The sequence below is a fragment of the Athene cunicularia genome (assembly GCF_003259725.1).
Source record: "Athene cunicularia isolate RWA chromosome 3 unlocalized genomic scaffold, athCun1 chr3_part1, whole genome shotgun sequence".
NCBI classification, from domain to species: Eukaryota; Metazoa; Chordata; class Aves; order Strigiformes; family Strigidae; genus Athene; species Athene cunicularia.
Genome location: NW_020799097.1, coordinates 34,014,811 through 34,086,899, shown reverse-complemented (window position 1 = coordinate 34,086,899; position 72,089 = coordinate 34,014,811).

The window sequence follows — 72,089 nt, the reverse complement described above, 5'->3', positions numbered from 1 at the left end:
CAGTACTAAAATAAGCATCTGGGATTGACGCTAATGAAAATTCAGGGAACAAATTAAGTCTCACTCTCTTTTTCTCTGAGTAGATCCCAATCTCAGTAGAAAAATCAGTCTGCCACTAACACCAGGAAAGAGGAGGATGAGAATTGTGCTGAAGATTTGTGAAGTGTGGAGCTATTTTAATATTGCTGGATGAAAAATTTGTTACTAAAATAAGAGTAGGGAATGAATCCACCTCCACCAAAGTGGAGGAATGTTGGCTTCAATAGTTTTAAAAGTTCCAACAAAAATGCTACTTTTTTATAACTGTCTATGTTCACTTTCAGCTTGATCTCCATAAATTCCTGACACTTGATTAAAGCTTTTCATTATCATGCTTTGTGTTTGATATGGAGAAAAAGATATTACAACCTGAGCAAAAGAAGGTTACAGACATAAAGAATACATGCTATATGTCATGGAATGACACAGTTCTAGGACATTCCAAGAATATAAACATAATAAAATAGTGATTAAGTGTGAAGGCATAAACCTGATCTGAAATGCCAAAATAATGTGCAATTGTTCAAGAAGTCTTGATTAAGAAATGCATATTTCATGGTTTAATTTCATGTTCATCAAAAAAAGCAAATATGATAGTGTTTCCAGGAACAATGCTTTTACTTTATTTAACATTTTTTAAAAAGGCAAAACAAGAGTAAATCTTGACTGAATTAATAATATGAAAATAATGTAGTCTTCACTGTGTGTAATTTGATTGGATTCTCATCAAAGTTGCATGCAAAATCACAACTTATAACAACAAGATCATTTGAAGCAGGCCTTGCTCTGTCTAGCAACAACAATGTGGGATTGAACATAGTGGAGAAATCAGTCCACACTATCAGTTTCCAAAGCAGGTTAAGGTGCAGGAATCTATTTGCCTTCCACAAATGTTTAGAGGATATAGTTCTGCTGTTTACAGTTCAGTACAATTCAACAAATTTAAGGGTATATTTGTATAAAGTTTTTCCTCAAGGCTGTCGATTCAAGAGCTAAAGGGCTGATCCTGTTGACTGTAACAGGAGCACCAGTCCTTTCAGCCAAGCGTTCGAGAACCTGGCTTTACCATGGGCCGCCACAGTGCCAGAAAAATTGATAGCCTCTCACGTAGAGTACTGCAGTATCTTTTGCTGACCTTGGCAGTTTGAGACTGCTCGCATCCAGCACATTTGAAAGCTATATTCTCCCCTGCACTGTACATTCAGGGTTTTTTTAAGGAATTATCAACTTACATTTAGATGACATTCCTCTAGTTAACTCTCTATTTGCAAGGGAAAAGAACTATTTTGTTTGACTGGAAGAGAAAATATCCTCTGTAGTTCATTTCTGCTATCTCATTGGCCGAGGTATTGGGTATGTCAGAAACAAGGGTGAGAAAAGGAAGGGAAAGAGAAGAGAATTTGTGGTTATTTTTGAAGTTTCTTTTCTATCTGATCTTTTTTTTTTTTTTTTTCTTTCCCTCTACATCATTCTTCAGTGCAGCTAGGGCTTCCACTTGAGTTGATGATGAGAGGGGCTCCAAAGAGGGGACAGTAGTGGGGAACCCTCCTGAAAGCATCAAAAACCCACAGCAAAACCACAAAGCGTAAAGGCAGAAGCTCAAGGAAGAGCGAGAGCCTCAAGTCATCTCCTCCCTGAGTGGGAAGAGTGAGCAGCTGCTGACAAGGGCAGCAGGGACTCAGAGTGTGTGGAGACTGGAGTGACCATGCCTCACACCCCTCACGTACAAGAGCCACCCCTAGGGAGCACGAGCAACCAGGACTGCGGTGAACAGGGCTTGGAGCATCAAAAGGGTGAGACACGTTCGTGCAGATAGGGCGCAGACAGGGCACAGTCCCTCTCTGGGGTCTAGAACTTATCTGAGCTAGTTCCATCTTACTGTCCTCCATGAGTAGACTGAAACATAGCCTCCAATCACACCAAAACCACCACCAGAAAAAGCATGGCGACCCAGATGGAGGTGCCATGCAAACATGCAACAGTCCAGGTCCCAGGCTGCAGGGAGTGCCTGAGCCTGTCAATGCTGCTGGAGGACAACAGTGACAGCACCTGTGTGTGCTGTGATCAACTGAATGACCTGTTCAGCTTGGTGGTGGAACTCAAAGAAGAGGTCAAGAGATTAAGGAGTATTAGGGAGTATGAAAGGGAAATTGATTGGTGGAGTAGCGTCTTGGCACCTGTGAATAAACAGGAGCAAATGGAGGCTCCAAACAGGGGAGGTAATCCCTCATCCTCTTGCTACCAGGCAGAAGGAGGGGATCTAAGAGATGGGGGAGGCTGGAAACGGGTCCCTGCTCAGGGTTGCTCTCCCAACCTCCCTCACCCTCCATGGTGCCCCTTCACAATAGATTTGGGGCCCTGGAACTTTTGAATTAAGAAGAGGAGGAAGAAAATGAGACAAACGAGGAAGACCAAGGTCCACCAAGACCGTGTCATTCTAGACCAGGTATTAAAACCAGTTCTGAAAAGAACCTCAGAAGAGTCATTGTAGTGTGTGACTCCATTCTGAGGGGTGTCAAAGGACCCATATGCAGACCAGACCCGCTTCATAGGGAAGTCTGCTGCCTTCCTGGGGCCCGTGTCAAGGATCTCACAGCAAAACTCCCCGCTCTAGTGAGACCCAAGGACAACTACCTTCTGTTTTTTCAGGTAGGTAGTGATGACATTACCAGGAGAGGTCCTAAAGCAATGAAGAGAGATTTCAGGGCCTTGGGGAAACTCATTAAGGGGTGGGGGGCACAAATTATGTTCTCCTCCATCCCTTCAGTTGAAGGGATGGATGAACAAGAATACTGGAGAACTCAGCAGATGAACTTGTGGCTCCAAGACTGGTGTTACCATCAGGGCTTTGGATTTTTCAATCATGGGCTGGTATACAGGGCACCAGACCCTTTGGCATTAGACAGAATGCACCTGTCCCAGAGAGGGAAGAGAATCTTGCAGCAGGAGTTAGCTGGGCTTATTGACAGAGCTTTAAACTAGATTTGAAGGAGAAAGGAGGCAGAACATCGGCCCATCTGAAGCGCATGTATACCAATGCACACAGCATGGGTAACAAACAGAAGGAGCTTGAAGACATGATGAAACAGGAAAATTATGATGTTGTGCTTACTACAGAATCATGGTGTGATGTCTTCCATGACTGGAGTGTGCCAGTTGGTGACTACAAGCTTTTTAGGAGGGATAGACAAGGAAGGAGAGGTGCTGGGGTGGTGCTGTATGTTAGGGACTGTTATGATTGCTTTGAGTACAAGTGTAGTGACGACAGGGTAGAAGGTCTTTATGATAGAATCTGGTGGAAGGCCAACGGGGCAGATGTTGTAGTAGGAGTCTACTATAAGCCACCCACCCAGGACAGAGAGGTGGATGAAATATTTTATAGACATTTAGGAGAAATCTCACAATCACTTGCCTTGTTCTTGTGGGTGACTTTACCTTCCCAGACATCTGCAGGAAATACAACACAGCAGAGCGAGACCAGTCCTGGAGATTCCTGGAATGTGTGGGAGATAACTTCCTGATGCAGTTGATGAGAAAACCAATGAGAGAAGGTGCCCTGCTGGATCTCCTCTTTGTGAACAGAGGACTGGTGGATGATGTGGGAGTTGGAGGATGACTGGGGCACAGTGAAATAATGAAGTTCCTATACTTAGAGAGGCCAGGAGAGGGCTAAGCAGGACTGATATCCTGGACTTCCCAAGGGCTGACTTTGTCTTGTTTAGGCACCTCCTTGAAAGGATCCCATGGGAGGATCATGATCCAGAAAGGTATAGGGGCCCAGGAAGGCTGGGAGCTCTTTAAGAAGGAAGTGTTAATGGCTCAGGAGCAGGCAGTCCCCAGGTGCTGTAAGAGAAGCCAACAACAGAGAAGACCACCCAGGCTGAACAGGGAGCTTTGGCTGCAAATCCAGGAGAAAAGAGAGTTTACAGCCTTTGGAAGAAGGGGCTAGCCACTCACAGTGATTACATAGAGCCTGTAAGGTTATGCGGGGTGGAAATCAGGAGGTCTAAAGCCCAACTAGAAGTTAATTTGGCCTCTACAATCAAGGATAACAAGAAAAGTTTCTATAAGTATGTCAGTAGCAAAAGATAGACCAGGGAGAGCCTCCATCCCCTGCTAGACTCAGGAAGAAATATGGTAACAAGCAATGAAGAAAAGGCCTGAGGTGCTTAATGCCTTCTTTGCTCAGTCTTTAATAACAAGACCAGTTGTACTGAGGGAATCCAGCCTCCTCAGCCAGAAGACAGAGACTGGCAGAACAACCCCCTTGCATTACAGGACAAGACAGTCAGTGACCTGCTGCATCACACAGACACACACAAGTCTGTGGAACCGGATGGAATATACCCGAGGGCGCTGAAGGAGCTGGCTGGGGTGCTCGCCAAGCTGCTTTCCATCATTTACCAGCAGTCCTGGCTGACTGGGGGGGAGGCGACAGATTACAAGTTGGCGAATGTGAGACCCATCTATAAGAAGGGTCAGAAGGATGATGCGGGAAATTACAGGGCTGTCAGCTTGACGTTGGTCCCCAGGAAGCTGATGGAGCAGCTCATCCTGCGTACCATCACACAACACGTGGGACAACCAGATGCTCAGGCCCAGTCAGCATGGGTTTATGAAAGGCAGGTCCTGCTTGACAAACCTGATCTCCTTCTACGACAGGGTGACCTGCTTATTGGATGAGGGAAAGGCTGTGGATGTTGTCTACATTGACTTTAGCAAGGCTTTTGACACGGTTTCCCACAGCATTCTCCTGGCAAAAATGACTCTACGTGGCTTGGATGATCACACTTTGCTGGGTAAAAAACTGTCTGGATGGCCGGGCCCAAAGAGTTGTGGTGAAGGTAGTTAAATCCGGTTGGCGGCCGGTCACGAGTGGTGTCCCCCAGGGCTCGGTGTTGGGGCCACTCCTGTTTAACATCTTTATTGATGATCTAGACGAGGGGATCAAGTGCACCCTCAGTCAGTTTGCAGATGACACCCAGTTGGGTGGGAGTGTTGATCTGCTCGAGGGTAGGGAGGCTCTGCAGAGAGACCTGGACAGGCTGGAGCCATGGGCTGAGGCCAACTGGAGGAGTTTCAATAAGGCCAAATGCCGGGGGCTGCCCTTGGGCCACAACAACCCCCAGCAGCGCTACAGGCTTGGGGAGGAGTGGCTGGAGAGCTGCCAGTCAGAGAGGGACCTGGGGGTGTTGATTGACAGCCGGCTGAACAGGAGCCAGCAGTGTGCCCAGGGGGCCAAGAAGGCCAATGGCATCCTGGCTTGTGTCAGCAATAGCGTGGCCAGCAGGGACAGGGAAGGGATCTGACCCCTGTACTCGGCACTGGTGAGGCCGCCCCTCGATTCCTGTGTTCAGTTTTGGGCCCCTCACTCCAAAAAGGACATTGAATGACTCGAGCGTGTCCAGAGAAGGGCAACGGAGCTGGTGCAGGGTCTGGAGCACAGGTCGTACGGGGAGCGGCTGAGGGAACTGGGGGTGTTTAGTCTGGAGAAGAGGAGGCTGAGGGAGATCTCATCGCCCTCTACAGCTCCCTGAAAGGAGGTTGCAGAGAGCTGGGGATGAGTCTCATTAACCAAATAATAAGCAATAGAACAAGATGTAATGGCCTCAAATTGCATCAGGGAAGGTTTAGACTGGATATTAGGAAGCATTTATTTCCAGAATGGGTTGTTAGTCATTGGAATGGGCTGCCCAGGGCAGTGGTGGAGTCCCCATCCCTGAAGGTGTTTAAGAGTCAGGTCGACATAGCGCTGAGGGATATGGTGTAGTTGGGAACTGTCAATGTTAGGTTAATTGTTGGACTAGATGGTCTTCAATGTCCTTTCCAACCTAGTTGATTCTGTTATTCTGCAAGCAGGAAGGAAAGCAAGAAAAAAAAAAAAAAAAAAAAAAAAAAAAAAAAAAAAAAGAGAGAGAAACAGTGTCTAGAGGGAGTTGGCATTTTCTTTCTGTATATGAAAACCTGTGTATGAAGTTCTTAAGCCATGTAAAACCCCTTCCATTTCACTTTGCCTCTATGCCTTAGAATTTAAAGTTTGTGTTTCAAAGGTGAAGGTGTGAATAACATCCAGTCTGGGTAAGCTAAGTGGAATTTCTATCCTCAGCATATTTTGCCAGAATGGGTCTTCAGGTTTTGCAATTTTGACAGCATCCCAAATTCATGACATTAGATTAATCAAGCTCAGAACGGCTGACTGCTATAGCCAAGGTAAAGCTCACTGACAAGTTTTTGATTTTATTAATCTGGAGAAAAACAGAAAGAGACAGAGGTAGACAAATTTTGTGTGTCTCCCTCTTTGTCTTCACAACATACTGAATCCAAAGCATTAGGCTGAATGGAGACATCCTGAATTTGGATATTGGATACAAATCCAACTTATATATCATGTTATACCTACATAAACAGGTGCCATTTTGTTAGAAGATGTTTACTGATTTTTAATAATATTATGAAGTGTTTACTCAATTTGTAAAACACATCTCTCTGTTCCATACTCTTTAGTACCTCAGTAAGAGGTGTTAGGATACTTCAGTGTAACATTTTTTCATCAGAAGACATTTTTTTTTTCTCAAATCTATTGTAATTTTTTTCCACAGGACCATAGTATCACATAGGTTGTAAAGGATCCATGGAGATCATCATGTCTAACATCTTGCCCAAGGCAGGCCCAGCCAGAGAGCGCCATGTCCAGTTGCATTTTTAAATATCTCTGAAGAAGGAAATTGTCTCCAGGCAGCCTGGTCCACAGTCTGAACATTCTCACTGAGATTTTTTCCCCCCTTATATTCAATGCAAATTTCCATCTTGTGCATTTTGCCTCTTGTACTGTCTGTGCACCCCTTGAGAAGAATCTTTGAAGAATCTTTGTCCATACTCTTTGTATCATCTTATCAAGTAGTTGTAGACATCAATAAGATCTCCTCCAGAGCCTCCTCTTCTCCAGGATGAACAAATTCATCTCCCTTAACATCTCCTTTCATTTCATGTGCTCCAACACCCTGACCATCTTGTCATCTCTGCTGAAGACACTCCAGTATATATATATATATATTTTTTTTTTTTTTGTCAAAAACATAAATAAGAAAACATCCAATGGCTAGGAACATCAAATGTGAGGAGCAGTCCCTGTTGTATGTATTTTTATTTCTCTTCCAAATTTGTGTTTAATTATCAAATTACAGATGTTCGTCACCTTTGCCACATCCACTATATGAATAGTTCTACTTTTAAAAACAATAAAATGTTCATTTTGGGGTAAAGAAATCAAGGATGCGTTTTCAAGAGTCTTCAACTCCCAGAGGATCAAAGTTCAAATCCATTGGCAAGTCAATCAGAGTAGCGTATTAAAACTAAATCAGCCAATTTGTGAAACCATCCTTCAAGCAAGCTCTTGTTCATAAAATTGTGGTTCTCTGGTGACAACCATGAAGTGGTCCTGGCTGAAATACGGGACCAAAATGTAATTCTGAAATATTGACTAATTAACAACAAAAAAAGGACTGTTTTAGGATTTTGAAAACTAGTAATTGATAATGTAACATGTTTGAAAATTGAACTTTTTATAAACTTCCTTTTGAACAACTAATTTGTGGTTGGCTAAAATGTATGGTAATTCCTGAGAGCAATTGTCAGACTTTTAAAGTACTTGCATTTTATGTTTCATAAGCTAGTACGTTACTTGGTAGCAGATCCACCAGGCAGACATGCCCGATTTCCAAGAGTAAAATCCTACTTGCTTTTCTTATGTTGGAGGTCTCCATTTGTTCTTGGAAGGGATTACTTTCAGCAGTAAACTAAACAAGCCCAGGTTTTACAAAGCTTTGAGGACCACAGGCTTTTCCCAGTGAACAGTTTTACTGACATCATTAGGAGTCTTGTCTAAGGACAGGGAATTTGGGGAAATTCACATTTCTCAGGATTTTGGGACATAGTTTGCGTATTGGACAATAACAACCCCATAAATCACGAAGTTAAAAGATAAAATGTTGCCAGTATAGTAATCTAAAATAAGCGTATGCAAAGAAGAACTGAACTAACTATTCACTAAAATATTTTAAACATATTGTTACTGACTGAATTAAATCCCTACCCAGAGTGTGAACTATGCATATGTTTTTAATTTAATTTAAATAACGCCAGCTCCTATCAGTTGATTTCTGAATATTTTGCTATGGCTGCATTTCAGAAACAGCATGGTTATAAAAGAATACAAAAAAAATTAGATTAAATCATGATTTAATAGGTAGCTACAATTTTGTTTGGCCTTATGAGAAGACTGAGGACATCATTCTGCTTTTACTACTTTTCCAGTTCTCATTTTTGCTCTCTATATATGTAGCAACTCTAAAGAGAGAATTTGCTATATAATCTTTCTCTAGAGAAGCTTTTCTATGGACCACATGAAACAAGCATAAAGAAAGCAAAAAGCATGTATACATTGTGTTATGGTAATAGAGGGACTATAATAATTTCCTGCAGGTCCAATAAAAGGATTTGATGCATAGTCTGGATTTAGGCCATATCTTTCCTGCCATCAACCAAACCAGTGATTACAAAGAGGCTGTGAGGCTGTGAAGGGTGGAAATCAGAAGGGCAAAAGCCCAAATGGAAGATAATTTGGCCTCTGCAATCAAGGATAACAGGAAAAGATTCTATAAGTATGTCAGTAGCAAAAGAAAGTCCAAGGAGAGCCTCCATCCCCTGCTAGATGCAGGACGAAATTTGTAACAAGTGATGAAGAGAAGGCTGAGGTGCTTAATGCCTTCTTTGCTCAGTCTTTAATAACAAGACCAGTTGTACTGAGGGAATCCAGCCTCCTCAGCCAGAAGACAGAGACTGGCAGAACAACCCCCTTGCATTACAGGACAAGACAGTCAGTAACCTGCTGCATCACACAGACATACACAAGTCTATGGGACCGGATGGGATACACCCGAGGGTGCTGAAGGAGCTGGCTGGGGTGCTCACCAAGCCGTTTTCCATCATTTCCCAGCAGTCCTGGCTGACTGGGGAGATCCTGACAGACTGGTAATTGGCCAGTGTGACGCCCATATATAAGAAGGGTCGGAAGGATGGTTTGGGAAATTACAGACCTGTCAGCTTGATGTTAGTGCCCAGGAAGCTGATGGAGCAGCTCATCCTGAGTACCATCACACAACATGTGAGGGACAACCAGATGATCAGGCCCAGTCAGCGTAGGTTTATGAAAGGCAGGTCCTGCTTGACAAACCTGATCTCCTTCTATGACAGGGTGACCTCCTTATTGGATGAGGGAAAGGCTGTGGATGTAATTTACCTTGACTTTAGTAAGGCTTTTGACACGGTTTCCCACAGCATTCTCCTGGCAAAAATGACTCTACGTGGCTTGGATGATCACACGCTTTGCTGGGTAAAAAACTGTCTGGATGGCCGGGCCCGAAGAGTTGTGGTGAACGGAGTTAAATCCAGTTGGCGGCCGGTCACGAGTGGTGTCCCCCAGGGCTCGGTGTTGGGGCCACTCCTGTTTAACATCTTTATTGATGATCTAGACGAGGGGATCAAGTGCACCCTCAGTCAGTTTGCAGATGACACCCAGTTGGGTGGGAGTGTTGATCTGCTCGAGGGTAGGGAGGCTCTGCAGAGAGACCTGGACAGGCTGGAGCCATGGGCTGAGGCCAACTGGAGGAGTTTCAATGAGGCCAAATGCCGGGGGCTGCCCTTGGGCCACAACAACCCCCAGCAGCGCTACAGGCTTGGGGAGGAGTGGCTGGAGAGCTGCCAGTCAGAGAGGGACCTGGGGGTGTTGATTGACAGCCGGCTGAACAGGAGCCAGCAGTGTGCCCAGGGGGCCAAGAAGGCCAATGGCATCCTGGCTTGTGTCAGCAATAGCGTGGCCAGCAGGGACAGGGAAGGGATCTTACCCCTGTACTCGGCACTGGTGAGGCCGCCCCTCGATTCCTGTGTTCAGTTTTGGGCCCCTCACTCCAAAAAGGACATTGAATGACTCGAGCGTGTCCAGAGAAGGGCAACGAAGTTGGTGCAGGGTCTGGAGCACAGGTCGTACGGGGAGCGGCTGAGGGAACTGGGGGTGTTTAGTCTGGAGAAGAGGAGTCTGAGGGGAGACTCATTGCCCTCTACACCTCCCTGAAAGGAGGTTGCAGAGAGCTGGGTATGAGTCTCATTAACCAAATAGTAAGCAATAGGTCAAGAGATAATGGCCTCAGATTGCATCAGGGAAGGTTTAGACTGGATATTAGGAAGCATTTATTTCCAGAATGAGTTGTTAGTCATTGGAATGGGTTGCCCAGGGCAGTGGTGGAGTCCCCATCCCTGAAGGTGTTTAAGAGTCGGCTCAATTTAGAGCTTAAAGATATGCTGTAGGTGGGAACTGTGCTAGGAGAACGGTTGGACTAGATGATCTCCAGGGTCCTTTCTGACCTAGATGATTCTGTGATTCTGTGAAACCATCACCATTACCTGGTGGTTGGTCTGAGGAGTAAGAAGCAATTATATGTGAATGCTGACTGCATCATTCCTACATATGCCATAGAAGGTAAGAGGCTGTTAGCCCATATATTTGGCCTAGTCACACTTTGATGCTCAAATGAAGCTTGATTGATGTGGTATCACCACAAACACATCTTGTTTTCTTTATATCACAGGATGTGCTCACATAAACTACTTTTATCTTCCTCTTACCCAGACTAACTCATTACTTCTTCCTTCAGTTTTCTTTCTAGTTGTCTGAAACCTTCCTGTAAAAACCTGCTTGTGAATTATATATCTTGAGACTGATGAAACATTTGCCAGCATCACACAGTATGACCTGGATGTATGTAATTTCACTACTGTTATCTGTCAAGTCTATTCAAAGCATAATCTGCTCAGAACAAAGTTCCTCTGCTACTCAGTGGTGTAAAGAGCATAGCATAGGGGTATCCATGTATGGTAATAATAACCTAAACACTTCTGTTGATAATCCAGCTGATTGGGCTTTATTCAGTCCATTACTATGTGTCTTCCATATATTTCTTTGCCCTTCCAACACACAAGTAAATAAAGACAATAATTATTTTCCATATTTATTATAGTTTGAACTTTTGTGTCCATTTAGAAACACATTTTCTAATTTTAGAGATATTGAGAACTATAAAACCATGATTTTTTCTCTCATAGGTACTCATACAGATGAGCCATGTAGTTTGCTGTCAGCATACTCACCAAAATGAAATTGAACATTCTTTTCATTGAACAGTTCACCAAAATATAAGCATAAAAGCTTTATATTGAAATCTATGCATCTCCTGCAGTTTTGCTTATACATTGGTACTCTTGTATTTTTCTTTAAAAATATATATTCTCTTTTAAATGTGTAGATGTTTTAACGGACTTTTAATTCCAGAGTGTAATGGAAAAAAGCAATACACAGATATTCACTGAAATGAGCCTTATAATTTTTAAATATTTAGTGCCACTTCCTTCATTTGAAAGATCAAGAGTCTGCCCTGGCATGCTATGTTTCCTGGTGGAACACAAGCATAATGGAAAAGTGTTGTTGATGCCTTGCCATAAGAACCACTCCAGCCAAAAGTCATTTGCCTCTACAGAGTTATATACCAATTCTTAAGGAAATGTTGCCGTTCTCTGTTCTAGGCACTGTAGGAGGATTGCAAGGAATTACAGTTCAGAAAGTTAAGGAAAATGTGTATGGTATTAATTTTCTGTAAGGCTGAAAGAACTATTAGCCATCGTTTACTGGGAATGCCAGAAAGTTGGAGCAAACTTATTATCTGTATTTAAGGTAATCAATACAAAAAGAAAACAGTATATTTCCTTGAACAACAAACAATGTAATTACTGCAGTGAGTAAAATATATCAAATGAACTAGCCTATGTTTGCTGGCAGTGTACGAGTCACATTGTAAGAAGGAAAAGGAAGAAAAGGATATAGGATTGTTATAACTGGTATCAGATGCCAGTCAGATGTGATTTTATGGCTGCATTTGGGCTGGTGTTTTAACTGACTTTTGACACTGTTTACAGCCTACTCCTTGTTGCTGAAGCTCCTCCACTAGAAGACACCACACCAAATCTGCCAGTAAAACAGCATAGGAGATCAGTCCCTAATCCAGTTTTGTCTGGATGATGCATGTTAGATTAAATAATTTGAAGACCAGAGCTCTTTCTCTCAAGTGTGCTTAACTAGTTTCATCCTATACCTGAGAAAATGTTGCTGCATCCAATGCATTTGGATTTTAGTGAAGTTGCATCTTCATCTTCTCCTCTGTAGAGGAAACAGAAGATAGTCTTCCTCATGAGCTAAGTGTTACTAAAGTAGAAACAGCTTGAAGTAACTAATTCCTTGTCTGAAGTATGACACTTTGTAGTAATGACTATTATCATCATCAGTATTATTTAGCTTTTGTTCATTTATGTATGAAAAGATAATACCAATGCCTTGAAGAACACACAGCTTTTTGACAAAAAATAAAGTCTAGGTAACATTGTTATGATGTCTTATGATTTAAAATCTATTTGAAAACAGTGCAAAGATCTTAATGCCAGAGTCTTCCCTTTAGACTAAACAATGTTTTCACACTATTTCATATTGTTCCTAATTTCACACTGGCACTTCAAAAGATGATGTAGTAAAAAGACCATGATGAACCCAAACTTCTTACTCTTAAATCAGTCAGGTTGTGACAATAACATAGGCTTGATATTGATTTTTTTTTTTTTAAAGAAACGCTTTATAAAGCCAGTCTCAACAAAATTCCTCAGTCTTTCCTCTTCACCAAAGTGTACTGAGGAAGATGAAATGCATGCCTGTGGTTGGTATTGGTATTTCAACCTTGGCTGAGTTGCCAAGCCTTTCAACTGGCAATATTTGTTTGTTATAAGCCACAGAACAATTTAACTCCACTCTTCTGTTGAAATAATTTTAATACTTTCCAGAATGTAAAAAGTTGGATTTAATACAGGGTTGTTTTCACAGACAGCCTTACTAAGCCCTAGGTTGCATTAAATGTATACAAGTAATGTTAGAGATGAAAACCGTTTCTGTTTTATGTAACAACAATGGCATCTACTTTGTAAATATTGTAAAGCCACATGTACTCCTTGGTATATATACTGAACACTAACGCAGTTACACATATTTCCTTATGATTATTCTAAGAGTTTAAATTATATATATTTGTGATGACTCATGGTAAATATGCATATCCCACATGTGCACTACTCACATATTCGAACTTCAAAATAATATTATTGCAAAGTTAAGCAGTTTAAAGTTATAAAAAGCAGAATTAGGTTTGCCTGTGGATGCAGCCTTTGATAATGTGATCACATGCTAGCTTATCATCAGGATCCTTTTCTTTAGCAGGCCAGAGAAGGATTAATGCTCCCTAATTGAGCATCCATCCTCTTGTCCAGTGTACATGCCTACAACTGATTTACTGGCACATGTAACAATGTCCTTGAACACCAAAGTGTGCACACTCCTGGGCATAAATCTTTTAGAAATTGAAGTGGGTAGGAAATATAAGTTATATGAGTTATTCTACTATGCTGGCTAGTACTACCCACCACCCTGGCATTCAGAGTAGCCTTTAATCTTAGCTAAAATAGCATGCTACCCTTCATTTCATTAGAGCGGGAATTGTTGGTGTTATTTTGCCCTTCAAGTCACATATGAACCCAAAGAGCCTCCACATTGCTTTGCCATCAAATACCATATATAAATAACACCTAATTTGAAAAGTCAAGTGGCTGAGAGCAGTAAAATACCAAAGTCACTGTGAATAACATGTGTGAGATTGCTCTCAGTATAAACCTTCATTAACCTTCATTAAAACCTCTTTTTCTATTGACTCCAAGATACAAATTCTGCTTCTGGTTACCCATGACTATTGAGATGGATGCCTGGAACAGCAAGAAAGCCTGCTTTACTCAGCAGCACAGAATAATAGGAAATTTATTGAAGAAAATATTACTATTTCCCCAGTCACTCAAAATCCAGTTCTTGTGAAACTGGGAGTTAAGATGCATCTATACTCAGGTGCAGAGAAGCACAAGCCAGCCTTTCCCGGGCTGGTAGTTCCAAGACAGCTTTGGTTCAGAAGCTGTTCAGACACTTTGGCATGTGGTTGTACTGATGCGTGCTTCCTCTCAGGAGGAAGAGCTGGGTCCACAAAGCCGGTCCTGTGCTATTGTGTATGAATAGTTTTCAGTGCAGTCAGCTTTATTCCCCACTAAATGCCAGGCAGACCTCATGGTGACTATGTACATCTGTCAACATAGGCAAGATGCTTCCCACTGAGTCTGGTAGTCAGAACACCAAGCTGGCTTACTCTCCAGCTACGTGTACAGGAATTGCAACTGGAGAATCAATATGAAAGGTGAGAAGGGTATGGGTAGTATAAGAAAAACAGCAGAGAAGACTTTCGGTGGCTGGATTAAGTTATCTGCTCTCACAGGTAATCAAACTGTGTAACACTTTTCATAGTGTTCTTTCTTGTCTGCAACACTTGGCTACTGAAGTAATCCCAGTGGTGGCCAGTGATACCAAGTACAGACTGAAGAATTTATGAAAGCCTGTCTTCCTTGTGGCAGAAGCCATTTCAACATCTCTTGTTTCTTGACAAACAGGTCCTGATTATCACTCACCTACTGAGGCAACATGGTACAGTGGTAGATCTTAATGTCCACAATTCCTATGTTAGCTTACGTCATTCCTACATCATTCCTACTTCAGTGAGGTTGACTGCAGATCCCCACTTCAAAAGGCACACTGAAAGTTTGCTGTTCCCTCCTTTGATTCATTCACTATTCTCAAAGGAACATGTGCCCTGTCCTTGTTAGACCACACAGAAATCACGTTACTGCTAGACTAGGATAGAACAGAGGGATATAACACTGGTTGTATCAAGGTCACCATTAAAAATTATTTGCAGATTAGACAGTTCTGAAGGAAAAGAATAAGACATAAGCCTATGTCTGTATCTAAAAACCTAGCATTATTCTATAAATGCTTCAGTGTGTTAATTATCTCAGAAGAAACAATGTCCCACCCTTTGAGTCACCTTGATCAGAATTTTTCTTGAGCTCTGTCCTTCTTTTGCTTAAGGGGGACACCCCATTTTTTTTTTCTTGGACAGTGGGGTGAAAGTATAAGTTCTACAGTACTGCCTTCTCTTCTTGTCCAGACTGGAAGGATTTCCATCTTCCAAGTAGCCCCTGTGGGGTGCTAATACAGCATGTGCAACAAAAGAGGAATGGTTATTTTCTTCTCTGCTTCTGTTTTATTCTTAATTTGAATTTCTGTTGAGCTTCTTCATTAGCAGCTCTCTTTCAGATTCAGGAATACTGCAACAAAATCTTATGAATCAACAGAGGAAAAAGAATTCAAAGTGCCCATCTGTGTGTGAGTTGGTATTAGGACAGCTATCGCATATTAGTCTATTTTTCATGATGCTTCTCATTTTCTGAGCATCTACGTGTCACAAATGTGAAGGCTTTTTAACTTACTCTAGGTTTAAAATCAGCTTCTAGCTACCTTGAGGATAAGGTTAGAAGATGCTGTAGACTTGCCTTTGTCTCATCTTTTGTGTAAATTAGCCCTGTCATTTCCAGGATCCTAGTTCTCAGTCTCCATATGCATGGGAGAAAATCTCACAACTTATACTATGATTGAGTGTCTTTTGCCACTTACTGGAGAATCCAATCATAGTCCAGGAACTGCCATGGAAGAGCTAGGTTTGCAGGGTGAATCACTGCCATACACACCAGAAAAAGTAATGTAAGGTTCAATTCTGGAGAGTAAAAGAATTTAATGTCTCTTGGAAGCAATGGAAAACAAGGTCATAGTTAAATAGCATGATACAAAATTATCAGGAAAAGAGAGGTTCATAGGAAAGTTTAGGCTGCCAGTTACGATTTATTGATGTTATTTTAACATGTTATCATGGATAATAAATATGGGGTTGGCAACACAGGCTGGAGTAGCTCCTGATTTGTGTTTAGTATGCTTTGTGACCACACCTGTTTACAGTCTCTTTTAGCAGCAAATCAAGTGTTAAAGTATTTTCATTTCAGTCAGAAATGTTTTTCTGGGCCTACATAGTAGTGGTCATATGCATGTGTAATTTATAACGTTTCAGTATATAATTTAAGAAAATCGTGTTTAAGCACTTATGTAGCAGCAGATGTTATTCTAGAAAGCAGACACCCAGCGCAACACAATTTTTGGGGATGCAGTAACATTTCCATTCAGCTTCCTGCTATTTGAAACTTTGCTTGCTTGGCCATTAAAAAATGTGTAAGTAGAAACCTAGTTTGCAATACCTTTGTAAAAAATGTTGAAGTAAACTTTAAACATAAAGGTGTTTTTAAAATTAATTTTAAGAAGAAAAACCAAATATCCTTTCCCTTAAATGTTTGTTTAAAAGTCCTTAGTAAACTTTAAGAAGAAAAATATAAGTAGGTTGAATCTGCAAGCTTTTTTTTTTTTTTTCTCTAAAAAAGCTACCGTAAGTATGATAATGTTATTAAAATTTGAAATTCATTCACTTGAATGGCAAAAGTATTTGAAGGGGATATAGGTCATTCTAAATACACATATACTTTTATTTCCCTTTATAATTTAATTCATAAAAAAGAAAAATTATTTCCATATGTGTGAGGGGGATCTTATTAATGTATATAAACACATTATAGGAAGGAAGGGCATGCAGGAGATGGAACCAGGCTCATTTCAGTGGTGCCCAGTGACAGGACCAGAGGCAATGGACCCAAATTAAAACACAGGAGGTTCCCTTTGAATAACAGGAATCACTTTTTTACTATGAGAGTGACTGAGAACTGTCAGCAGTTGCTCAGAGAGGTCATGGAGTCTCCATGTCTGGAGATATTCAAAAGCTGTCCAGATACAAGCCTGGGCAACTGGCTCTAGGGGGCTCTGGCTGAGAAAGAGATTTGGACCAGAAGACCCCCAGAGGTCCCTTCGAACCTCAACCACTCTGTGGTTCTGTGATAAATATTCAGTAATGAGGGGTCTAGGAAGCTATATTACTGAAAGGAAGCTATATTATTATATTATACTGACATCTATATCATATATCACATAGATATCATGAATTTTTTGAGTTTTAAATGAGTAAAATAAAACATTTATTGGCAACAGACGTTAAAATTCTTATTAAAACCCACTGGTAATCTCCCTGTTTTTATCACTGCCATAAGTTCCCACAAGGTTTTCATAATACTTTTCAAATGGGTTCATTATTATTACAATATTTAGTGGTATCCTCATTAGCATAAATTTCATACAGGATTTAGATGACATTTTCCTTCACAACTGATATTTCTTTTTGCCCCTCACTACTCTGACAGTTCTTTAATCTTGAAAGATTGCAGGACAAATGCAGTTTACAAATACACAAAAAATTACCACGTTAGAGTACAAGAAGAGCTAGATCCACCTAAATCTGTGATAGAAATTTTATTACACCTTTAAGCCATAAATTTCAGTGTTCTTAGAAATATATGAATAGTTGATGCTGAAGTGGATAAATCAGGAAGACAAACATGTAAGAAGAAATGAAATAAAAGCTTCAGGGACATGGGGTAAATGAAATTCAAAACTATTCTGTAGTATCTGAAAACAATGTTTTGCTAACAGGAAAAAAAACCTGCTGTGTTATTTACATGGCATCAGGCATACTTAAGGTCATGTACTCAGTTTAATCTCTGGACATTTCTGACTCTTCTGTTTTTAACCTGTTTACTCTATTGGTCTATTATTTGGAGAAGAGAAAGACATATGAAAAGTTCTTGCTAAAATACTTTACATTTACATTGCAAAATCACTCAAAATTTTGAAATGCTGAAAACATTTGCCTAGTTTATGCTTATGTGTTAGTAGGTGATGGTTGATTCAATCATCATTTACTATTTTTCAGACAGAATCCCTATCTCATTTAGAATATAAGGAAGGTTTATACTGATAAAGAAGTAAAATTGAATAATAATGGACATGGTGTCTAAAAACCTGATTTTGAAACTTTCTTTTTTCATGTTTATGTAATTTCCTTAGACTGTAAAAAGCCAACTGAAAACTATATATCTCATTGTGTAATGTCCATGTGGATCATCAGAAAAGCTGCAACTGTTAGATCAGAAATTTTAAACTTTTTTCAGTTTGTGAGCCCCTAACATTTTTTTTTTATAATTGATGTGTGGAGTCCCACATAATGTGTTTTGCCTGCTGGTAGTAGGCCTTTTGTTTTCCCCTGTCCCCTGTAAGTCTGCTCCTAATTTTGGTGCTTGAGCTAATGAAGGAAGGTTGCTGTCCTAAATGTGGACCAGCGGTACAGAAACATGACATACAATGGCAGTGGCCTTGACAGATTACTATGACAGATCCATGTTGAAAAGGGGCCTTGGTACTAAAGGAGTTGTTTTCTCCTCAGAAACATTATTTTCCTCACAAGTCTGACTCCTTTATAAGATTTTTGTCTAGACTTTATAGACTCCTGTTTTTTAACCCAAACATTCTTTGATTTGTCCTGCTAATTTTTAGTTACAAGCAATGCCACTCTGCCCTCCAGTCTCTTTTACCCTACATTTCACATGGATTTTGGTTTACTTCTAGATTTCCTCCACTGGTTTCAAGCCACAGTTTTTGACCAGCCAGTCTGAGCTCCCATCTTCTAGTCTCTGCTCTGCACCAGCATTCACCTCTCTTGATTGTTCCATTTGCTTTTCTGTGGTGCCCTATTGTCCAGCTCTTGTCCTGTATATCTTTGCATAAGGCATCTTCTCCTTTGACACTTACTGGGGCATCAGCAAGGGGATCATTCACAGCGCAGAAGACAGGAGCTTCTTTCTCTCCCTTCTGATCTCTGGCCCCATCCCAGCCTGGAATTAACCATGTCAAGAACAGCCCAGAATACTCCACATATATATGAGATGACAGCACAGTCCCATGCTGGGATTAGCAAATTAATCATTTAAATAAGAGGAGAAGCAGCACAGCCTATTGTTGTGTGGGAATGACATATAGACAGACAGCTTCAGAAAGTAAGGGGAGCTTGAGAGTGATCTGTTAGAAAAGAAACTTCTGGGATTTTTGTGGTCAGGCTTTAGCAAATCTCTAGTGAGTTCATACAAATTGGATTTTTCCAAGATTTACATTATAGTGGTATGGATAGCAAAAAGCACATCAGTGACACACAGGTCACCCTTTTGCCAGGTGTCAGATTCCTGCTCCAACAGATGAGGAGGGCACAAGAACCGCCAAAGTAAAGGTTACAGGACTGGGTTTTTTTAACTGCAAAAAATAACATGTTTTTCTCTTGCTTCACAGCAGAAACATTTTGGCTGAAATTTTCCAAAAGATTTCTTCATAAGGCTTAAGCCATGCATGGAAAATTTCAACCTAAACAGTTAGTTTGGCAAAAGTATAAGCAATTAGGTCTTATAACAGGAAATATTTGCTGCCTTAATACTGGGCAGTGCTACCAATTCAGTGTATAATTTACTCAGCAACACCCTATTGCTCTGACAAAGATTTTCAGCTGCTTGGAAGGCCAAGCTGTGAGCTTGGAAGACTTGAGCATTAGCTCCTAGTTGATGCTAACTAGTGTTGACTATCAAGATTCTCTTTCAATCACAGCCATTGACCATTTTTTTACAGCACAGCTGGTTACATCCCACAGATACACCATATTTTGGAAAGTCCTTTACCAAGTTTGATGTTCATGCTGATTTCAACAAAGATGAAAAGAAGGAAAATAGAGCTTGGGAAGTTTCTATCAAAGCTGTTACAACTGAAAGTAATTTTTTAATCCCTTTTACTCTTCCATGACAACACTTTCTCTCTGTGTGAGATTGCTCTGTTGGAGGGGAAAATGAGGTTATTCGCATCATCAAATATACAATACATGACAATTGCGTATCACTGAAGTCTTCACAGCAGTAGTGCCAAGACTGAGCAACATAGTTTACTGTTATGTAGGTTTCCTCATCTTTTCCATTAGCTGGACAGTGAACATAGGTGTTAAAGGGCTTTGCTTTTGGCTTTTATTTTCCAGAAAAATATTGCAATATCACTGTAAGTAGACACACCACTATGTCATCTGTAATGGGTCTAGAAAAGTCACATTGTGATAGGATTTCGTCAGTCATGTTACTTGTGCACATGTATTTTCTACTGGTCCAGACCCAGAAATGTGTCAGAGAGGTATATTTCTCTGGACAACCTCTTCTTTCTCTGAGCTGATATTTTAAGTGTAATGAGACACATCACTGTCAGTCTTTCAAACACTTCAAGCTCAGCCATGGACTTGAAGTGCAATCACTGCTTTCTTGATGCTTCCCTTGAAGCATTAAGCTTCCAAAACAGAGAGAAGAGGGCACATACCTATGACTCACCATTGCCACCAAGGCCCACTGATAGGGATGACTGCAGCAGGCAGAAGGGGTCAGACATCTCTTGGCTGAAAGTGGTTGTACAGACCATTTCACTGACACAACATCTCTTCTTGAGCTCCTAGAGATGATACCACCTCTTATCTAGAACTTCTGTGTCATGTCATTGACAGCTGCTCAAAAACAAGGGTTGCAGGTGAAATCATATATCAAATATTAGAGGATAAAAAGCACAGGGGAAAATGTAGAAATACAGCATATTGTTACAAAGTCAGAGCCTTAAGAATTAAGATTATATTGAAAAAAAATATAACAATGCTAAATATTTCAAAATCACAGAAATGTGTTGTTATATAGTCAGATAACCACACAGCTTCCATATATTCAGGCAATAATTATGTGACTGTGATTAAAGTAAAATGTCTTTCAAGCAGCGAGGCAGAAGTATTGTGGCTACATGATTTCTACTGAATCAGATCACAGACAGGCACACTATCTTAAAGAGGTAAAAATCAATTAACTAAGTTTAATTTAATACCTAGGAAAGCATTGAGTAGCAAGAATTACTTATTTCATATGAAGGCTAGATCTGTCATTAGAAGGATTAAATCCTTATGATTCAAGAAACTAGTCCTCACTGTGAGCATCCAGTATCGCAGGAATCACTGTGTCCTGGTTTGAGTGGTGGGGATTTTTTGGTAACAGGGCTGAGGGGTAGAACTTCTCGAAGCTCCCCTGGCTTCAAGTCAGACCCATCTTTGCACCAAGGCCAGGTCAATTAGCTGCACCTCTGCAATAATGTATTTAAGAAGGGGAACCTGGGAGGAGTTGTGGCAGTTGTGAGGAGAAGTTGTGAGAACATCTATGTGAACACTGAGGTCAGTAGAAGGACAGTAGAAAGGGGGAGAGCCGTGCCAGAGCAGAGATTCCCCTGTACCCTGTGGTGAGACAGCAGGCTCCCCCTGCCACCCATGGGGGTCTATGGTGGAGCAGATACTGATCTGCAGCCTGTGGGGCCCCCGTGTTGACCCAGGTAACTGTGCCTGAAGAAGGTCAGGACCCCATGAGAAGCAGCCCCCGCTGTTGTAGTTTGGCTCTGGGAGGACGGCAACATGCAGGGGTGACCCGCATGACCGTGGGAGTGACTCATGTCAGAGCTGGTTTGTGGGGGACTGTCTCCTGTGTGAGGGGGACTGCCTGGAACAGGGGGAGAATGCCAGAAGTTCCCCTCCCTGAGGTGGAAGAAGCAGCAGGACCATTCCCTACCCGGTGTCACTGGAGGTGAGAATGTTGAGATATTGGCAACAAAGCTGAGCCCAGAAAGAAGAGAGAAATGGGGAAAGGTGTTTTCAAGATGTGGTAATGCTTCTCGTGGTCCTACTCTGTTAAGTGTTGTTGTTACTAGTGTCTGTATTAAATTAATGTTCTTTTCTTTTTCTCCTAATGAGTATGTCTTCTGCCTGTGCCTTAAAGGATTAAATCATCTCTCCTTGTCCTTATTGCAAGTTTCTTGGTCTTTTGCTTCCCTCATTCTCAGAACTTAGGGGAAAGGGTTGGGGGGAGCAGCTGTGTGCTGCTGTAAAAGCTGTTAATGCACAGTAGAATATGTTTTGTTTTTTTCTTTGTCCAAGTGAAGTTTTACCTGCTGGCAACTCAGCAGACATTGACATTCAATTTTTACATCAAGACAGCACTCAGTGTTTCTACAGCTCCCTACTTAAACATTGCTGGGATTATTACTAAATATTCTTTCATTTCAACTTTTGACAAATAAATGCTGATGAATGACAATAAATTTATGAAGAGACAAAAGCCAGAAGTACAAATGAAGAGAGACAGAGAAGTCAGAAAGTATATCTTTCTATGAGTTCTAAAGAGTAATTATGCTTCCATCTTTTTATGTTTAGATTTGATCCTTAGAAAAGTAATTGTGACAAAAATGAATAATCAAGGTTAAAAAGAAATGTCAGTACCAAATACTGCATTCCATTTACCTTGAATGACCAATTCATTTCACTAGGAAGCAGGTGCTGAGCCTTAGCCACAAAGATGCCGTAGAAATACTGATACCAGCTTTGCTGAGAATTTTGTCATTTACTTCAATCTCATCTACTCATAAGAAGCATGGCCTAGTGAATCAAATGGCAGCTGGAATGTTCTTGGATGGAAAATAAGAATACTGTTTTAAGAAAAATGGTAAAGTTTGAACATTTGGTTTCATTTTATGATAGAATAAAAATGACATCCTTTGAAATATTTAATTTAAAATACAAGAGACAGGCTTGCTTGTTCTCCAAAACAGCCCACACCCCAGCGGTTAGGATGTTGGAGTAAAAGCTCTTTGGAAGATTTTCAATAAAGTATATTTTGTTGGAAAACAGCAGTTCATTAAAATGGGAAACAAATCTGTTTATCACAATGCTGTTAAAAGAATTTTCAGACCTAAGGCAACATTTCTCAACCAAGATGTAAGAGTACCCTTACAAAGAGATCTGAACTTAGTTCTTCCGAGTCCCTAATGAATTCCCACAGAGAGATGACCATTAGGTTTAGACTTGATTTCCTACTCTGAGACAGACTTCCCATGTTATCTTGGACAAACTGCTTTGGTGCAGATTATTTAAAGGAGTTGAATGTCTAAACCCACTACGTATGCACATTTTTTCCAGTTTGACTGCATGGTCTAATCTTACAAAAAGGCCAGAGCATATGCCAGAATAAGATATGGAAACACCAACTATAGACCATCAATAGATAAGATAACAGCTTGACATTTAGACATTTAGTAGTGGTGGGAACAAATACACTGTGATTGAGTACTGGTGACAAAGGATGCTGAGATGTGGGCAACCAAGTTTCAAGCTCACAATCTGTTTACAAAGCTGCAGACTTTCAATCACTGAATTGAGCACCTTGACATAGCTGGCAAGTCTGTCTTTTGATCTGTTTTATAGAACAACCAAAGGACATTTTAAAGCTATTTTACCCAAGAGACTATAAGACTGGGAACAGTTCCAGAACCCCATGGCTTTGATTGCCAAACTGCCTTTTTTAGCCATTAATCAAATTTACCATTTTACACTCATTTGCCAATGCTGTCCTTTGACTTAAATAGCTTCTCTCTTCACTGGAATTTGTGCATCTGATGTACCTAAAGCTAGCAGTCTATACCCATTCTAAACTTTACTATTTCTGGGTTAGACAACAAATCTCTTTTACTATCCCTTTGCAAATAAAGTTTATCTCTGCTGCAAATTCTGGTAGCTCTCCTCCACACATCTTCCAATATGACTTTTTCAATGCATAAATGCATTAATACTTCTAGATCTTTTTCTGGTAATACTTCGCTGGACTGACTTTAGAATCCCTCAGCTTTTCCCAATATGGAAAATCACTGATGGTGCTGATCCAGTGTGCAACTTATTCATAGGCCCTGGTTCTCTCTTTTTTTTATCCTTGATGATGGATGAGCCACTGGGAAGGTGAGAAAACCCTTCTGCTTCAGGTGTATAACTGTATACCCTAATTCTCTACTGTTAAATTTAATCCCATTTTTATTACTTCAATTTTCAAGTAATTTGATTTTTCAGCTAATATATATACATATATATATCTATATATATATATCTCCATCTGTCTTTGACAATGCTTGTGTCATCAACAAATTTTATTAGACCATTTTTGCTACTTGTGCCAAGTTCAATATAGAAAATATGAAATATTATTGGCCTGGAGACTGATCCTTGAGGAGCTGCACCATAAATTCTTTTCAGTCCAATCTGCCCTTTTAAATACATGCTACTTGTGTTTCCCCTCAATTACACAGACTTTTCTGTCTTAATTACTCTTACTTACTCTGTACCAGTCTTTAGTTACTTCGTACCAGTCTTCTGTTATATTCAGCTATAGACTCAACTTCTGCTACCAGACATGAGCTTCTTCTCCAAGTTAATGTATCAGAGATTTGAATGTGATCTCTCACGTCACAGTGAGTAACAGACATGGAAAATTGCTGCCTTCTCTTCACAATTCTCATATTCTTGTGGTTGCAGGAATATCTGTCTAAGTAAAGGGGACATAGTAAGTGCTTAATACCAGGAGAGTGTTTGGAGCTGTGAAGTGCAGGAAAACTGTCTGCAAAGGCAAGTGGGACCTCTAACTAAGAGTTAATATTCCACTGGTCAAACAGCTGTACATTATGCATAACAACCATGAGTGAAATGCTTATATGTCTCTAAGGATATGTGCCTTAATCATTCTACATGGCAGCTGCCATTATGCGAGGATAAAGTCACTTCCAGTGTATCTTGCTCCTAGGTTTGAGTCAGGTATAAACTACTTTTGAATTTACAATCATATACTGTATAATCTTCATGCTGTAGTATAAGCAGAATCAGAAATACAGTCAAAATCATGTGTAATTCTGCAAAATATTTTTTTAAATGTTTGGATCACATTCACTGTTTTGTCCTCAAATTTCATACAATAAATGCTAATGAAATACTAGAATATCTACTATTGGCAACTGGAAAAGCTACTGATATCTGGTTTTCTCTCCTTAATTTTCCTCTGTTTTAACATAAGCATTTTTCTAGTATGAATGGATACAGATTTTTCCATTAAAAACTGTTAGCAGTAGATGAGTAAATGTCTGCCAATGTTATAGCCAGTTCATGAAGAATCCAGCTTCATGGTCTCGCCAGCCCAGCAATTAGGACCACATGTGTTAGAGAGGAAAGGGAAGCCTATGTGTAGTGATGACAGTTCCATAAGGACCGATGGCTGCCTTTCCAGTCCCAAATTTCAGACACTTTTTTAAAACATATCCACCTATTATAAAGTTTCTGGTTTGTATATTTAAAACCCACAGTACTTCTTTCTATACTATTATTAGTGTCTTCTTTGACTATTTGTATTTATGTCTTATTATGTCAGGAAAAGAGCCAGTTTTCCATCGATTTAATGCAAGAGCAATTAAAACATATATTGATATTGAGGATATATACAGGTTGTGTCCATATAGATAGCCATACATGTATATGCGTGTGCATTTATAAAAATATGAAACAATATTAAACCTACAAGTGTCTATATGATGAATGACTCATGGGAATAGCACCAGCCTTTGGAAGCTTCTACACTGTAGTTAATGGCTTTATTTCAGTGTTTATCAATATGACAGATGTGTCACTTGTTTCACAGCCTGTGTGAAATTCATTTGGGGTTATGCTTTAATCTGTTCTCACAAAATGTACAAATCATGCTCAAATATCTGGATCTTGCTGATGTATTTTGTGAAAAAGATTATAAACACGGATGGGTATGGAAACCAAACTATACAACTGCCATAAATTTTAATAATGATTTGAGCAACTAAATATATTAATAGTAAATACATATACATAGGTTGTGTCTGTGATTTATGCATAAATCCAAGTGCAAATGGTAATAAAATTATAGCAATTAAGGGAAAAAAAAAGGATTGACTTTCCAAAGTGGGATTAGAGGCTACTGACATAAAAGCAGAGAGCTCTCTGACCTTAAGGGTCAAAGTGCATATTTTTCAAAAACCAGCTCAACCTTGTTCAGTGACAGAAAACACAGAACAAAGCATAACTACTGAGGGGTGGCACAGTGCCTGAGGTGTCAGGACACAGGCTGTGTGCACACTTGAGCCAGGATGGAGGCAAAAACCTAGGCTATCAGTGCAGAGAACAGGAGGATGCCCACTTCTATGATTCACAATTTAAAGGGCAATTCTGCATTCACTGAGCGGGCTGAGTGTTAGCCACCCAAAGAGCCCACCTGTCTCTGAAAGGCAGTCTGAGGTTTGCAAGGTCAGCATGGCACACCCCTCACATCAGGCACCAGGCTGTTATGGCCAGGCTGTTACACTACTGTAACCCTGTTAGCAGTTAACTGGTAAACTCAAAGCACAGACTCGTGTCCTGGCACCTGCCTGGCCCTACAGTGTAACAGCCTGCATGCTGCTCAGTCTATGCCACCATCCCTTTCCCAGACACTTCCAGGAACAGCCAGAGGTGTAGCCTCTGCTAGGCTCCATTCCCAGGGTGAATTTTGGATGGGGACTCCCTGGTTTTGAAGGGAAGGGGAAAAGAGCTCTGATCTGAGGACAGGACACAGGTTGGGCTGTTGGTCTTATGGCCACAGAATGGTCCTTCCTCTTTTTTATTAGTTTTACTGGCCTCATTGCATCAGAGCACACTCCCCATGAAGCACCAAGGACCCAACTGTTGACTATCTAAATTTCACAGGAATTCAGTGCCAGAGTGAAGGCCTTGTAACACAGGCAAATTCTGGTGTCAGGATGCTTTCCTCAGGGTGCATGCTCTTCAGATAAGTACTGGAGCCACTACAGTTACTGAGGCATGCTGCTGCAAAAAGCAATATTTTTAATTACTTTCTTTAGCCAGTTCATGTTATTAAGCACTGTGCTTGAAGCAGACATTTTTGTGTGAAGACTCTTACCTTTTTCACATACTCACATAAAAAAAAATCATTACTTTAACTTTGCACTGATAACATTCACCAGCATACTCTATCCATTCATTTGGGGCCCAGAGCAGATAAGAAACGCTTGAAGTATGCTGAACTACAGAAGCACAATATTTTGGTTAGGATGGGTACTGCCAGAAAAAACCCTGACATCTAGTGACTAAAGTTTGGTAGGAACTGTAAATACCCAAAGGGTTGAAACTAAACTCATATTTTTTTTTAAGTAATGGCACAGTGCCAACAGGATGCTGTTCTGTTACAGCATTGCAGTGAAGTGGTTAGGGTCAGAATTGCATTTAGGCACAGTCATTGTTGGATAACTGCCCATCCAGCCTCATTCATTCACACACAGTACATATGCTTATAATGTATTTCAAGGTCTCTGTAACATGGACTTAAAACCAAGAGCAAGAACAATAAAGATTTAACCAACCAGCATAGCTGGTTCTTTTCCCAGCCTCTGAATTCTATCCAGAAGACACAGCCAGATGTGGCTAGAAGAAAGAGCCCATAATCCAGAGAATGAAAGAAGGTGGAGAGAAAAGGAGCTTTCAGGACATCAGTTAAGAAAAAAAAAAAAAAAAAAAAAAAAAAAAAAAAAAAAAAAAAAAAAAAGTCTTGCTTACATATGGAACTAGGAGTCTACAGATGTGCACAGGATGAAACCTTATCCTCAGCTTCAGGCATACATTTCTCAGGAAATCACTAACTTCCAGCATGGCCCCCGATATTGGTCTGTTAGACACAGGAGCCCTGAACTTGTACTTCCTCTTCACATAATGTTCTCCTGATATTTTAAGAAAATGGATTTATAATATTCTTGTACATGGATCTTACCAATCCCAACGTATGTGGCTGCAAAATTAAGATTCTTGTAAATGCAATTTAAAAAATTTCCTTCAGGGTACAGCTATACTAGGAAGTACAGTGCAGTGCCATGCAGACATATCTGATATGAGGAGAGATGGAGAGACCTGTGGCTGTTCAGCCTGGAGAAGAGAAGGCTCAGATGGGTCTTAGGAATGTGATGGTGGTGGGCAGTAAAGAAGATGGAGCCAGCAATCTGCTCAGGGGTTTCCAGTGACAAGACAAAAGGTTTTGGAAACTAACTGAAATAGAGGAAATTCCATTTTGGTGTAGAAAAAGGTGGGTTTTTTTAATGTGAAGGTGACTGACCACTGGAACAGGTTTTCTAGAGAGGTTTTGGAGTCTCCATCATTGGAGATATTCAAAACCCAATTGGATACAACCCTGTACAAGGTACTGTAGGTGACCCCAGACTGAACTAGATGGTCTGCAGAGGCATTGTCCAGCCTCAACTTCTGGTTCTGCAGTCTGTAAACTAGCAGTGATTTGGCATGACTAGGACAATGCAGCCAGGCTGTGTTGGTGGGATGCTCTGCTCAGTCAGACTAGTTTTTGTTCAGTGCCACCTAACACAGTTTTGCAACATCTGACACCCAAGATGGTGTCTCTGCAACACTGATACAACATTTAGCTCTATCAATTCCTCCTGTTAAGAGGTTCATTGCTCCATGCCAGTGTCCTACATATGGCCATGTATTCTTGATAAATGCCTTCAGTTTGAATTTTCTTCCTCCAGTTTTAACTGCTTTCAAGTCTTGTATGGCATTGTGATGGTCTGGAAGTCCTATAGAGAGACCAAGACACTGAACACTTGGGAACATTATGCCCAAATGTAATATTATTGTCTGATCATGATATGATAGTAAAATCATTCTTGTTGCCAAGTCTACAAAGCATGCACTTGACACTCTTTCTCCATTACAGAAACCTCACTATTTGCTGCTGAAATGTCAGCCAAATAATATGAAGTGATATCTTCCGATTAGAGCTAGATTTTTAAAATAACCACTCTTTCTATTAATCAGTTTTATGTGTACTTCAAAAAATCCTGACAGAAATATTCTACTTAACATGGGAAAATGTAGAAAATAGAAACACAGTTTTAATACAGAAAACTCCTTTATTTCTTTTTTTATGACAACTATGTGGTATACCTTGGATCAAGGTACAGCATGTCAAGCATCTGGGGTGAAACCCTACCCCTATTGAAATCACAGACAAATAGACTAGGCTTTCATGCATAAACTATAGTTGGCGAGACTTAAATGTCATAAACATTCATTTTGTTTGGAATTAATAATGGAACAAGGATATGTGAAATGCTGGTTTTGAGACACATTTTGAAAATTTTGAGAACTATTTTAAGAGATACACTCATTTTACCTATTTGGTAAAGTTTTTGGCTTTGATTCTTGTCTCACAGTAACCTTGAGTAGGATGGGGCTTGCTAGGTCATCGAGGTTAGTCTTCGCTTATAACGAATGACCACTTTAAAATAATACCCTGTATTCATTTATCCTGGGACATCCTAAATACTTCTTGTTTTTTTTCTAGTCTACAGCAAAATATGTTCAGTTAGCCAGTTACTGCTGGTATTTTATGTACATTGTGTCACTTGTGCACTAGCATGATGGTAGAACTGAAATAGCAAACTGGCTAGAATAACACAACCTAGCACTAAATTAATAGGGAAGAGCTACCATTTATAAATCAGATAGGTTATCCAGAGACGTTGGATGCAGCTGTGTATAAACAGGAAAATTCTGCAGCTGGTCTCCTGTCCAGTGACTTAGTCTGTGAGTGCACTGACTGACATTAATGGATGAGAGTGCTTAGCATAAATTTGTGGCTGGCCCTCAGTACCACATTTAAGTACCTTATTGCTTTTGGGCCATCATTGTGGTATTACAAATATTTTTTGTGTGACTTAAATAAAGTTTCTTTCTGTTAAAGGAACACTTTTAAACAGCATCAAGGTATTTCTTGAGTGTGAAATGTTCTTGCTTATACGTTGATACCCACCAAGTATCTGCCTAGTAAGTTTTAACATTTCATTTTAATACCATATGGTATTAAAACATTCACCTGCTAAGTTCTGTGCATCTGTCTTTTGATGATATATCAATAGCATGTTCTGGTCATAATTTGAAATGAAGAGGCTGCTATAAACACTGACCTTAGCCCTGCCTGGCAGATTTTGTTGAGACAAATTGCTAGGAGGCTATATATATTTTTCTAACTTTATGTTGCTAAAGAAATCTCAAGCAATGACACCAAAAGAAAAAAGTAAATATTTTCACATGGTCAATACATTCAGCTGTCTGGCAGATTTAATTTTTTACAAACCCATGGAACAAGGCATGCCTGGAATAGACTCATGCTTAGCATGGCATCAGTGGAAGCTTGAGGTATCTTTCTTTGCAATGTATCTTTTGTAGGCAAGTACTGGAAAATCATCTTTATAGCTCTCATCAATCTTAAAGCACTCTGGAGAGACATTTTAATCCTCATGTACAGATGGTGCAAATATATCACAGAGAACTGAAAGGACCTCCTGAAAACTTCCCAGCAGGTCAGCAGCAAAACTGGCATCTGTGGACTCCTCCTTGAAAACAGCCTAGTTATCCAGACTTGTTATTTCCCAAAATGTTGTCACTTTAAAATCATTGCCAAGCATTTCCTTTGCTTACCTTCTCGCTCTGATCCTCATGATGTACTTGGTTCATGAGATTGTCCTTTCAGGTTTAGGCAGCCAGGAGTGATGCAAACAGACACATTCTAATTATTTCACTGATTTTGTGGCTGTCTGGATTTCTGTGTCTGGGAGGCAGAGAAAAGCAACTACATCAGTTGCGTGTGCACTATTCTATGCAGTGGTTAATGAATTAAGGTGAATTAGTTATCACTGGTTGGAGATTATATTATAATTTCCTAGATAACTGTATAATTGCTTCAGATTTTTGAAACTGCACTTTTTAATTATTTGTCTTGAACTATATGTGTACATCTAGCCAGCTGTATGTCTGTAGTTCAGCTTCAAAAACTAGAGAAAGTAAACTATCACCACAAACTTCAGTGATGCAATTTTGATAGGCTCAGCCTGACTAAAAATTTGCCATCAAAATGACATCCCAATGGTAGTCGAAGGTGGAGAGGAACCTCCCAGCTATATTACCTGTAAATATATGTGGCTATGGTACCCAAAGGTACTCAAGACAGTTTGAACAATAGCATGATGTGTTTTCTAGGTGGACAGCAGTTTGTCAAGGGTTTAGATGTTACAAAGAAAAGATTATTTGCAATTGTTTTACAGGTTTCTATTCTCTCAGTTATGCCTTCATGACAGAAATAGCCTGCAGTAGTGTTTTTGCTACACAAGTAGCACAAGTAGTTTTTGCTACACAAATCTCTAAATCAGATAATCCCTCAAATCCGGCTAAATGGCCAAGATGAGTGCTGCTGTTTTGGAGAGACTGGTAATACTTCCCCATTTTAATGCAGATGCATTTAATTAAGCAAATGCTACATCTCCAGCATTTTTCCAGAATTTCTAGAGCTACTCCTTCCAGTGTCCAGAGGTTTAGCATATTGATACAGGAAAAGTCCCCAGAAATCCTACCAGTGTGCCTGCATGATAACAGTACTGGTGAAAACAGGTACGGCTGTCTAGTGCATTAAAGAAGATGCCAGTCAAGTTGTAACTGCAGTGGCACATAATGACAAACAGTGCTAGTTAATTAAGTGGGAGAACTGCAAAAGCTGTCCTAATTCAATTTATGTCTTAAAACCAACCAACAAACAAAAACAGGGAAAGGAAAGTTATGTACTGTCAGGCATGTGTGTGAAAGTTGTAACTGGTTTATTCTGCTTCGTCCAGATTTGCACTTGTAATTTGAGGAGGCAGCGGTCATTTCTTTTAAAGCAGATTCAGTAGATGAGGATCTGGTTTTAATATTGAACACAGTAGAAACTGCAAGGAAACAAATAACATTCATGTAGCTGTTGCAATGTAGGGACAAGATTTTGAATAATAGAGGTCCCAATTTATATTCTGATTTTGATACCAAGGTTAAGTGGCCTAATTCTTAAATATCTTGGTTACACAGCAAGTCTTCCTGGTGTCAATGTCCCATATGGTCTTAGTACATTGCATCTCAATGAGATTCCTTACCAACTACTTTCACATTTTCTCCAATAAATATATCTATTGGGTCCTCTGCACTTGCTGATTGCTCTCCTATTGAAACATGCATCAACGTTCTTGTGAGAAACTTTCAACCCTTGCTGAAGGATATCTGCATTTGTGCAGAAGTTTTGGTCTGCCTTTGCCCTCTACCACATATCATAATGCTTCTAAGGGACCGGAGGAAGGAAGCTAGTACTTGAGTTTATCAGCCAGGGATTCTTATAGCTTAAAAATATTTTCCACTCACCATGAAGAATATTTTGCTTCATTATATGACTCAGCTTATTATCTTCTATTCAGCTGGTATCAGAATCTGACCCTTCTTCTTCTGGAAACACCGCATTTCCAATTTTTATGTTTACATATTTTCACATCACTAATGTAAATGTGATATATTAGTAGATACAGCAACATTTCTTGTGGAATCTCACATGAACCAGAAGTGTTACACAGGAAAATGGCAGACAGGCTAGCAGCTGGAAATGTTGCCACAATTTGGACTATGGCTTTGGATCAGCAGGAGGAGCTTATTAATCAGTTCTCAGACTATGGCAAGGAAGTAAAAAAGGAAAATACTGTTTTAGCAAGACTGGAACTTACATACTTGGTGAATAGCATAACTGCAATTTAACCAAAGAATGTATTAATCTGAGTAAATGACAAAATAGAGACTAAAACAAACAGCAGTACTTCAAATACCAGTACCCAAAGCAGAGATTCCTGGAAAAGTTTACATGCTTTTCCATACTCCAATCACACATATCTTCAGTAACTGTGTTGTTTAAAGAGTCGTTCCAGGGAGACTGAAGATGACTTAAGAGAAGTGACATGCTGTAACACCACAGAGAAGCAAAAAAGAAGTGTGCACAAAAATATCTGTTCTGCACAATCTGGTTCCAAACAGGTTTGTTAAATCATTTGCTGATGTCACATAAGAAAGATCAGTGGAAAGTGCTTTGCTGACTTTTCTTGTGGAGGAATGGCTTCAAATTCAAGAAAGGAAATGAAAACTTTTAAACTAATAATTTGATATACTTTCACTAGAAGTCACGCTTGGAAGTCTTCAGAAAATCTGCTTTTCAAATGATGGGGTAGTAATGAGGTGACTTAAACAAAACTATTTACAGTCACATGTGAGATTAAACTAACGATGCTGTGATGGCAAAGAAAATGTTGTCTGATCTCATAAGAAGAATTGTTCATAAATCCTGAGTTGTTGGTGATGACTCAGTGAGTCATATTTACCAAACTGAACACAGTAAGTAGTAGAACAATGACTTCCTGATGACATAACACCATCAACTGATGCTGATGTACAGGAATCACTACAAAACTCCATGAGAAATAACTTAAAAGTTCTTGCATGGTATTCTGGATCATCACAAAGATATTAATTTTCAAAGGAGAACAGGAAAATGTTATACCTCTTCCCCTTTAGGAAATCTGTCTCTGAAGACTATCAGAAAACTCACCACATAATGAATCTAGCTGCATTTTGTTCCAGGCCCAAATACATTATAGCATTATACTTATTGGGTGTTTCTAAAGCACAAAGAGAAAATGAAAAGGTTTTGATTTACTGTGATCTGTTATGGTTCCTGGACCACATGCCGACAAATACCTTTTCTGGTAATGAAATTATTGCCAGACAGTGGTCTTAGGTCTGTGCCACGCATGTATAGTTAACTGCTGAAGGATCTTGCGTTGGTGTTGCAGTTGGGGTGATCTGTTGGCACACTGTTGTTTGCCCTTCACCAGGAGAAAAATAGTTTCACTCTTGAGATTAAGTCAAAAGGCAAATGTGCATAAAATACAACCTCTCCAACATATTAAATTGCTGATTTATGCACCTAGATTTCTTCAGCATATCTGTAACCTATCCTAGAAAGCCACTCAGTCTTGATTTAGCAGTGTTCATGTTAGCAAATTGTTTCTGCCACTTACAAACTTGTTTCAGATGTCAGTAACCTTCCTCTGTCAAAATAACATGCTACTCTTGCCTGACTTGTTTTGCCTTTAAAGTCTAGATTTCATCTTCTGTCATATTTTTATGTTTGTATGATGAATATGAGTATCATGCACTAGCTGAATTATGCAGTGAGAATTTTACCTATATGCTAAAAGAAAGAAGTTTTCAGGATAACAAATTTCCATGGAGACATCCAAAGGGAATGTTCTAATACACACTGTTGTGAAGAGATACTTCATAGATTTTGAGATTTTAACACATTTATCACAAATTAGTTGATACAATCCTTGAGATGAGAAATAAGTCTCTTCAGAGCTGAGTGATTTTGTTTAATGTTATATGCACTTCTAAAAGAACTCTAAATTTATGCTCTGATGTTACCTGTTTGAACAACTATGATGGGAGCGTATGCCTTATTTCTAAGAGCCTAAAGAAAGCAAGGGCCAATAAAAAAGATCAATTTAATCAAGTGTAAAATTAATCTTCTTCACTTTTTAATATGCTCACATGTAAATCTGCTGGTAATGAACTGAAGCTACTGAATCCTCCTAAGAACGTTGGAAGGGACCTAAGAACACAGAGTAGTTTAATCACTCTGCTCAGATAAGAGGCAGTTAGAGCAACTTTCTCAGGACTATGTCCAGTCAGATTTTTAGTATCTCCAAAGATGGAGACCCCACAGCCTATTCAAACACACTTGCCATCAAAAAAAACAAAACAGTTTCTCCTGATATTCAGCAGAAAACTCTTGTGTTTTATTTTGCGCCCACTGCCTCTTGTCCTGTCACTGAAAAGAGCCCAACTCCATCTTCTGTACGCCCACCCTTCAGCTATTTATACCCACTGATAGCAGCCCCCCGGTCTGAACAGTGCCAGCTCTCTCAGACTTTCCTCATAGGAGAGATGCTCCTTTTCCTTAACCATTTTAGTGGCTTTTTGCTGAACTCCACATTGCACTGGGGAGTCCAGAACTGGGCCCAGCAGTCCAGATGAAGTCTCACCAGCACTGAACAGACAGGAAGGATCACCTTCCTTGACCTGCAGGTGACAGTCTTCCTAATGAAGCCCAGGACACTGCTAGCCAGGGTACATTGCTGGCTTATGTTCAAGCTGATATCCACCAGGATTTCCAGGTGTTTTTCTGTGAAGTTGCTGTCCAGCTGGGCACACCCAGCATGTCCTGGTGTCTGGGGTTGTTCCTACCCATTGGCAGGACACTGTATTTCCAGTTGATGAGCTTAACAAGATCCCTGCCAATTCATTTCTTCAGCCTGTCAAGGTCCCTTTGAATGACAGCACACCCCATCTGTTGTATCAGTCACTCCTCCCAGTTTTGTATTATCTGCAGACTTGCTGGGGTGCACTGTGTCCCTTTGTCTGGGTCATTAATGAAGAAGTTAACAGTACTGGCCTCAGTATTGATCTAAGTGACTGGCCTCCAGCTGGAATTTGTGCCTCTGATGACAACCCTTTGAGCCCAGCAGTTCAACCAGTTTTCAGTACTTCTCACTACTCACCTAGTTTGTACTTCATCAGTTTTTCAGTGAGAAAGTTATGAGAGACAGTGAGTGTTGAAAGCCTTACCAAAGTCAAAATAAAAAATATCCACTGCTCTCATCTCATCTGCCAACTCAGTCATCTCAGTATAAAAGGCTATCAGGTTGGTGAAATGTGATTTTCCCTTTTTAAATCTATGCTGACTAGTCCCAATTGCTGCCTTGTCCTTCATGTGTTTAGAAATGGTTTCAAGGAAGTTTTGCTCCATGGACATTACTGGGATTTGAAGAAAGGCTTGTGGTGCCCCAGATCCTCTTTCTTTTCATACTTGAAGATATGGGTGACTTTTGCTTTGTACAAACCCATGGGAATCTTCCCTGATGGCCATGACCTTTCAAAGATAATCAAGACTGGCGCTGGCTAGCTCCCTCAGCATTCATGGCTGCATTCCATCAGGTCCCATGGATGTGTATAAGTCTAGTTGAAGTGTTTCCTAATGTGATTCTCCTCCACCGAGGATAAGTCTCCGTTCCTCCAGACTTTTCCTCTGGTCTCAGGGGTCTGGGATTCCTGAAGGTCTATCCTACAAGTAAAGATTGAAGCCAAGAAGGCATTTACTACCTTGGACTTTTTCAGATCCCTTGTCAGAAGTTCGCCTGCCTTATTCAAATTTCCCTGGTCTTCCTTTTGTGACTGATGTAGAAGCTCTTGCCCTTCACATCATTCTCTCTACTCAACTCCAGGTGGACTTCAGCATTTCTAGTTCTCTCCCTGCACACTAGAACAATGTCTCCATATTCTTTCCTGTCCCTGCTTCCACCTCTTCCTTTCTGTGTTTGAGTTTTATCAGGAACTTCTTCCTCAGCCATGCAGGCAACCTGCTGCCTTTGATTAACTTCTAGTACTTGGGGATGGAAGTTTCTTGCGCTTGAAGAAGGTAATCCCTGAATATCAACCAGCTCTCCAGGACCTCTCTTCTCTCCATGACTAGTTCCCATAGGATTCTTCCAAGCAGGTACCTGAACGTGTCAGTCTTCTCTCCTGAAATTCAGGGCTGTGACCATGCTTTTTGTCCTCTTCCATCCTCTCAGTATCCTGAATTCCACCATCTCATGCTCACTGCAGTCATGGCTCCTCCCAGTCTTCACATTGCCAAACAGTTCTTCCGTGTTTGCAAGTATGTTCGGCAGAGTATGAACCCACATTGGTCCCTTGATCACCTGTGTCAGGAAGCTGTCATCAATGCATTCTAGAAACCTCATGGATTGCTTGTGCCCTGCCATGTTCATATCACCTCACACCCTTTGCTTGCCAAACAGTCCACCATTTCCTCACTTCATTGTTGATTATCCTCTCCTTCCCCCATCATTCCTAGTTTAAAGCTCTCCTCACCAAGGTGGCCAACCTGTTTCTTTGCTTAATCAAGTAGATCCCATCTTGTTGTGGTTTGAACTCAGTCGGTAGCCAGTCACCCCGTGGCCAGTTGTTTACTTCCCCATCCCTCCCCAGTGAAATAGGGAAAGGAAAAAAGAAGAAATCCAGGTTGAATTTAAAAATTTAAAAATTAGTAATAGTTATAAAACCAACAGTAACAATAGTAAGTCCAAAATGGGTAAAACGCAACAGTGGCTTACCGAGTGGCGACCAGTACATAGCCCGCCACCAGCAGCGATCCTGACTGCACCAGAAAATCCCACCACGCCAACCTGGAAACCAAAACAGGGTGTAAGAGAGCACACATCTGCCTATATACTGAGCACAATGTCACATGATATGGAATACTTCGATAATTAATCTGGACACGGCTGTCTAGCTGTGCTCCCTCTCAGCCCAAGGAAAGTTAACTCTATCCAGGCTGAAACCAGGACACATCTCTTCCAATCAGTCTTTTTTCCTCAAAGGAGGTCCCATGGTTGTAAAAGCTGAATCCTTTTTTTTTTTTTTTTTAAAGCCAGCAGTGAAACCTGTTGTTTACTTGCAGGATCCATCCAGTCTTCCTCAAGTCCTCCACTAACATCTGTAGGATTAAGAATACACCATCTGGGCCCTCCTTAACTTTGACCATCACCTCTGGAGCCATGCAGTCATGCTTGACATGCTCCAGATTGTCCCTGACAATATCATTGTTGTCCCTGTGGAAAAGCAGCAGGGGACAGCAGTCCCTCTCCAAAACATCCCTGATCCAAGGTCCCAGCATGCAGTGAACCTCCCTAGGCAGAAGGTCATGTGGGCAGACAGGGACCTCTGTCCCGCAGCAGGGAGTATCCCACCACTGCCTCCCAGTGCTGCCGCAGGGCTCAGGCACCACCAACTTAGAGGCTTCTTGGACACAGGTCCCATCACCTCCTCTGCTACCAGGCACTGACCTCTTTCTGGAGGCTGCATGCTGTAGTTACACTGATGTGTTATGTTGCATTATAAACTTCAGTAAAACCTTACAAAGGCAATAAAAGATGTAATAATTGTTAATAGTGTTGTGTACGGAGGTAACTATAAAAATGTATTTTAAAAATTGAGTGAAAAACTGATTCAGAGTCTTCCCATTAATATTGCTTCTCATCATTTATGGTGGTTTATGATCTTGGGATGATGAATCCTCACTACAGGGCATTACCTCAACAACACAGTCCAATTATTGCTGAAGGTTAATAAAACCTCAGCAGTTTATAAGAAACTGCCACTATGTATGTGGTATGTAATTTCTTATTGAAAGCCGCATCCAAATGAACTAACTAAAATATGTGCTGTACTCTTTAGTTTGAGAACATTTTGTTTTAACACAGCAGGTACTGAAGACATTTTGGATGTTTTCAACTGCCCCATTTTCCTTGCCTGAAATTTGGTCTCTTTAGCAACATGATACTATGAAAATTTTGTTTCGGAAGAACTGTCCACATACTGAATTTAAAGGGAAAAAACACAATGTTTTATTGTTAGATTATATTTATCATAGCCCATAGAAAACAGAGTGGAAGAAACCTCATGGAGTCTGCCTATAGAAGACAAGAAGACTGTCTATAACCAAATCATTCTTGGCAGATGATTGTCTAATGCTGGTCTTCAAAATATCCAGTGGCAGAGAGTCCACAATGTCCTTGGACAGCCTGTTACAGTCCTCGCTCTGCTCACTGACTGGATCTCATCACCTGAGTCTGAGCTACAGGACCTACAATCGCAGCCTGCTAAAGATGGAACACTTCTATTTATTACCTTTTACATATTTAAAGAGTGTTATCACCTCCTCTAGCTACCCCTTCTCCAGTCTAAACACTACAAATTCCTTTGGCATCTTTTTTTCCATAGATCATACATTCTAGAATTCTGATTATTATTTTTATTCTTTGTACTTTTTCCAAATAGTCTATAGATCCCCTGAATAAAAGCCTCAAAAACATAACATTGTGCTCCTGCCATGGTCTTATCCTATTGAGTATACATACCTTGTAGATGAAATTTGTGTTTTTACATCTCAGAGCGATATTTGCCTCTTTCCCCAGCCAAATGACATTGTTCTTTCATACACAGTTTGTGATGTATTATAACCCTCTGATGTTGATCAGACTATTTACACAGATTATTCTATATGTCTGAGTATGTTTATTGACCTATATCCCATTTTTTGGACTATGTTTCCAGTTTGTGAGGATTATACTATGGCCTTTTAGTGTGCTTGAGGGTCATTCCAACTTGGTGTTATCCATAAAGAGAATAATACCACTCTCTGTGCAAACCCCTACACTAGCTCAAAGACAAACAGAAACCCTAATTACCATTATGCTTTAGTCTTGCATCTTACTATAGTTTTCTAAGATCATATTTCTTAAAATTGCTTATGACAATGTTATGAGAGAAACTGTCAAAATTCTGACTAAAGTCAAGAGATATCTGGCATCTATTGACTCCCTTTTGTCCACAAGGCCTTCTATTCTGTTATAAGTAGAAGTGAAGCTAGTTTGGAGAGGTTTATTCTCAACAAATCCATGTTGGCTCTTACTTACCTCCCTGTTATCTTCCAAGTGCTTACAAATAGTTTAGCTGATTATTGTTCCAGTACTTTTCCAGGAACTGAAGTTAAGATGATTCTTCTGCAAGTCCCTGACTTCTTTTTTTCCCCATTTCTAAAGATAGGCTCTGTATTTGCCATTTTTCAGGCTCTCAGAAGTTCACCATTCCCTTGTGTGTCCTCAGAGACAATTGCTAGTAGCTTGGAAATGATTTCAGGCAGTTTTGTAAGTGTCCTCAGGTGAATTACAGCAGAGCTAGCTGATTTGACAACATCCTAGTTGGACTAATATCCATCAAATTATCTTTTTCCTACTCTATCTCCAGCTCCTCTCTTTTTATTACTGTTTTTAATTGTGATAAACTTCTGAATGCAGTTAATCTGTGTAAAACAAAGCCGCTGTGGACTCACATTTTCTTTCTGCCACCATTTCTAAGACTTTTAGAGGGAAATAGTGTTTATCTCCCTTTCAAATGTTTCAGAAGAGATAAAAAAACTTAATTCTTTTAGAAATAAACAGATCTAGACATAATTCTGATGTCATTTACACCAGAATAGATCAAGAGTCATGCTCTCCAGGTCATTGTTTTTAAGGTGAGGGAAAGTTAGTGGATGTCCTGTCACCCCATCATTTGATGCAGATGCTTCCAGAGGGGGCAGGTTAGAAAAACCTGAGTGTGTTTCCAAGGCTTCCTAATGCCTGATACAATCTAATAGCCAGAGAAAGGAAACTAATTTGAATAACAAATTCTAGAGCCCCGAATATGTGGATTTAGTGAAATTAGGTTTTATTGCTGATCAAAATATTATTACTACTGTATGCAGTTTGTGATAATTAACAGCTTTTCCAGTGATAAGTGTTATAACAAGTCTTCAAAAAGTGTCAGATAAAAGGAAAAGATAGTGAGTAGGCTTACAATGTGGTCTCACGGACTTCATGAAGAAGTGCACATTATTTTTACATTTTAAAAATAAAATTTCCAAAAGACAGAGGAATAATACAGGTTAAGCCAACTTTTTCAGGATCCATAAATCTTTGCATAAATCCTTCTGATGGGAAAATCTTTAAATCTTCAGCTTCTAGGAAAAGAAAGTATGTTGATTCTGGTACTGACTGTTAACCATCTACCTATCATTTTTCATGAGTTACAAAAGATGAAGCCAGTTAGACACACATGTTAAAAATCCTCCTTGTGGAAATGTATAAAAATCTGTCACCTTTGTTTAGAGATTTTTAGTTTCACCAACCTATTATTTAGCTAACAGAGAAGCCTGCCTTGATTAGCCCTTTGATCTAGTCATTTCAATTCACAGATGCAGCACCCACATCCTAGCCAGATGAAAAAATTGAGGCATCTTTTGCAAATGTCCTATTGTAGTTCTGAAGTCTGCTTTTGGGATTTGATTCAACTGAAACTTACCCGTGTGAGAATAGCCCAGGCCATTAGATTGTATCAGGCATTAGTCAGCCTTGGAGACAAACTCACAGTTTGCTGACCCAGCTGGAAGCAACTGCATCGATTAATAGGGTGGCAGGAGACAGCAGCAGTGGGGAGTTACAGCCACTGTTCTCCTTCCATTCATTGCGCAGGACAACACAGTGCTCACCCAGCTGTTTATTCTTTTCGTGTCAGACAGTCACTGGAGGCTGCCCCTGCTCTGCAATCCTGAGTATAGCCAATAGGTACTCCTCTGGGAAGTAGGAGCTCTGAGGCTGAATACCTTGAGACTCAGAGAGAAATTAGGTCTGTGACCTAGAACTGCAAAGCTGTTTGACAAAATTAGCATTCGTGGCCTCAAAAGAGGATGTCCAGCTCCAAAGAGGAGTGTGTCTAGTTACTGTCTTTGACTAGTATTTTGGGTCAACTACCTTTAAACACCCAATTTCCCAGGGAGAGAAATACAGACCTGCTCTTCAGTTTGAATCTCATGAATAGCCACCTTTGTGGGTCTAGAGCAGAGAGATGATCTCCAGTCACCTGCTGTTCTGGACAGTTCAGACCAGTGGCTTGGATTGCCAGTAAAAATAGGGCCAGCTAGGATTTATTCCAGCAAAACTATTTCTGTTGTCAGGTCATGTTCAGGAACTCTGAATTTCCAGGATTCACATTTCACAAGCAATTCTGCCATATGGAAGGTCTGGGAATTCCTGGGCTTCCAGCATCTATCTTCTGGCCAGGTCTTTCAAGGCTTCCAGGTGCCTTCATCCATGAAGAGGAACTGGCAATGGGAAAGAAAAAGTTATTTCCAGGGAAATATTTTTAAATTTAAGTTTTCTTTCTGCTTTATAGAGAAGACTTTTAAAAACAGTAAAAGGGTTTCCTGAGAGAAATAAATTCTCTTGAAGTTTTGATCAACACTATCTGGAAGTAAACTGAGAGAGCAGCTAGGGGATGAAGTGTATGGGAAGACTGTCAGATTGTCTGGCACATTCCATATTGTAAAACTTAAAGATTTATAATGTTACAAATGTAAGCCATATATGTGAAACTTTTTGTGACGGGTGTCTTCCTTTGGCTGAGTAGGTTTAGAAAATACCAGACAAAATAGTTCAGCTGTTGCTGACAAAAAAAACCACAAACAAACAAAAAAACCCCCAAACAAACAAAAAAACCCCACAAAAACTGATTTACATTAATAAAAACAAAATTCAGTGGAAAAACCTCTAACCACCAGTCTTTCTACAAGAATTTCAAATTTGCCAGGAAGATAATCGTTTCATCCGGAAGATCTAAAAAAAAAAAAAAAAAAAAAAAAAATTTTAAAAATCTGGAGAGAGAATGAAGAAAAATATTTGATGCTTCTTCATTCATCACCCATCTTTGCACCCATCCATCCTATACACCAAATGAGGTAAGATGGTTAAGGGTGTAAAGAGATCAACATAAAATAACAATTTGGAGCAGAGAAACAAAGAGTCTTCCACTGGGCAGAACCAGTAAGAGGCAAATTTAAGATGTTCCTTAGAGTTGAATGTCTATTATCTTTAAGATTTTGTGTGCAGTATGGTGCGTCATGATGTATGTATCCTATCTCCTCAATATATCACAACTGCAGGAATCACATCATTATTTGTAGGCAATGAAACAAGATATTCCTGACACTACTCACTGGGCACCAGAGAAGTCTGCAAAGGACCCAGGTGCTTTCTAGCCCCTGAAGGACCACAGTGGTGTCTGTGCTTCCTTTTTGCAACAGGCTGTTTTGGAGTCATTTATTATAGCCAGGTAGCTGCATACAGCTAGGGCAAGTCCAGCCCTGCTTTAGGCCAAAAGAGGCTCCTGCAATGCTGAGCAGGAAGAGGGAAACACAGGCACAGCTGGTTGTTGTTTATTGAGTTAGCAGGGTCTGGCATGACTGGCTATTAAGTCAGAGCTAAGAAGTTCAGTCCTGCAGAGCTGCCTAGGTGTCTGCACTGAGCTTCCCAGCATTTTCAAGCATGGCAGTGCATTAAATGGAATAGTGGTTCCACACCCATTAAGTGTTTTGCCCACACAAAGTTTCCCCGTAACTTGGAATATTCGGGAACCCAACACCAGCAACCAGGAAGCTGCATGGTTCAGCTCTGGTCTGTCAGAATTTATTTGCTCAGGATATGGATGCAGGAAATTCAATGCAGAAATTTCTGCCAAATTTAACCTTAATCTGGCCTAGCCAGCATATTCCACTACCATTATCCAGGATAACTCAATCTCATAATGTATTGGATAACAGAGAATTGACTATAGAGACATGAAATTAATTTCTTGCTCCATGCTGCTACTTGAAGGAGCGAGGTAGAGCAGCAGTTCTTTAATTTATGATCTTATGATCCAGTACTGGAAACTACTTTTTGTGTCATTGATTCAAGTCCCCTGCTACTTCAGAAACCACTTCATCTAATCCTGTTCATAAATTTATCTTAAAACTGGTTACATTTCTACTCCATACTACAGCCCCAGGAAAGTAATTACAGAATTGCATTGCTTTGATTATTTGAATTATTATGGTTTCCAGACCAAGTTCCTGGCTGGTTTATGTATCATAGTTTTTGTGCCAACATTGTTCTTTAACTTAGATATATCTTCCATTCCCATATTATTTAATCTCTTGATGTATTCATAGTTGGTAATTAAAAGAACAAACCAAACAACTTTTTATCTACAGTTGTATTTCTCTAAAGATATATTATACAGACCACAATTCAAAGAAATTATATATCAGAAAAATATAGATAGAAATAGAAAAATCAGATAAACTGATACTTTGGCATCAGGTTAAGACAATATTCTCATTGTCAAGCTGGGACAAATAAGCGAAATATGTGGGCTGGCAAATACTTGTTATCTTCCTACCTGTGCATATTATCCATCCAACTCATTGTTGCCCTGATCCAAAGATCAATATTTCAGCAATCCTGAACACTGGAAAGTGCTGCCAAAGAAGAGGATCCTGCAGAAGGTCCTGGAGCTCTTTTCTTCATGGAAGGCAGAGTACATTCAGGGTCCACCAGCACATCAAAATGGGACAGCTGTGGCATTTTAGGCCTGTATAAAATAAATATACCTGTAAGAACAAGTAAAATCTTAACAACTGGAGGCTATGACATTGTTGTGTCATTTTTTCCCCCCCTTTTTTTCTTTTTGTGCATGAAATAGAGATTGTAGGTGTCATGAGATACCTGTACTAGACAGGCTCAACTGAGCCAACTGAGGAATTCACCATTGAATTGTTTCCATTTATTTCAGTGGATTTTGCATCAGGCCCCAAAACTGACATGCCAGAGTGATTCAGGTTCTTGGCTCATTGGATAGAGATAATTGAGCTTTTTTTTTGAAATATTGGCCAGTTGTCTTCAAAGGAGAAATCATCCAACCTACTCCCCCAAAACCATGGTGTTTATATTCTTGAAATGTTTTGGTTAACTGTTAGAATTTCTCACAGAATCTGCAGTGATACAAGCAGCACTTTGGGGGGAGGTTATGTTTTCCTCAAAGCTTGACCCAATACATCAGTCAGTAGAGAAGCTGTTCCTTCTAAGTTGATGGCATGTGGCTTAGAAGGGAACATTGTGTAGATTTTCCTTACTGTTTGGGCTTAAAACAAACAAACCAAGTAAGCCTTCAAGGAGGGCAAGGAACCCTGGGATAGAAGCCACATGCTGGTCAAGCTATTCTACCCTTTTGAAATATCTTTGCAAGTTTGCAAGCTTTGCAAGAGTTTAAATCAAAACCAGGGAAGAAAGCAGCCTCCACCTCAAAACAGCTACAGTGTGATCCTTGAACCATCTGATTTATGTTAAAATAAAGATTCCAAGAGTGCCCAATGTGGTTCAGTGACCAAAGTCCAAATCTTGGCGTTTTCTCAGTGAGTGTCCAACCTTTTTTGCGGGAGTGAAATATAACTTGACTCCTTTATGTAAGGGTGTTATTTGCATTAACTAATTGCCTGTGTTGGAAAAATGTGTTGGTATATCAATTTTGTTTTCTTTTGTTCTTAAAACAAAATTTGGTTCTGTAAGTACTTTCTGTAATCTTAATATACATGCAAGCAGAATGTATAGGCTGCTCACAACAATATCTGTAAATGGTCTCCAGTTCCTACTTTTGTTTAAACTGGCATCAGCAGAAGTACATTATATTCTGCTTTACAAGATAAATTTTATTTATTAGTTTTAGAAAAGTGGCCTTACTATATAAAAATATATTAACTATCTTAGCTCATATTGTGTACAGAAGCTTGAATAGTCTTTGCCACCGACACAGAATGTCAGAAATTAGAAACAGATGGCAATTACTAGGAACACAGATGAGGTTTCAGAGGAGAATGGATGCAGTGCATTCCAGAGCACATAGAGTATTTTTTTCCAAGAAGATTAATGGCTATTATAAAGGCATTGTGTTCAGTGAACCCACATATCACCGACTTACCTAGAAAGTGAAGCAATACATTTTTACAGGCTGACATAATTTACAAGTTTGTGAAGGGGTCAGTGTGACTGATAGCTACCTCAGATCATATTAGATACTTTCTTCCACATTTTGTTTTGCAATGTGCCTCTTGTGGCTCTTGCCTTCATCTATTTACCTGGTTTTATGTGCCTCCATTAATCATTCAGGTATATATACTTTTTGCCCATTGTACTTGACATAAATGAAAATACATTAACTTATCACATTATCAGAAACAATAAATTCCATACTTGCAAATAAGACCTCTGTTAATCGTAAGGAAGAACTGCTGGCTGTGTGATTTCAATCATTTGGCAAATCACCAGCATTTAAACCTTGTGTTTGACATTTTGATCTAAAAATACAATGTCTTTCAAAACACAAAATATCAATTTATCTTATTATCTGTATAGTCTTGCAAAGATGTAAAATTACAGTATATAGGAAAAAGACTGTCATTCTACAATTGGCAACATAGTTTAATAACTAATACTCAGAACACCTGCTTTTACCTCATAATATTAGAAAAGATAATTTGTCACAAAATGTTCTATGAATTAATTGGATTTTATGACAGGACCTCATAGGAAGTTGACGTACTAAGAACTAATATATTCAATTAAATTATCTGAGGAAAGCAGTTTTCACCTTCAGATTTTGAAATATTTCTAACCTTGTATAATTAGATAAAGGATGTTCTCTAGTGTCTAAATTTAATATAACAAATTTCATAGAGGGTTATTGTTCTGAGGTGCTTGAGCTAGAAGTCTGCATATAGAAATGAAAAGAATAACACGCAACTTTAACCACATCTCTGCTGTGTTCTTTTTCAGTGACCTAATAACGGCTTAAAAGGTCTTTCAAATGGTTTACACAGAGGCACTCAAGTGTATTTCACTGGCTTGTATGGCAGATCTCCAGGGGTTAATTATCTAGGATGTATCACTACAAACCATTTGTTTTAGTTCTGTGGGAGTACACAGTAAAAAGAAGGCGGCTAAATGAACAAACTGTTCCTTCTCCAGAGACGATATATTGCCATCAATCCTGGCATCAGAGAAGCTGACATCCACACTGGTAAACATCTGAAAAATGATGCCAACTTCTGCTCCACCAGTAACACAGGAAAATGCTTTCTGAATAGAAAGAGACACCAATGCCAACAGGAAACCATCTATCCCATTCATACTTGTGAGAAGACACAGGGAGCTCTAGAGCCAAAAAAAGGAATCTATTGCAATAATGCTGAATGGGTCTATTGATAACTATGTTTCTTGAAAATCTCCCTTTGGACTGAAAATCAGCTTGCATAAGCCACTCTTGATTCTCACCCTTTGTCGCCAAACTGGACAGTTTGTAAAACCAGGGCAGTGTACGATTAGATTTTTTTTCCCATCACAACTCTCCATATCAGGAGTCTAAAGACCTGTGGGTTGTTAAAGCTTGGTTTGCTGGAGGGGAGACAGGAGGCTGAGCACCCCACTATGGCCTGTTGACCTGCTGGCCATTGCCTCGCCCTGGCTCCCTGCCATCAAATCCCCCTCTGTCCTGAAGGTGGGAGAGTTTCTCTCTGCTGACGTGAGGAGGAAGGCCAGTACATCATACACATTGTTTGAAGAGGTACTTTGGACATTCAGTGTGTATATAAGAACTAAAAACCCAGTTATTTTCAGCCAGAAAACTTGAAATTATTTCTTTTGGAGCAGACATCAGCTAATGTTGAGATTAGAGAAGTTAAATGGTAATGCAATGTTATGGTAATTCAATGTTAAGGCACACCTACCAAATACAATTCTGTTGATACAGTGTTTTGCTAGGGAAGGTGATTAGTTTACTTGTATTTCTGTCATACACTTTACCTTTAAAACAACTTGATTCAGGAACACTGATAGTGGTTCAAAATTTTAAAAAGTGAAAAAAGAAATGCCTTACAAAGAGAAGTGTTCTTGTGTATGCAAAATATGAGATGTGTTTGTGCATGTATACCTACAGCTACATTATTTAGAGAAAGAAAAAGTTGCTGCAACAAAGAACAATACTGGTTCTCATTAACACCACATTGCCAGTTAAGTTATAAAATACCTCCTGTATTTTCATAATTTTATTTCAATCCAAAATACTATTTTGATCTCCTGATTAAAAGAACTGGGATGTGTTTGTATTTTACAGCTATCATTGTCTGCTATGTAGCTTTTGGAGTCAGTAACTTATGTCCAAATCTGCTATGTAGGTGTGAAAAATATACTTTAAGACCTGGCTTTTGTTACAAGCATGTAACATGTACAGGTACTGTGCCGTAACTGGATTAGTCACAAAGCTAAACTTTTATAGAAATGTTTTCAGTCATGGATTGCATATTTATAAATGCCAAAGATTACATTATGCTTCCCTGTCTTATTGTTTAGTTCCTGCTGTATTTTTCATTCATATCCACCTTATGTTCAGTAAGAGTCCTTTATAAAATAACTTTTTTTTTTTTTTTCATTTAAATGTTAGATATTTTCTTCAGAAGCTGCCATCTTGTGGTGCCTTTTTCAAGCAGAAAGGAACTTCTGCAGAACCCTCTCACGTTTTACAGTGTTCAGCAAAAGCATTTTCACATACGGAAATCACAGTCACTGCTGCTCAGTTCATTCTGATGCTTTACACAAATAGATACTTATAGACTTTTCTCAGCCAAAGGGTGTGTTTATAAAAAATAAAATAAAGACTTTTCTCTATGTATATTTGTAGATTTCAGATGTCTGTAAGACTTTAGTTCCCTTACTTGTATTTCTTTCTTAGTTTACTGAAAGGTCATTTAGCTTGGCAAAAGATGTTTCTACTACTGAGCATTCACATGAACAAAAAAGAAGGGCCTCTTGGCCTCTGTAAAACCTTCTCACATCATTTAGTCATGATCCAAAAAAAAATTATTCATGGGGGACTTTCTCCAAAATGCATATACATTCCTATTGCTTTCAAAAATTTATGAATACAATGTGTAGTAGAGAAGATAATAAATACTCCTGTTCCATATTCAGTACTGAAATGGAAGAACAAGGTTCTTTGTTCACGTTGAAAAGTTCTTACTCAAATATGCCTGAGAGTGGAGCATCCACAATTATCATATATTATATTTGAGCTGAAAAAATATTGCTGCATCCAAATAATCCCCAGACTTTGAGAATTCAGGAAGTAAAAGATGAATTTTAGTCTTCCACTTAGGTTTTTCCAAAAACCCAAGTCTGAATCCCTTCAAACTTCAAGGGGATTTGACTTTTGAGCCAAGTTTCCCGGTCAAATTTGTACACACAAGGGTAAAGGCCAAGACTGGATGTAAATGCTGTGCGCTATTTGAACACCGTGACAGGGTGCCACTGCACCCAGCAAAACATCTTACCACATCAGGGGTGCCATGTGGGAAAGGTTTCCTGTCATACAAAGGCCTCCATTTTCACATGCCTGCCTACCCTCCTGACTGCTGTTTGTTCTCTGCTCCTGGGATTCATGCATTCTCCTGCTCCTTGTCATAACTCTGTGAGAAACAGCAGGCAGATAAAAAAGGGAAGAAAGGGAAGCCAACACATCTGTAATTAAAAACCAAAAGAAAAAGAAAAGACATCAAGCTATTGTCATATGGTTTTGACCCAAGTATGTTGCTGGTGGTGCTGAGACTATCCCAGTCACTCCAAGAAAGATTTTTATTTTGGTATACCCCAAGGACTCTACAGCTGTATGATGAAACTGATAGACAAGCAGTACACTTTAATGTGTAAATAGGCCTGGCAGATTTTGTAGACTTGGACTATTATATTTGGGGATGTGCAGGAGCCAGACTGACGTAAGGGATTAATGTGGGCTCCCAGCCCATTTGGCATGGAAAGTGCTGCAAGAGTGAAGAGGCTGAGACGTACTCTGATGGAGAAATGGTCTGAGGGGCACCTGCAACACCCTGCTTTGAGATGTGCTGTGATAACATTTGCAGCTCTCACAGGGAAAAATTACCTGGGTGAAGGAAAAAGATCTTGAGTGATGCAAGTGCTGTGTGCTCTTGGAAAAGAGGAGACACTTTGCTCTTGGCTGACAGAATTATTACATTTGGACATTTCAACAGTTTGGGCTTCAGAGTGTTGGAGTAGTGCAGTCTATGTAATGTGATTTACACAACTGGATTGCCAAAACAAACAGGCACAAGCTAACCTGTAAAGGAAGAGATGGAAGATACCACACATAATTAAAACATGTTCGCAAATACATTATTCAGCTTTTCACTTTACACTGGCAGATCTATCAACTGTCAACTCTCCTACTGCGTTCATCAAGACACTTCTGTAATACATTAACAATTTTACAGAGATGTCAATCAATAAAGCACAATTGCTATCTAAATCCTTCATGCCTTTGGGTTCAGATGAGGATGAATTGATGTTTTTCATCCCTTGATCTTCCAAATTTTCTCTAACAATGGGTGCTTTGACAGTATTTACCATTGCAAGATAAGACATTTTGGTGGATCTCAGATTTTGTTGAACTTGTAGACAGGAAAGTTCCTGACCCATGCTTCTCGGTCACCTCAATGATCCTGCCCAACAGTGAGAACAAATAAAATCTTGGTGACAATAAGGTTTGTTAATCTTGTATATCCATGATATGCATATGGAAGCTGTCAGTGATGGGCAGCTTTCCCCTCAAGAGGAAGGCAGGATCAAAATACAAGGTTCTGGGAGCCTGCAACTGCTCCTGAGGAGAGCTGGAGACAGCAGCAGTCGCAAGACGTGAGCTGCTGGTATATGTAGCCTCCAACAACCGCTGATTTGTAATCTGTACCTGATTGTATGTCCTGGAGGTCCAAGCCTAGAGAGATTTCTAAAGTCAGAATTTTGAAGGGAAAAATCTGGCAAGCTGGAGGTACACAATCTTAGTTTCAGTCTGCAGGAAAGGAAGAGATAAGTATTTTAGCAAAGGGTAGTGAGAGCCCAGCTCTAGAAAGACCAGTGTAATTCAGCACTATAGGTATGGAGGCCTCATATCAGAGACAGATTCAAAATTTAATTTAATTAAAGCATATTAGAGCATAATTTTGGACATATTTTACCAGGAAAAAAAAAAAAAAAGAAAAAAAAAAAAAAAGGAAAAAGAGAAATGGATTGTCTAAATGATAGGTAAAGTTTTGCAAGGAAAAATGAACAAATATTAGTGATAACAGTCAGCTTATTAAATACATGTATGGTAGATTTGGCAAGAGGGTGGTCTACACAGTCTAAGTCACATCTTTTGTGGATCTGGTAAAGCACTATACAGCAACTAAGGACCAGCACAGTCTACATCCTGGAAAAAAAGAAGCTAAATTTATTATAGAGTCTCAGCTCAATTACACTAATGAGTTCAATAGAAGCAGTGAAAAGGAGGATTCAGGCTGTCTCCTCTCCAGGATATCACATCCTGGCTCCTCTTCTGTTGAGAGAATTAGTCCTAGAGGTAAGTTAAAACTCATCATGCACAGCATGGCTAGAGTACTGAGACCTGAACTCAGCAAAATCCGTCAGCACACGTTTACCTTTACACATGAGTATCTCTTAGAATGCCCAACACTCGGGTGTTAGAAATAATGCCTATACTTAAACATTTTATTGGATCAGTTCCTAACTACTTATTGCAAAAACAGTCTAATAAAAAGTCCTTCAGTCCTGAAGAGTCCAAGCAGTGAGAAGGTGTCTGTTAATATAGCGCTGACCTTGCTTCCTGACTCAAAGGCAGTAGGCAGGCTTAGCAAGGCACAGCCTCCGTGATTACTTTATTTACAGTCTGACCCATGGGATTACGGGGCCAGATTTAACAAGCTGGTAGTCTTTCCTGAGCAGTTTGCATCAGAACTTCAGCACATCCCTGGTGGCCAAATTAAAAGAACCGCAGTCATGAAGTCAGCCCTTTCATTAATTTGTTGAAAAAAGCAGTAAAGCCAAACATACTAAGCAAGCCAGTCTCCTAAAGTGTGTGAATGGAGGTTCATGCTTAACAGAAACTTATTCTTTCAGCTCTGGGATCACATGCATTAATAATTTTAGAGGCTCTTTGTGGGGATTTAAAATAATCACTTTTAAGTCTAAAGCTGTAGGTATGTCCTGTATTAGGACCCCTCAGTTTCATTACAAATTCCCCTTTAAATTTAACAATGGATTCTAGAAAAACAGTCAATTCCACTTGCAAAAATAGCTGCTGTTGCTAGATTTAAATCCTTCAGAGATTAAGGGTCTTCACAGTGGACTCTTTCCGGATTCAGACAGAGCAGGCAATTAAGGGTAATCCAGACTATGATCAGGGTCTTTATCCTTTTGTTTGTGATGTAAAATGCCTCCATCTATACTGCCAAGAATACTTCCTTTCTGGGAAGTCTGGGTTCAGGTATGTGCCCTAACCACATCTGCTTCTGCGATGGACTAAGGTGCTGGTCTCCAAGAGGCCCTTCTCCCTCTTTCTTCTCCACACCTCTGTTTCTGTGCTAAGGAAATTAAAGTGAATGGCTCGGAGAGGATCATGACATGTTCATAACAAGGATCTGATCTGGAAAAGGATTCAGAAGTGCATGACAGCATGCATCAAAAAACAAACCTAGAATTTAAACTAAACACTACCTGTGAGACCTGGCTTGTCTGCAGTCACCAATTCCATCAGAAACACAAACAGTGGTGTGGTCATTGTTTGGATGTGAGGTCAGTGGTTCAGGACTCCAGATCACATTTGATGGTGTGTTTATTAATTTGGCTTTACCTACCTCTTCTTTTTTTGTTAGCAAATTCTAGTTCTTCTGGCATCACTCACTCGTGTGTCAGACATACTTGGTCTTCATTGATTTAATCAAAACATCAGCAGTTGACATAATTTGTGCTATTGGCCCCCACCCATAATCTTGCAGTGCTAAGCAGAAATTCAAGTCTGATGTTACAGTCCTTCCCAGTCAAGGTTTTAGCATTCCAATTTAATTTTCCAGTGCTAAGTCTAAATTATCATATTTCTTGTGAGCAGCTACTTGCAGATGTATTTAATTTCATAATCCAGACCAGTATCAGTTTATATTACCCATTTGGTTTGGTGACATTCTAGTTCATCTCATACTGCATCCCTTCATAATTTCCAAAATCATCAGTAAAGCCTTGTATGGCCTCTATGTCACATCTACCTGCCTTTGAGTGACATAGTTCATTTCTTTGTGTTGCATTAAGAAATCATACAACAGGTAGTTATACTACTACTATATTTCTTGCCAAAGTAATACATCACAGCTTGCAGGAAGACAGATACATTGTAAGATGAATTTGAAAATGTGAAGACTGGGAGCATGAGAGGACCCAGTTAGATGTAGTATACCTTATAAAAATGACACTTCAGTCTGTTTTTGTTGATTTGTGACAGGCAGAATGAGGAGCTCACTTACATGTACACACAGAAATATACAGAGAAGGACAGTTCTTGACAGTTCTTCAACCCTTTAGCTGGTTCATCCATTTAGTACAGCTGTGCAAGTGTTCTCTCAAGGAAATAGCTGGGCATGCTCACATACACAAATATGATATTGAAATAGCAGCAAGAACCTTAACTAAAGTAGTCTTTGACATTCAGAGTTAACACATTCATCACTAGACAAGCCAAGGCATTTCAGGGACCTACTGAAAGATAATATTATTATTTTTCCTACTGGACTTTGCTTTCATTACTCAGCTTACAGACAAAAGCAGGACCAGTGCCTGAAGTTCTAATTATGATACACTCAAGATGCTGATGGAAACCTGTAGTCTAACCAGACAGATTTTATTCCAAGGTTTTGTTAAAGTAATAATGTAACTTCCTTTTCACTGACTTCATAGTTTATTACTAGATATCTTACATTACTGGGAGTCCTAAAGTATTTCATAATATTCATTAATGAACTACATTAAAACATTTCTAGAGCTAATTTTTTGTGAGGTGTTTGTTTGTTTTAAGGTGTTGTTGGTAGCTACAGATCTTTTGGCATTTCTGCTTACTTTTCAGCCTATATTTTTCTAGACATAGATGTTGTCTTGAAGTGTAAATTAATTTATTTCTGTCACAAGCTGAACTTTCTGCCACAAGCTGGATCCTTTTTAGATATACAAGTAGGTATATTAAAAAAAAACCACCAACCAACCAACCAAACAAACAAAAAACACAAAACCTGCATGTAAACCATCGAAGTAGCTTATTTTAAGCTATAATGAATTGTAAGCAACCAGGCATCTGAGAAATCATCCTTCTCAACTATACCCTCAAAACTTATCTGAATGGAATACGGTTCTGTGTAGATCTAAATACCTTTAAGGGCACCAAAAGAAACTTAAAACTTTTTGTAAGATATATTTACTTTCTTTTTTCTCCAAACCAGATTTTCATATGCTTTTCAAAATTCATATCTGATTCTCTAGCTTTTTAGGTGTCCCTAAGCCACAATTAATCTTTTCAAATGGTATTTAAACATCCTACTAAACACTCAGTGTTGAAGATATTTATGTCAAAGGTTTTAGATATTTGAAATTAAGAATTTCATTTACTCCATCCTCCTCTTAAAGTTAAACCATTATCTACACTAAATCTCTTAGCACTTTATTCATATTAGTTTAAAATTGCTGAATAATGGAGTTTTCACCACTTCCTCTGGACAACTGAGTGATGAAAATAGTATAAAAATCTCCAGTCATTGCCTCCGTGAAACCTTTATGAAATAGTGTAGGAAAGCATTACTGCTGTTATTTGAGTATATTTTCTTTTTTCTTTTAAAAAGTTCTGCTTGCAGAAATATTTTAACTGAGCACAGCACACATCTTTACAGCTGTGACATAGAGAAAGTTGGGTGATAAATATCCATCCATATGCCAAAATGTGTTTTCTCCACAGTTAGTTGGGAGCAGGGAGAGAAGGTGTCAGAGCATTCTCCCATAGACACAGGGCTCATGATGACAACTCACAAAGGCTGCCCAGATAAAGTAATTCTGTCTTGTCTAGATAGCTAGCAAAAGAATGCTGAACACCTACCCTTGCTTGTAGAAAGCGTATGGTGAGGGGACTCAGAAGCCTGAGGTCTGTGAAAAAGGCAGTTTTCCTTAAGCAAGGAACTGCAGACTGCCCATGGAGGGAAAACCAGACACAGTAGTGGGTTCCAATGTTCCTGGACTACATAAAAGAAGAGACATCCAGCACCTCTTCTGCTACAGAGAGATTACCAGATGAGGTTTTATTTAACGAAGCTTGTGGTTGAACACACAAAACTGACTGATTGTCAACAAATGTGTAGACTGTTGTTTTATGTGTATATGTTTGAATGTTTTGTCCATTTCTTAACAGAGATTTTTATTTAAAGGTGAATGATGCTGCAATAACACTTACCGCAAACTTCTCCAAGAAAGACATTGTTGCATCATTGTGTAGTATTGACTGCTTACCACAAAGAGGCAATTTGAATCAGGTTTTAATCAAACTTCAGAAGTGGGAAAGCTGTGAAATTCCAGATTGGTGTGAGTAGGGGCAGAAAACTCCACTTCTTAGAGGAAGCTGAATGAAGTCAGAAGGCAAATCTCTAAAAGTGTCACTTTCTGTTATCCCTGTTGTAACAGTTGGGCTTGGACTCTTTACGTAGTCAGAAGTATTGGATAGACACAATGACTATGTCAATAGCAGTAAATTAAAGGTGCTTGGGATTGTTCTGGCAATGAAGCCAGCTGGCATTAAGTAGCCCATGTCCAAAACTGCCTATGAGAAATTACGTATCTGGACCCAAACAGCCTGTTTGGAATAATCCTTAGTCTGTCTAGTCCCTGAGCCTCACCAGGAGCTGTCAGAAAGTGAGCTAGCTATTGTGGACCAAAAATGCGCCATGGACATTTCTAACAACTTAGCTATAGACAATCCAGTTTCAATAACTGGGAATGTTTCCTGGCACTCTTTATTTAACTGTACAGATATAAACATCATAGTTCTATTACAAAAGACAGTGATCTAAATAATTAGAAATAATAGTCATAGTATCACTTCAATATTTTAACACAGTATTTTTAAAGTAGTGGTACATTGTCTTAAGGAGTTGCAATGATAGTTTTGGTTTAATGTTTGGGGTTTTTTTTTTTTAAGTTTTGCATTTTTAGAATGTGATACATCCAATTAAAATTTCATGAGATTCCATTTCAGAGGAGTCTCCAGAGGGCAAAAGCAAGTCATCTGCTCATAAGTTTTCACAATATTTTTAAGGAAAATCATTCCTTCATTAAACGGGCAGAATTTTTTCCAGTCCTATTTTTTTTTCCATTTTGATTTTAACTTTTTATTTCCCTAGTTCATGATACACAGAGGAAGTTCTGATACTCTCCATCTGTTAATTCAGTTACCCCATGTTTCATTCCTGTTTTCAGTATTGTTTTTGTCTGTTTTATGAGGCTGAGGCCAGACATTGGGCATGCATAAGAGAAATATACAAAAAGCATTCTGGCCACCTAGCTCGTTTCAAGCAAAAGAACGTGTGAATGTATTTTACAACTGCTAAGTCAGCTGTTTCCACAGTAAAGTTATTACTAACCATAGCCCAATAAAAAACCTTGTTAAGAATTTTGGAAAGGCTTATTATGCTGTATTGTTTACTACATTAACTCTTCTAAATATCATGTTATGCAATGCAATTATTTTTACATGAAAAGGATGACTGAAAAATCAAGATGCAAAATGTAAATTCTAATATTTTAATTATAGTTCTTTTACCTGAAAAGTTGTTGCATCACACTTTTCTACTTATATGTTCTGCTGTAATTCTAAAACATTTGCTGCCGAGGATGCGGAGGCAAATGAAAGGAAACCAAGAAAAAAAATACAGTCATAGATCATTACATGCAGACTCCTGTGAGCTGCATTCTTGCACAGTCATTCTGATTAATCTTAAGTCACATAACTGGCTTTGGTTGTTAACAAAATCTATTTGAATAATAGTAACACAGTAAATATTTTATGATTGCTGTAGCTTGGATTGAAAATGATTGTTACCTAAATTACTATAGTAGCATTTAATTGCTCCTCTCCTGATCTATGTGGTTTTGAGAAAAACAGGAATAAAGAAAGAGGGCAAAAAATGCAAAGGAACAGTGAGATAAATAATGGAAATACAGCCACAAAAAAAGCCTCAGTGAGAAATATTCTGAACCAAGTGATGAATTGTACTAAAAAAGTCTTGGAAAAATGATCAAAGATGTTGCTTCTTGTTGTCCGGTTCCTACTGCATTTACAGAACCTGAACTTTATAAAATGTTTGTAATGTACAGTATCACATGAAAGAAATACAGATGTCTCCTTACTGAGAAAACCTATCTGAAACCATTGATTCAGACAAATTTAATCTTTTGACTTACTTATCCTACATATTAGTTTTAAAAACTATGCAGAGCGAGAGACACATGAAGCAAAACTGATTACATAATCTATATCACTAAGACCTGTGATAACTTCAGGTCTTTTTTTTTTTTTTTTTTTTTCCCCAAGTTCACTCCAGAAACTCAGACCAAAGAACACTAAGGAAGGACCCAAAGCAGGACATCTCCATCCCACAAACCTTCCTCAAAAAGGTGAAGGAAGAGAATTAAGAGATAAAATGAATGGTTAGTCTTTTCCAGATGTTGATATAGGTACAAGATGGTCTTTCATGGAAACAATCCCATTACAGTGACCTGCAGTTGGCCTGTACAGATAAGCTGTAGCTTATTGTCTGTTATCCACACATCTGTAAAAGGTGATCATGACAAAGTCACTCTGAGCTGCCTAGAGCTAACCAGTAAGAAATACTGAGCACAGAGGTACATCTGAAATCCCGCTCCTTGGCACAGCCTAGCCATCTGACTCAGTGCTATACATTGGATATTTGGTACTGACACCCCCAAATTATATCAGTGAATTTACCTAATTCATCATTAGACACATTTTTATAATTCATACTAGTGGTGTTATGAGTGGACTGATTCTTCCATAATATTTTAAGAATTAATCTGCATATTCAGGAATATGATATTGGGCTTGGGTCTTCCTCAAGCTTTGTAGTGATCTTGAAGAAGACGTTTTCATCTTGCCTTCTAGAGGGAAATATCACAACAAATTTGGCTTGCCTGGAAACCCCCAAGGTTTCAGAAACAAAAAAAAACAACCTCAAAAAAATAGACTTAGTTCAAGAGAGACATCTGAGAGTCACAACTTCTCATATCAAACTGTCATCTCCCTAAAACTACAAAGAGAGAAATACCACAAAATGGTCACGGAACAAAGCCGACATGTGGGTCCCGCCACCAAAAAGCCAAAGAGAAAATAAAGTCAAAGTTTCCCGCCCCTGGACCTGACGTCAGCATGGTATGAATAACCCAGCTGGAGAACCCTTCTCCCTCTTTCTCTGCTGGGGAAACATAAATCTATCCTAGTTGAACCAGGACATTAGTTCTTCAGATTTTTAATAAGAAGGGATAAAATCAAAGGATGAAAGGAAACAAAATAAAGAGCAAAATGTTCATACAGGTGAAGAATCACCCAAGAAGATTGCCAGAGTGCATGAGCATGACATTGCTACAGCCCAAGAAGATATGCAAGCAAATCCAATAATTAGCTCTCTCCCAAATTCAGCTGAAAAAAATAAACACTTCAGGTATACCCTAGAGATCTGCTTAAGACAGAGCAGCCCATCCCAGCAGTAGGATAAAAAAGTCTTCTTGAAGAGCAAGGTCTCTCTTTCAGAGCATATCTGCATCTGTGGTCAGGGGACTGGTCTCTCTCTGGTGTATCCGCTAGCTATGCAAATCTATGGGCCTAATTATAATTTTCTGGCACTCTAAGTACATTTTTCCTCAACAATATTTTTAGAGGATTCTTTTCCCCTAGCTTTCGAATGCTATAATGCTAAATTCCTACAGACATGGGGCATGCACTTGTTTCTACAAAGGACCTACTTTCGTGCTTAGTGACTTGTCTTCTGGAAAATTCTATATATCAATATATTGAGAGGGAAGCTGTTGCTGGTAGAGATAGAATCTCGATTTTTTGGCAAGGTAGGTGCTTTTTTTTGAAAATAATGCCTCCTATTTTCTGAATGTCCCTGAAGGGTGTGGTGATGTCCTTTAGCATTTCAACACATCTCAAAAATAATTAGAAATAGGCTACAGTAAGTGGATATTAATGCTCAAATCCCTGTTATGAGGTCACATATGGTCTAAATTGCAAGACTTGAAATAACAATCAAACCTAACATGCTTTGAAAGTGTTCACTTAACAAATCATATAATTATAATACACTTCACTACACCTTATTAAATATGTCATAAACATAAGATATGTTCCACAAATACTTGTTCTGTTTCAGGACCTGGCCAAAACCCAGAAGAGAAAAGACAAACAAAAATGACAAAGCAGATTAATGACACATTTTCAAACCTCAGAACAGTTTCAATGGATTTGAGTTCTGCTGAAAGCTTGAGGTTTATCCTGTTTTTTCTCAGTGACCCTGTATTAATTTATCAAGATTTTTATCTCTTTATCACAAGTTCTGAAAAGTTTCTGACAAGTGTGATAATAAAATCAGAAAGGTTACACATAGATAGACCAGAAGTGGGTGAGAAAATGAAATTGTGTAGACCCTTGCAAATTTCTGACATGAAGACTCTTTTTTTTTAGGTCAGTTGGTATTAACAGATGAATTCAACTCCGCTCTTATCTCAGAAGACAGAATTTTGTAGCTTCACTACTGTAATATTTTCACAATTGCAGCTTACCCATATTTTTATTTCTTAAGCAATCTTTAACTTTCCTACTCCTTACTTTGAGTCCTTGCCACACTGTGACTCTGACTTGTGAGATTTATTTAGATATATATGGATTTCTTCATTAAATGATATATTTAAATAAAGATAGATTGACTTTCTAAGAGCTACAGGTTTAGTTCAAACAGAATTTATGGTCTTAATATAGAAACTTTAGGAAAAATTCTTTGATCTGTTTTATTGCCTTGAAAATTTATGAATCTTTAAGAGGCTATCTTTCTTTATCTTAGGGTTAAATTCTACAGATCCTATAGGATGTTTAGGAACAGATTAATAGAAAAGCTGCTTTCTTCATTCCTCCACAGGAGTGGTGAGAAACCAATGAACAGGAAGAAGACTGAGAAGGTATAGGAATCCTCATATGACTAGCTGCTTCACAGTGGGAGTTAGGGCAGTAGAAGTTGCCTTTTGATTTCATATACCAGCAGTGCTAGGTATTAACACCAAAAGATAGTGGTAACATTATCTCATATTTTTTTTAATCAGAAATCGATACTAAATCTTTCTGAAGATTACACTTGCCAACTGCATTGTCCACAAAGTACTTCAAAGACAAAGTCTTTATTTCACTGAATTGGTGAGGAAACCACAGTGCGTAACAGTGAAATGACCTGCCAGAAATACCTCTGGATCTATCACTCCTGTTGAATACACTCTTCCTTAGTTGGGCCTGATAAGGTATTGAACAAAGAAAAAGTTGTGGGTTTTTTTTATCACAATGAATTCCAAGCCTTCTAACTATTGTGTTGTTATTCTCCCAGTTGCTAGTAAAGAATATCTGAACATACTGTGATTTTGTGAGTTGAAGTGTTACTTATCTAATATAGGTCGTTTCATTACTCTTGTATGTACATACATGCACTATCCTTCCTGGGGTTCTTTTAATGCATTGGCACTTATATTACAGATTACGTAACATATGGACAATATGATATCAAGCCAACATATCACTTCAGATGAAAAAACATCAGTTCCTGTGCTATCTTAGGGTTTTAAACACACACATTTCTTCAGGAAGTTTACAATCTAACAAAAGAGTTTGTTCATCATAAAGTTTAGTACCCTAACTTTGTTCCTAGGGGTGCATTGTACAAAAATAATAGCAGTAAAAAAAAAAAACAAACAACCACAAACAACCACCTAGAAAATGTGTAGAGCTGACTTCCAAGTACAAAAGGGGTTTTGCTACTAAAAGTACTGAGTTCTTGTTTGTTAAAGAACAAAAATTCTAACATGTGGCATCACTGGATATTAATCATAAAATTAAAAAAAAAACCAAAACAAAACAAAACAAAAAACTAAAAAGACAATATAAACATAGAATTTCCCTATTACTATTTCTAAGCACATGTGAAAAAATCTGTGAATCCAAGATTAGGGGAAGCATGATACTCAACTATCCAACATACAAAGAAGTGAGTTTTCCACATTTGGACTTCCTTTTTGATTTTTCTTACTCACCTTTACCATATTGAATCTTTAGCCCAAATAATCTATACGCTGAAAAAGGCATGAGTAGAGGTAGGTAGATCCTTTATTAGTCATGTTGGATTTGTCTTCTGCTTAGATATATTTCACACTTTCTTAGTTAAAATAGGTCTCGATTCCTAATTGCTTTATAATAAAAAAGTCTTTCCCTGGTAGTTTCTATAGTAATTGAAAGTATTTGGTTTTGCCTCTCTCCTGAGCATTTATTATGTTCCCCATGGGATTGCTTTTCATGCTTGCTAAAATATCATTAAAAATGGGTGATAAATTTAGGGTAACTTCTTGTTCTTTTCTATGCTTAGATACAGATCAAAGTCAGGCATATGACACTTAATCTGCTTCTCCTGTAAAAATTTCCTTATTTTCTTCATAGGGTACAGTATACCTATCCTGGACTAGCTGGAAGACCACTAGCTTTATTGCAATATTAAAACTTCTGGCATTAGTCAGCTCAAACTTGAAAGAATATGAGGTTATCCTATGGCAGTTAACTGATCTCCATGTAACACAGGAAACATAGTAATCTGAAACTTATGTAATATTTATCTTTTTCCTTATAATGCCATCAAATGGGTATATTCAGGACTAATTCAGGACTTGAATCAAATTTCACTGAAGCCCCTGACACATTCCCACTGACCTTGTTGAATTTCAGAACTGAACTGTAGAGAAATTCTGTACTAATTGTGTCACTGCCTGTAGGAAAGGGCATTTCTTGTGATTGCTCACCCAAATCCTGTTTGAGATGTTGATGCACCAATGGAACTGGGAGCTGTAATCTGCTTATTTCTGGTAAACTGTCATGGTCTTCACCCATCCAAGAATCTTGCTGGTGCTATGCAGTTCCCAGTGACATCTTTTGCTGTTAATTGGTCTAGGAAAAAAAAAAAAAAAAAAAAAAAAAAAAAAGAGTGGAATGTATTTTGAAAGTGTGAAATCACTGTCCTCTTTACCTATGGTCTTTACTGATCAGGAAGGATATACAGGAAACAGTTCAGAAAAAAAGTACATTAAAATATATTTAGGTATCAGGAAAGAGTGAATTTAAGAGTAATAAAGAAGAATATTTACACGAGATAAATGAGAACATGACCGTAACATGAATAAATACAAAGGACATAGGGCTGTACATACGGCATCATGGCTATGCACAAAGACCAGTGAGCACAAAAGAAACAAAGGGTCAATATAGACCAATTATCAGACTACAGCTCTTTTCATTGTGTTATGAACATCTAATACAGTATCAGTGAGAGCATCTGATAGTATACTTGCCAGAATGTTAATTCTCCAATCTTGATCCTCAGCTACAAGAACTGAGAGTAGTTCTGTTGAAGTCAGTGCAGCTATAATGATTATATGGATAATATTCAGTGTCAATAAAATGGTTTGGATTATTTAATAGGGCTGAGCAAATACCACTAAATATTTTCCAGAAATACTTAGATTAAAAGAAAAAAAAAAAAAAGTTCATTTTGGCTGTATTTCTCCCCTTTTCTCATTCCTTTTCTGGGAAATGGTATATTTATGAAGGGGGAGCTTCCACTGCACCAGCCAAAGCGAAGGAAGAATTATGAAGAAGTACAAGTTCCTGGACCACAGGGAACTGCATTCCTCTATATTCTTTTCATTGTTTAACCCCTGATCTTAACAAACATTTATTCTGGAAGCAGTATTCATGGAAACAGCACATTTCAAATTATTATTTTGAAGTATATGCTTGATGTGACTTTTGAGAAAATAAATATACTTATCAACTGGTCTGGAATGATATTCTCCCAGCTGAAGAAGAAAAACTCTACTGTGTAATACATGTGTGGCTAATCACAATTCATCAACATTCAAGCTGGTTGAAAATCAGCCCAACTTTCATGCACAGAAGCCAGACCTGACACCCATATAAAAAAAAGAAAACAAAACCTCAACAAGATTATAAATAAATAAATAAACACAAAAACAAACAAACAAGAAAGACACAAAAAACCCTTGACCACCACCAAAAACCAGCCTGATAGACATTCAATTCTTCAGTGACATCAGAAGACAGTGCTGAAGCAACTTCATGAGTATCAGCTTCACTGGACAGTTGGGAAGAAGCTCACAGAACCTAATTTCAGAGCAGTTTGGGTAGCTCAGATACCTGCAGGTGCCTAAGCCCAAGTTTCAGAAACCAGCACAAGGTTCACTTCTGCATCTTAGAACAGGGCAGCACCAAAAGTAACAGTGGACTTTCTCAGGATTTAGATTCTAGGTTCCCTGCTGATGAGCCAAATGATGAGCCCAAAGCCAAACCCTATTAAGTGCCTCAAACCCTACAGCACACACACGTGAGTAAATAACATATTTTAAGGGCCACTATCTCCCTGACACCAAGTGGTATAACCTGTCTCCCTTCCGTATGGACAGCTGAACTAGCTTTCTTACCTGCTGAAAGAGGATATCCACGTCTAAACCACCTGCTAGAAAACAAGCCATACCCCGTGTTAAACCCCCAGTTATAGCCAGACATTAAAGACTTAACTGGGCTGGGCCAAACTAAGCCACTAATTTCTTAATACAGACGTCTGTGTTCCACTGAATAGTCCTTTCCCTCTGATTGTTTCGTTTACTAGTATGTAGCCCTAGGCTTAGTGTTCATAGAAATGAACAACCAGTATTTCCCAAGGAATCTGAGAGAAATTCTGAAGTTCCATTTGTAAACAAACGGGAAGATTTTAGTGCTTTTAATAAAATAACATGTGGGATGAATGGTTCATGTTACAGAAAGGCATTCACTGGTCTGGATGATAGATGGAATTATTTTATCCCAGGTTTTTTGTGTTTTCATGTTTTTCATTTGAATGCTTCTTTTCTTGTATTTCACAGCTATGTTTCTTTATGAATACTGTTTTGATTTCTTACTGACCAGAAATATCATATATTCGTGTCAAAGTATTCTCAACTGATTTATATGTAAGCAGCCTGTCATACCACTAAACAAGTTCAGTATGTGGCCCCAAAATAGATCCAATCTCTCATTATCCATATAGTAAAGTGAAAATAAATGTCTTATATGACATGTCTTCATGTGTAGGACAAGAGGAATCAACAACACATTTTGGTAAAACTTAGGAATTTTCCAAAATGTGTTTCATTTCTGCACAGGCATGTTTATTTTCCGCTGCAGGGTGTTTCAAATACAAATCACAGTATATATGATATGAGACATATCCATGCATTTTTTGCTCATAACACTTTTTGATTCTATTCTATCAAATGTTACAGGAAATCATGAGCTTGCTAGAATCTTGTCTGCTGAGGGACTATCCCTGTCTCTGACTGACCTGATGGCTCTTTCCAGGCCCACTTGATCATGTGGGACCTTTATAGATCATCTAGTCCAACTCCTCTGCCATGGGCAGAAACATTTTCCACTAGATCCAACCTGACCTTTCACACTTCCAATGATGGGGCATCCACAACTTCTCTGGTCAACCTGTTGCAGTGTCTCACCATTCTTATAAAAAATTTCTTTCTTATGTCCAACACCTCTTCATCTTTCTTATAAGCCTACTTTAAATAATAAAAGACCATAATAAGGTCTCCACGGACCCTTCTCCAGGCTGAACAATGCTAACTCTCTCAGCCTGTCTTCACAGGAGAGGTGTTCCATCTCTCTGATCATTTCTGTGGCCTTCCCCTTGACTCACTCCAACAGGTCCATGTCTTTTCTGTGATGACTCCAGAGCTGCATGCAATACTCCAGGGGGGGTCTCATCAGGGTGGAGTAGAGGAGCACAGTCACCTCTCTCAACCTGCTGGCCACACTTCTCTTGATGCAGCCCAGAATATGGTTGACTTTCTGGGCTGTGACTTCACACTGCTGTCTCATATTCAGTTTTCCATTCACTAATACCCCCAAGTCTTTCTCTGTGGGGCTGCTCACAACCCATTCATTATCTAGCCTGTATTTGTGCTTGGGATTGCCCCACCCATGTGCAGGACCTTACACTTGGCCTTGTTGAACTTCATGAGGTTCCCATGGGCCCACTCCTCAAGCCTGTTAAGGTCGTTCTGTATTGCATCCCCTCCCTCCAGCAAATCAACTGCACCATTGAGATTGATGTCATCTGTAAACTTGCTGAGGGTGCATCAGTTCCCTGTCTATGTCTCTGATTAAGATATTAAATAGTCTTGTTCCTAGTACAGACTCTTCAGGGACACAACTCATACTTGGACATTGAGTCACTGACAGTAACCTTTTGGACTCAGTCACCTGGCCAATTCCTTATCCATCTAACAGTGCATCTGTCAAACCAGTATCTCTCCAACTGAGTGTTAAGCATGTTGTGGGGGCCTGTATCAAAGGCCTTACAGAAGTCCAGGCAGATGACATCTCTAGGTCTTCCCTTGCCCATTCACTGTTTATACACTTAGCCCAAAAGTTCCCTAAATGTTTTACTTTTTGCTTTCACAAGCTAACAGGTGATCTTTAATGGAAAAGGTGCCAATCATTTGCTCTTTGCAATGGCAGTTTAAATGAGAAAGACAGGATAAAATCTTAGATCAGAAGGTGTCCTGACTACTGCATCAGCACATACCCTTGAAAAATCCCACCTTGCCTTTTCAAGATGAGGCACTGCAGAGACAGAACAGAAAACTCGGTAAGGCTGCTGGGTGACTCCGACTCTGTCACAACGGGAAAAGCACTCACCCTGCTTCAGAGACACAGTGTTTTAGTTAAGGATACCCATGGTCTGGTGGTGCATGTGTATGTCCCAGCATGAGCTGAGGCATACAAAGTGTGATTGCATAGCACTGTGCCAGGAATGGATCTCCAAGGCCATCTAGTCCAATCCCCTTGTCAAAGCTGGGCCAACACCAAAGTTAGGGCAGGTTACTTAAGGGCTTTGTGCAGTCAGTCTGCACAAGTTCTGTGGGTAACCCACTTAATTATCTTCCCAGTGATTGGTTTTTTTCCTCATGTCTTGTGTTTCTACCAGCACCACTGTCTCTCAGTGTTTATGAGTATGAGAAGAAACAGGGCTTCTATCTCCTCCCTCTGCATGAGAAGTTCCACCTATCAGACTCCCAGGAGAAAAGAGGTAACTCCTACTTCAGAAATAAAATTGTTAAAATTATTGAAAGATCCTATTGATTTCTCTGGCTCTGCAGGATGAATGTAGGGGGGCTAAGATAGGCAGAGAGAGACTCAGTGCAGCTAGACAGAAACAAGGGTAACATCTCCTACTGTGATGTTGAAGAAGAGTGAATTTCTCAGCTGAGTAGAATAATATTATTGGTCTCCAAGATTAAAAAACTACTCAGTGACTAGCCTGTACTTGAAAAATTGTACCAAAACAGCAATCAGAAGACTTTACTGTAAGACTTGTGTAGCAGCCTGAACACAATGCTAATGGTGTCATAAAGTAATGGGTTTGAGGGGTTACAGAGAACAAAGCAAAAGGTGGGAAACTTCACAGACATAAAGAGAGGGTGAAGATCAGAAAGAAGCAACAGAAAATTTCAGAATACTCTGTGTTAGTAACTTATCCACTTCCAAGTGTGGTCCCAAATGAAATTATAAATCATGACCCAGGGTGCTTAGACAGGCTTGTACTTCTTAGTTTTCTTTTTTCTTTTTTTTTTTTTTTTTATGGAAGAATTATGGAAATTTTATGGCTACATAGACTACGGAGGAAAAGAATAGGAAGCAGAGCTACTGTAAAGTCCAGTACTAATTAGGTAAGATATAACACATTATTTTTAATTGGAAAGATAAAACCAGTTGCTTTATTTTAACCTCCCACAAAGAACTGTATTCATTCCAAGAAACCATAAGCAGAGAGCAGATAAAATAATGGTAGTGAAGACAGATATGTTTCAACAGCATATTAGAAATGACCCAAATAAAGGTTTTAGAACCTGAGAATTTGGCTGTGTGACAAATTCTGCCTTTCACCATCTCAGATATAAAAGTGGTTGATGACACTGGAAGTGGTTTACTCTCTCTGAATTATAACTAGACAAGAATTTTTAAAAGTAGACCATTAATGTGCTTTAGGCAACATCATCTCCCACCTTTTACCAGGTGTCTTATCTCTTTAGAAGTATCATCAAGGAGAAATGAGCAAATGCAGATTGTCTCCTGGCCCTGCGGCGGCTGCTGGTAGAAGCAAGTAGTAGTAGCTTGACGTTCATGTTTGGATCATATTTCCCTTGATTTTCAAGGCTTTAGGATCAGACTGACACTGTATAAGTATTAAGTATCTTTCACCTTACTCAGCCAAGCTGATGATGAAAGCATGTGACCTGTAATAAAGGCAAAACATGGGTTTATGTCAGAAAACATTAAATTGGAAGTGCTTGATTTTGTGTATTAGTAGCACCTAGCAGATTAGTAGCTGATTAACTTTTTATTCGGCTTTCTTTTTCCTTTTTTTTTTTTTTTTTATTATTTAGTGATAAACTCAAGTCAATCTGCTGCCTCTTCTGGCAAAAGCTGTGATTAGTTTAGAAGGAGTAACAGTGAGTTGGAAAAAACATGGAGAGTCAAATTCAAATACAACTCATCAACATGGTTTAGAAAATGGACTGCTCAGATTGTGATCAAATGGTCTGGAAAAAATCTAAGCCTACTCATTTTCCAAGGTTTAAAATATCTGAACATATTCTGAACTCCAATACTACTTATGAATTTCTGTTCATGAAAACTATAGCAAAAATTACAGTGCAGGATTTTCTACAGTATTATTCTGTCTGTGCAGTAGTGTACATTAAAAAAACAAGAAAAATTAATTTAAGATTACAAATTATGGGCACAGCTGATGCAGAAGTTTAGATTGTCAGAACGGGTAATGTTTTTTGTAACTGAGACATCTATTTATGGTAAAATTGTAGGTTTAAATAAACTGAACTCTTCCTAAATACTCTGAATAGTCAGATGGCCTTCATTTTCCTTGTCTAAACAACTAAATCTTTGATGTCTGCATAAATACCACAATACGTAACTGGCCCTCCAAGGCATTTCTCGTCTAATTGAAATTTACCAAATATCCCATCAGAAGGTTCTTTTCAAATTGCCAGTGAATAGAGGGCTTTAAAATTGTTGCTGTGCACAAAGTAGGTAATTATGAATTAGGCATACTCTGATGCTAATACCGCTTACAGTCATTCACATTTTCCACTGATGCAAACTTATAAAGATAATGAAACTTAAGAGGGCACTAAGAGTTAGGGGTTTTGTGCTTCCTATTACGTGGTATATCTTTGTTATATTTATATTTATTTATAAAGTTTGGAGAAGCCATTTCATTACATCGCAAAGTCAGTAGTTTTACAAGCTTCCAGTATTTCCCTTGAGAAGAAAATCTTCCTGTTTAAGGAGTTATCATGAGCTTTGAAGATACGGTAACAGCACTTGTTAGTGAAGGTCTCTAGACCCTATGCAGACTAGTGATGGGGTAGATTAAAACCACTTTTTTCCTGCAATCCTCAGAGAATACCTGGGAAAAATTAATTTCCTACTACAGGCTGCACAGCTGAATTCCCCTTCTCCTCCCTTAAAAATACCATGTTTTGAGTTCCTGTTATGTCATTTTAGCAGCAGTTCCTCATCACTGAGGTTTTTGGATTCTGGGATTTTCTGGAAATAAAATTAACATGGCTTAGAAAAGTCCTTGTTTTCAACATGGGGTACATTTTAAATAACATTAAAATTTTTCTGCAATTTACAAATTATAATGCCTATTTATCAGATCAGCAAAATGTAAAAATTACTTGACTTGTAAAAACATAAATTAAAAAAAAAAAAAAAAAATCCCCCAAGACTGGGAATATCCTTACTGCAGAACAGTTGCAACTGTTTAGCCTATTAGCCAAACCTACCCAAGAATTCATAAACAAGTGGCCTGTCAACCATGATTCTGTTGGAGTAAGGAGCTGTGACCTCCATCACCTCAGTGATTCCTACTTTTTCTAGCAGCTCATGAACTCTTTTTTATTTTGCTTCCTGTCCAGTCTTCATAACTAAAAAATTCAATGACTTCTTACGCAAATACTAATACTCTAGACATGAGTCTTCCTGTGAATGATCATTTTACAGGTCAAGAATTTATTATGCTATATATCTTTATTATCAGGGACATCAGTAGCACAATACTATGAACACTCGTAATGGTTCATAAATCATATATAGCAGGTTACAATTCATATTTATATGTGCCTAGGAACACTTAATCACTGAAGAAATAATCTTAGTGAAAGCACTGCATTATTTGATACCCGTTTGTATATTATTCAGGGGAAGAATTTTATTTTTATTACGTTATGTGCCCCTTTTGGTTCCTGCATTCTGAAAGATTAATTGTCCTTATTATTTCAATTCCTAATGGCATAAAGCCAAAAGAAATAAGATTTGCAAAGGATGATAGCTAGAAATGCCACAAAGAGAAGTCTCTGAGTTTTAAGATTTTTTTTACTTCCATTTTACACTGGGTTTTGCGGTGCATGTCTGTTGATACTGATGCTGCTAAGACCACGGTCAAAAATCACTGCAGAAAATAGCCACATTGGTTTATGTTACGCCTGTGCTCTGACCCTTAAGCAGTTCTTTTTAATCACATCTCTGCTGGAGACAAGCCACTTTGCAGATGAACCCAGAGATCAAGTTATGAACAGTCCTCATACACATTGGTGAAAAATTCGTTTCCTAAATTGAACTTTCTTCTGAAGGCCCTGTAAAGCAAAGCGGCTGACTCCGTATCTGGCTGGAGCAGATGAGACAATTCCTTCCACTGACCCTGCTGTGGGAGCGACAGCTTCCAGCAAGGGAGTGATAGCAAACAGCTGGCAGACAGACGCTGTGGAGAGGAGTTACCCTCAGCCATCACAGCATTCCTGCACTGACTGCCTAGCCATTGCCTGAGACTTACGAACACTAAGGAGTGAAGGATTCACCCTACCTTTCTTGTCCATGTCCATCTATTTGGAGGGACCAGGCACAAAATAACTTGGTAAAAAAGGATAAGCTGGTCACTTCCTTGACCTTCCTATCCCTGTATTGCAGTGTTTCCCAGTACTGAAGAACAGGTGGGATATTTACTAATCATTCAGTTCTGGACTATGCCTATCTTCAATTCCCCGTTATATGTAAATAGATTATATTTTAGTTATTTTTCAACTATTTTTCAGTTGTATGCGCAGTATTATTTCAGACAGATTTCTACAAAGAAATCTTGTTGTGATAGACCATTTCCCACAATTATTTTCTTACTTTACTGACATTTTTCTATTGCTCTTGATTTTCTTCAGCTTAATTGCCTCATCCTGTAACACTGAAATCGATGGAAGTTGTAAAATTAATTTAAATACATGCTTTCAAAAAAGTATCCAAGAAGACAAGAGAAGGCCTATGTTCTCAGCACCATTTGATGTCACCATAAATGTATTAACGTCTCCAAAATATAAGTCTCAAATGTTCTTAGAACTCTGGTGTAAAATTAACATTTGCATCAGCTGTTCTATCATGTTAGCAATTCATTCACTGGAAATTTCAGATCACCCTAATCTTCCTGAAAATTGGAATGAAATGTAACCCTCCCTAAGAAAAATATTTTCCATCTGATTTGTGTTTTCCATTTAGAATATGTAAGCACTATAGTGTCCTTAAGACCTTCTGATTTACATTATAACTATGCACTGTATTGAGAAATACATATTTATTTATTTTTAAAAATTTTTTTGTGTCAGTCCTTGGCGCTAATCCTTGGTAAAGGATGAAAAAGGCATGCAGACAGGCTTACATTGCTCATAGAGATTTTTTAGTAACAGATTTGTTATTCAGTTACAGAATTTGAAATTTATCAGTTTGGCCTGAAGTCCTCTGATTGTATATCTAATATTGCAATTTAGAAAAGCCTTTGAAAACACTGTACTTTCAATGTCAGTAGTATGAATAATTAAAAAAGTAAGGACATTTTGAAATATAAAAAATACGGAAATATTTTATTACACATTTTATTGAGTTTGCATGATAAGGTTTTGGTAGCAGGGGTGCTACATGGGTGACTTCCATGAGAAGCTGCTAGAGGCTTCCCCTGTGTCTGATGGAGCCAACGTTGGCTCCAAATCAGACCCACCACTGGCCAAGGTTGTGCCCACCACTGACAGTGGTAGCACTTCTGTGATAACATATTTAAGGGGAAAAAGTTGCTGCACCATGTATTTTGCTGATTAGGGATATCAATTCAACTCAGACACCAGAGTGAAAACAGTAGGTGTATTTTACTCAAAATACCTAAATAATACAACTGAATAATACAGAAAACCAACACTAAGAAAAGACAGAACAGTGCACTTAAAGAAACAGGAAAATACAGGGTAATGCGTAGATCATTACTACACGAGAGAGAGAATAGTGATTAAGACAGATCCCTCACCACTCGCACACGTTCCCATCACCCAGCCCCGCAGTGGCCGGGCAGCCCCGGTTACAGCGAGGGTTTGCAGAGCCTGTCCCGGCAAGGGGAAAATCCTACGCGGGGCGTCCACCCACAGGTGAGGCTGCCAAAGTCGCTGTGAGCGGGTCCAGCCTTATACACCAGAGATCGATAAACCAGAATAGCTGGCACCTTTGTTTTGAGTGGAACATCTGGTTTCACTCTCTCATTAGATTCCCCCAGAGCCTGGCCAGGGCTCAAGGGAGAAGTCAAGGGAGTTTCCCTCCTTATCTAATTTATTTATGTTCATTTTAAAACAAGGCCATACGTCTGTCCCATGGCCGGACAGCTGGATTCATGGCTTTGTTAACTTACCCCTACACAGAGAAGAGGAAAGATACATTCAGGACAGACATGTTTTCATTGCATCGGTCACTAGTAATAGGATATCTAAGCTGCATCTTTCATTAATGAGCATACATGTTTCGTTAATGACTACATATTAAGTTAGTAACTTCGTATTGGGGCCTGTTGCTCAGGATTCAATTCTTCCACCTTTTACATCAGAATAGGTGATTTGTTATAACTTAGTACAATACCTACTAGCACAATGGTTATCAGTTATAAAATATACAGGATCCATTTATAGGTCAACTCTGGCTTGGGCTTATTGTCCCAGCCTTAGCACTTCACCATGGCAACTGCAGCTGGAGAGAGGAGTGAGAATACATGAGAGAAACAACTCTACAGACCCCAAGGTAAGTGCAGGAGGAGGGGCAGGAGGTGCTGCAGGCACCGGGGCAGAGGTTCCCCTGCAGGCCGTGGTGCAGCCCATGGTGAGGCAGCTGTGCCCTGCGCCCCTGGGGGGTAATGGGGGGGCAGAGACCCACCTGCAGCCCGGGGAGGACCCCACGCTGGAGCAGGGGGATGAGCATGAAGGA